Source organism: Bos taurus, chromosome 8 (genome assembly GCF_002263795.3).
Source record: "Bos taurus isolate L1 Dominette 01449 registration number 42190680 breed Hereford chromosome 8, ARS-UCD2.0, whole genome shotgun sequence".
In the NCBI taxonomy this organism is placed as follows: Eukaryota; Metazoa; Chordata; class Mammalia; order Artiodactyla; family Bovidae; genus Bos; species Bos taurus.
This window is the reverse complement of record NC_037335.1, coordinates 8,628,780-8,699,876: the sequence shown is the minus strand read 5'-3', so window position 1 is coordinate 8,699,876 and position 71,097 is coordinate 8,628,780. Positions and strand designations below refer to the sequence as shown.

The 71,097-nt window shown below is 50.5% G+C and overlaps 1 protein-coding gene across 1 annotated transcript; it reads right to left on the bottom strand.

Annotated features, from left to right (window-relative positions):
- Positions 1-10,509: 10,509 nt before the first annotated feature.
- On the bottom strand, positions 10,510-40,370 carry RP1L1 (RP1 like 1). The gene is made up of 5 exons (XM_024996380.2): positions 39,672-40,370; positions 38,786-38,927; positions 31,918-36,846; positions 16,428-16,522; positions 10,510-10,647 (listed from the first exon to the last, which is right to left on the bottom strand). Exons 1-5 carry the CDS (start codon positions 40,266-40,268, stop codon positions 10,510-10,512), a joined length of 5,901 nt encoding a protein of 1,966 aa, XP_024852148.1. The 5' UTR covers positions 40,269-40,370.
- Between the last annotated feature and the right edge of the window lie 30,727 nt (positions 40,371-71,097).

Sequence of the window (71,097 nt, the reverse complement as noted above, 5' to 3'; positions counted from 1 at the left end):
GGTGGGGCAGCCCCCCACCCCCACTCCTCCAGGGGTCACAAAGAGCAGGGTCGGGGGGCTTAGACTCCGGAGTGCCTGTCTCCACCCACCCTCTGTCTGTCTCTAGAAAACTCTTTGTTCAGCTGTCCTACCCCAAGGCTGCCTCTTAGCCAAACCTCCAAAGTCTGGGATTAAGATGAAGTTGAAAAACCAATGCATCGTTTCCACTTCCAGCAGCCCACAAACTAGCAAAATTCCGGATCAGACCTAAAAAGGTTGCCTAGACCCTTCTCAGAACCCAGGACAGCCAGGGGTCCAGAGCTTCACCTCCTCAGGGGTCTGCAGATAGCGGCTCGGAGGCCAGGAATGCACCCTGCCCGACCCCACTTCTCACCTCTCTGTCCCCCCATGTCCATCCCCCACACATTCATTCCTTTGACCTCACACATTCATTCCCTACTTCATGAGCCCCAGCCCATGGTAGAGAAGAAGCCCGCACCCACCTGGGTCCTCCCAGAGTTGACAACTCCTGCCCACTCCGCTCCTCCAGCTACAAGCAACTGAGAAAATGCTGAAGAACAAGAAAGGCCAAATGCCCACAGGCTGCTCCATGTCAAGCCTGTCATTCCCAAAGCACATCTCCATCCTAGACTCAGAATCAGAAGGCTGCTGAGTCAGGGTCTAGACCCTGTTCCCAGCTGAGCAGAGCCCCTCCTACTAGGATCCACGAGAGAACTTGCCGGTAGGCAGGGAGACGGGTCACCAAGACCCAGGAAAGAAAGCTAGGATGTCCCTGGCAAACCCACTTCCCATGCCTGAGACAGGCCTGTGACAAAGACTCAGACCCCTCCACGCCGTCTGTTCTACCTGGCCTCAACCCTGGGCTTCTGTCTGTTCTTTCAGGGTCTAGTTTTAGCGAGAGTCTGGCTAAGTCCATTTGCATACTTGACATCTAATCACTCTTGACATTGACATCGGATTAAATTCCTCATTCCCGGAGATCTCGCAGTTGATAACCAGCCACCCAGGGCTGCCTTCAGGGACAATCACGCTCTCGGATCCTTTTAGCAAGAATCCCTCTACCCTTGATATTGTTTCTTAGAGATCTCCATCCACTGACCTCTCCCTGCCAACTGCTCCTTAGAAACCCCCACGTATTCTTGTGGTATTGAGGGTTTAGCCCCATCTGTCTCCCCTATCGCAACAGCCTGAACACTATTACAGTAGTCCTGAGGTCTGAATGTTCGTTTCCTTAACAGTTAATATTAAAAGCAATGGGGGAAGGCATGGCAACCCATTCCAGTATTCCTGCCTGGGAAATCCCGTGGACAGAGAAACCTGGTGGGCTACAGTCCATGGGGTCGCAAAGAGTCAGACATGACTGAGCGACTGAGCATGCAGGCACTAAACGCAGCCAAGCAAACAGGTATCTGTTCTGTTGGGGTGGCTGTGTTGAAGACAGGTGCTTGCTTCTGAGTTTTACGAGCCATACAGCCAGCCAACTTTTGAGGATCAATCGTGAGGATTATTAACAATCCACAGAGTCGTGGCCAGGCGGAAGGTTCCAGGCTCTATCTAGGATTTCCCTTTCAGGGACAAGAATTTAGAGACAAGGACAGACGTCTCAGTAGGTCCAGGCATTAGCCCTGGCACTGACCCCCTCTGGCAGGGTGGAACCCCCACTGCGTTAGAGGCTAGCAAAGCTGACACCTCTTTATTATGGATATGACTCAGAAATGAAGCCTGAGCTCGTGGTCACCCGTTCTCTGAGGGTCTCTGATTATCAGGGGGCGCTGCCCAAGGGCGTCTGTGGAACGCCGGGGGCTGTGGTCGCCTCTCGCCTGGGGATGAGCTGGGCTGGTTTTACCCCCCTTGAAATAGAGACTCCCCTCCAGGGCTACGTTTGAGAAAGATTTGACCATGTGCTGTTTGATTCAGAACTTGGGAACCAAAAGAGACCCTAAATTCAGGCAGACCTCAGAGACACTGTGGGTCCGGTTCCAGGCCACAGAAGTAAAGTGGATATCACAATAAAGCCAGTCACACACATTTTTTTTTTTTGGTTTCCTACTGCATATAAAAATTATGTTTATACTATACTATATTGTAGTCTATTAGGTATGCGATAACATTAAATTTAAAAAACCAGTATTGTACCTTAATTTAAAAATAATTTCTTACTAACAAAAAAAAATACTACTAACCATCATCTGAGCCTTTAGAGTCATCATCTTCGTGCAATAGTAACTTCAAAGATCCCTGGTCAGAGAGCACGAGCACGGATATCTTCATAATGAAAAGGTGTGAAGAATTGTGAGAATTACTAACATGTGACACAGAGGAACCAAGGGAGCAAATGCTGCTGGAAAAATGGTGCTGATAGACTTGCTCGACGCAGGGTTCCCACAAACCCTCACTTTATAAATAATAATAATAATAAAAGTGATATCTGTGAGGCACTACCTCTATGTGGCCCACGCCCTCCTTTGACAGCTGGGAGCTGAAGCGTTGGGTAGAGAGCCCCCCCGCCATCCAAAACCAACCCGTTGAGGTGTGGGCAGAGCCAGGTTAGCATCCACACCTGAGTCCTTCCAGTGAGCAGGTTCTCACACAGTCTTCTCCAGAAAGACTCAGAGATGGAGCTCATAGTTATTTTTCACCTTGGCAGTTGGGAGAAAACTACCCTAAGTTTTCTTTGTGGGAGGAGGAAAAAATAAGAACCTGCAATTCAGCAGGGAGTACAATTTTAAAAATAAGTCTCCGGGCCAGTGCATTTAATGCCGGCCCCTTGGGGATGCAGGGCCCATAACTCAGGAGCACAATGGCTTTTCTTGTTGTGAATGAGTGTGAAGTGCCAGCAGAGGAAATAGGAAGCCCCCAATGCAGCCTGAATGGACCTGTGAACAGGCATAATAAAAGTTGTCCTGGATTTCCTCTACCACCAGGTGCTTCCGCCGGGACTTGTATTCATTCAGGCCTGGGGGTGGCCACCGTGCCAAACCTTCCCCGAGACCCCAGCCCCTGCTCACTCTCCTGACCTCACGCATCCAACAGGGGCCCCTCGGGCCTGGACTCCTGGGACTGGGTGGCAGATGAGCTTTCACCCCACCCGAGCGCCCCAAAGGTGGGGTTGGTTCTAGAGTAATGGGGAGGGCTGGGGTGGGAGACAGGAGGGGGGTCACCAGATTACAGCGCCTCCTTGCTGCGAGTCTGATAAGAGAAGCTTGCGGGAGGAAACCCGAGGGCACGTGGAGACAGGTGGTCACCAGCTACGAGTGACAGACACAGTGAGGGGTTTGGCCCATGCGGCAGGAGGTGCCAGCTGCAGGAAGGGTGCGGGTGAGAGGCTGAGAAGGACACCCATCAGTGAGGGGGGTGGAGATGCGTCTGCACCAGGCACAGACACTTGGGAACAGCCAGAGGCGAGCACCCGCAGGCCACCCACTTGCCGTGTGACTTCGAGCCTGTAGCTCTCTCCCGAACCTGCCCCTGGGCTCCCAAACGAGAAGGTTGGATGGAACACACTGCCCATCTGGTGCTGCCTCCTGTGATCTGAAGTCCGAATGTAAGCTGGGAATGCTTCTAATGAAAGGGAAAAGGAGACTGCGGTCTCAGAGGCCCACACCACCCAGCGGGGCATAGATGAGTGAGGCCAGCGTGGTGTGAGGTGGGGACTGTGGGGACAGGAAAATTCCAACAAGACATGGGCCACAGAACACGCGCCTGCCCGCCGCCCAAGGGGGACTCCATCTAGGGCAGGCCTCCAGGCACCGGACGCTGAGGAAGCTGCTGAGACGGCGTGCATGCATGCTAAGTTGCTTCAGTCGTGTCCGACTCTGTGTGACCCCAGGCTCCTCTGTCCATGGGATTTCCCAGGCAAGATTACTGGAGTGGGTTGCTGTGCCGTCCTTCAGGTATCTTCCTGACCCAGGGATGGAACCTGCATCTCTTGTGTCTCCTGCATCGGCAGGCGGGTTCTTTACCACTAGCGCCACCTGGGAAGCTGGCCGAGATGGCAAGCCTGCCCTTTATTAACCATCTTAATAGAGCGGATTCAGAGAGATGCTGCCACATCCCTATGACAAAGCAAGGAGGGGCTTTGTCATTCTGAAATGGGGTAAGGTGAGGGGGGCGGTGGATTTACTCTCGAGGTATGAAAGAGAATGCACCAGAAATGCCTTGGCTCTTAACACAGTAGATGGTTTATAACAGGGGTCCCCAGTCTCCGGGATCTAATGTCTGATGATCTGAGGTGGAACTGATGTAATAGAAATGCAATGTGCTTGAATCGTCCCAAAAGCATTTCCTCCTCCCCTCCCCATGTCCCAGTCCATGGAAAGATCGTCTAACACAAAACTGATCCCTGGTGCCAAAAAGGCTGGGGACCACTGATTTGCAACACACACCATCCAGGTGGATAAGAAGTCATGGACCAGCCACGGCCCTGATCCCGAGTAGGGAATCAGTCACCCACCCCCCCATCACAAGTAGGAAGCCTCACCTCTTCCTGGAAGCCTGCCCAGCTCTGGGGGATCCTGCCTGGAATCTGTGGATAGCTGACCCCTTGGGCACTAGAACATATTAACTGGGTTTGACAAAGACCCTGAGTCCTTGTCTTTTGAAGTAAAATGCTGACTCAAGAGTTAATGATGGGGAGATGTGAAGATATAGATAAATCAGATAAATCAGAGCTGTTGAGCTGAGAAACTGGTAACAATTTAGACTATAAATCTGCCACATAGCAGAATTACCAAACTCAGTTCCCTGAAAGATATGGATAAAGGTCTGATACACATTCCTGAGCTGTTTTTACAGGAAGCAGACCTCCCTTCAGATGAAAACTGCTGACCGCAGGAGCATGGACTTTAGACTGGTTGAAACCAGAGAGTTGATGATGCCTGAAACTTCACCTTAATGTCAACCAATCCAAGAATTGTCCATGAGCTGATCACGCCCTACTCCTTGAACACTATAAAACTCCCCACGGCCCCTTCCAGTCTTGAAGGCATTAGCCCGCTGCGGCCCCCTTTGCCTGGCAAAGCAATAAAAGCCACTCTTTTCTACTTTGCCCAGAACTCCATCTCTCCATTTCTATACACCGATGAACCAAGTTCCGGCAACAGGGTCATTCCTCTTTGGCACCAGCACTGTGGCAGGGAGGGGACCCTCCAGCTGGAAGCCCTTCGTCCTCCCACGTCTAGCCTCCCGGTTCCATCTGTAAGACAGGAGGCGAGCCAAGCAGTCAACACGGACTAGGAACCGCCTGGGCGCTGAGCAGCCCTCTGGCTGCCAGTGTTTGGAGAGCAAGTTGGGACTATGGACAGCCCAGGTGTCTGATATCTTTATTAGTCACCTAAGGGCTGCTATTATCAGTGCTTAGGTTATGCATGCATCGCAGAATGAAGATAAGATTCATCTTCAGTTCCCCCAGGTGACGATGAAAACGACAATGATACGGCAATGGTGATGTTGTTGATAACACGGATAAGCAGCATCAGAGGGAATACAGAGTTACAGGCTTCTTGTACCATATGCCTTATGCGGAGTCTAGCAATAATATGATTCCAGAGACAGAGGACCCTGGCTGGCTATGGTCCATGGGGTCGCAAAGAGTTGGACACGACTGAAGCGGCTAACACTTTTACTTTCAATGATGATGTAAGAAGGGTGTATATTATTTTTCAAACATTTTTTTAACTTTTTATTTTATACTGGAGTATAAAATAAACTGGAGTATAGCCAGTTAACAGTGTATGGTTTCAGGTGGACAACAAAATGATTCAACCATACATATTGTTGTCATTGTTGTTTAGTCACTGAGTGATGTCCAACTCCGTGAGCCCATGGACTGTAACCCGCCAGGCTCCTCTGTCCATGGGATTCTCCAGGCAGGAATACTGGAGTGGGCTGCCATTCCCTTCTACAGGAGCTCTTCCTGACCCAGGGATTGAACCCGTGTCTCCTGCATTGCAGGCGGATTCTTAACTGCTGAGCCACACTCCCCTCCCATCTGTACTCCCCTCCCATCCAGGCTGCCACATGACATTGAGCAGAGTTTCCTGTGCTATACAGCAGGTCCTTGTTGGTTATCCATTTTAAATACAGCAGTATGTACATGTCCATCTCAAACTCCCAACTATCCCTTCCCCCTGTGTTTCCCCCACTTCCTGCAACCATAATTTCATTCTCTAAGGCTGTGAGTCTCTTTCTGTTTTGTAGATAAGTTCTTTTGTACCATTTCTTTTCAGATTCTGCATATAAGGGATGCCATATGATATTTCTCAGAAGGGCGAATTTATTCTGCAGGTAAGAGCATTGAGGCTTAGAGAAGCACAAGGGTCATATCTGCATCAAAGTTCTCATAACTAGTAAGTATCAGAGATGATTTTTCTTTCCCCACCCAAGGAATGAGGGTCTGCCAAGTGCTGTCCACCATGATGGCTTCATTCAGAGATGGTAAATGGGCTGAATATTGTCCACACTGGGGACATCTGCTGGGCTCTGAAACATCCCCGGGACTGGATGACTTTAGATTTTCTTAAAACAAATGTCGGACTCTTGGCCTTCCTCCAACTCTTTGGGAAGCTGAGTGGGTCTGGGGCCTCTGGCAGATCTCAGAGGATGGCCATACTGCCCTCTTCTCAATTGCCCACAGGACCTGAGCCTATCTGGGAGGACATCCTTGGTCAAGACCAGTTTGGGCCTAAGACCGTGGGATCAGCTACGTCGTGTGCTAGAAAGAGCCCGAGGCTTGGGCTCCAGCAATCCAGAGCTTGGCTTCTCTTCCGATTCCTTGACAGACTAGCTGTGGAATCAGGGGCCAAAATGACACGGCATGAGCATTGACTGGTGCTCCACATGGTCACAGCACCGCCTCACTTCTAGGGCTGTTAGGAAAAGCACCTGAGCACAGCCTGGCACCTCTATGGGGTGCACTAGATTCACACACCTGACACAAGCATCACAGAAGAAAATGCAAGCCAGGGACTGCCCTGGTGGTCCAGTGGTGTAGGCCCCACGCTTCCAACGCAGGGGGCCCAGGTTCCATCGCTGGTTAGGGAACTAGATCCGACTTGCCACAAATAAGACCCAGTGCTCAGTCAGTCGCTCAGTCGTGTCCCACTCTGTGACCCCATGGACTGTAGCCCACCAGGCTCCTCTGTCCATAGGATTTTTCAGGCAAGAATACTAGAGTGGGTTGCCATGCCCTCCTCCATTCGACCCAGGGATCGAATCTGCGTCTCCTGCATTGCAGGCAGATCCTTTACCACTGAGCCACAAAAGTAAACAAACACAAGCCAGACAGAAAACCGGGATCCACAGTGTGTGGTCAGCAGAGTCAGGAGGACCGCTCAGGCCTGGGGTTCAGGCGCTGCCCCAGCTCCGAGCCCTGTAAGGAAAGAAAGTCTAGGATGGTGACCCTCTGTTCTAGGCTAGAACCTCTATGTCACAGGGCAGGCTGTGGTCAGCAAGGAGCCAGAAGCTGAGGTCCAGAAAATAACCTCTTTTGAGGGGCGGGGGCGGACAGAGAAGCTTTCTTTCCCTCGGGCCTCTTGCTCAGGCCAGGTCGTTATCATTCCATATGATTAAAGGTAGCGGACCCCTCCTCTATGAAAATGTGTGGACCAAACTCACCTCCTCTGAGACTGGAGGCAGCACAGATTTGCTTTTACTCCCAAGGACTCTGATAAATGGGAACACGCTTTCAGCCTGAGCCCACAGTGACTGGATGGTGGTATCTAAGTTCGAAATGACCGGTTGTGTTGAATACAGGCAAACCACACACACCCAGCCCTGATGTCATAGGATACGATGCAGGTGTTTAAGGGGAGGCTTTGTGGACTCAGCTACTGTGAGATTTGGTGGAGCCAGGCTAGGCTTGGAGTCGCAGAATCTGATGGCACCCTGACCACAGGACTCACTGGGTCTGTGGTCCTGGGTGAGGTACCTAGTCCCAAGAGCATTTGTTTTTCTCACCTGTAAAATGGGACAGTGGAATGACATGAGTGTAGGAACATTGTCTACAGTTGAATGGGATCTGGAGCTTCAAATACTGCCACGTGCTGTAGAAAAGCTGAGTGTTGTGTTCTTTGAGCCCTAAGGTTGGTTTTCTTGGCCTGAAGTCTCTCTTGGGACTTCCCTGGTGGGGCAGTGGATAAGAATCCGCCTGCCAGCACAGGAGATGTGGGTTTGATCCCACGTGCCTTGGGGCAGCTAACTGCTGAGCCTGTGTGAGCCCGTGCTCCACAGGAAGAGAAGCCACTGCAACGAGAAGCCCACACGCCGCAACCAAGAGAAGCCCCAGCTCCCTGCAACTGGAGAAAGCCCGCACAGCAATGAAGACCCAGGGCAGCCAAAAACAAGTAAATAAATAAAATTATAAAAATAAATTTCAAAAAGCTCTTGCTCAAAGCCATCACGGTCTACCTGGGTGTTGTCCCTCTGCTCTCCTTGGGTGTAGGGAGGTGGGGCTGCCCCTGGTGAAATACGGTAATGGGTCACGGGCTTCTCCTGTCCCTGTTCCTGGGGGGAGCATCCGGGGAGCCTGCCGCCTCTCTCCCCACTTGCAGGCAGAAGGCAGTCTCTCTGGGAGTTGGGGAGATGCTATGGGAAGCAGGACACACTCACAAAGCCGAGGTTCTCCCTCCAGCCCTGCCATTCACCTGTCCTGTGGCCTGGGGCAAATCATACCCTCTCTCTGAGCCTGTTTTTGGCCTGGAATGATCTCTAAGATCCTTGCCAGCTCTGATCATTGTCCTTCAAAAACTCCACATGTAACCCCTTTGCTCTTAGAGCTCAGAATTCAATGCTACAGCAAGAAAAGCAGTTGATTCATTTTGGTCTGCTCCTCTGCCCCACTAGATAATCCCAAGAGTCATTGTCACCCCAGGCTTGTCCCTCCTGACACTGGCATGTCGAACCTGGGCCCTGGCACTGCCCCTGACCTCCAGGCCTGTCTGACTGGCTCTCTCCTCCCAAACAATGAGATTTAGTGCTGGGGTGATCCCAGATCCCCCTCCCAGGCTATATCCACACCAACAAGGCCTCATCTAATACAGTGCTCCCACTCACAAAGCACCCCAACTTTTTGTTTAACAAAGAGTCAAGCAGTAGACACTTCATTTTGGAAAGGTTAGCAGATTGATGAGAGATCTGGGATCAAGCAGCCTTGGTGACGGGGAAGGGAAGTGTGGGACAAATTGAGAGAGTAGCACTCTGCCATGCGTAAAACAGCTAGCTTGTGGGAAGCTGCTGTAGAGCAGAGGGAGCTCAGCTCAGTGCCCTGTGATGATCTAGAGGGGTGGGATGAGGGGGAGGGAGGGAGGCTCAGCTGGGAGGGGATATATGTATATATTTAGCTGATTCACGCTGTTGTACAGCAGAAACGAACACACTATAAAGCAACTATTCTCCATTTAAATACATGAAGAAATAAGATCTGGGGTCAGTAAGGCCTTCCAGGGCCCCCCAGGTCAAACAGCTGGGCAACCTTCAGATCATTCTCTGTGGGTCATCTCTGTGTTAGTTTGATGATGCTCAGGGCAGGTTCATTAGCTGGACCCTTGATGAATAAAGGCTGATGGAAAGGGGCCTCTTGGCGATAGAGCAATTCGGCAGGGTAGGGACAGAGGATGGGTGTCACAGCACCCAGCTGGGCAATTGCCAAGGGGCTGAGTCCAGTGATCAGATACTTCATAAAATAGCCAGTTTTGCGGTCCCATCTTCCTTAATCCTAAGGCAATGTCTGTTCTCAGATGAAACAGAGCAGAGCAGTCTGAGCACATGGTTAGGGTGGCCCCTTCCAGAAGGGCAGGCTGAGACCCGGATTCCAGCCCCAGCTTGGACCAGCTCACTCTAATGAGGGATGGGACAGGAGGAGGACACTGGTTTCCATGCCAGCAAAGACAGGGGACACTTGTCCTGGCGCAGTGCCCAGGCCGGCCATCAGGGGTCATCCTGGGAGCCAGACACACAGCTCCCAGACAGCCTCCTATAAATAGCTATAAATAGTCTTGGTTTTGTGTGTGCACACGCCTGGCCGCCGTGTACAGGGCGGCGTGCACAAGCTCGGGGCGCGGTGAATGGGGATTGTTGAGCGGGAGATGGCTTGTATTCACCGGCGCTGCTTGGGTTGGCGCCAGCCTCTTTTCTCCGGGCAATCCCATTTGGGCTATTGTGCCCATTATGGCTGATCCTTATCTTGGTTGTTTATCCAGTTGCTGTATAGATTGACTTTCTGAATGTCAGGGTTGGGCTGTTTCCATAACAGGAAGCTGCTTGCTGTCTTACTGTTTAAGAAACTCCAGTCTACACAATAGAGTCCCAACAAAACCCTAAACACTGCATGCGCCAGGGGGACCTCATTGAATCCAGCTCTTATTGTTTCTGTTGCAGGCTGAATCCTGTATTTACAGTCAGACGGGGGTGTGTGTGTGTGTGTGTGTGTGTGTGTGTGTGTGCGTGCACACGCGTGCATGCAGGCACAGGATATTAAGCCTGGCTTTTCACTTTCCAAGTTCTCAGCATAGATTAGGGTGCCCAGATTCCCCAGATGTAAACCTCCTGAAGGTGGGGGAGAGGGGACGAGTAGGGCCCATCCCCAGAGAGTTTCCTCCCGTTCTCCTGGGGCCTTGTGTTCAGAAGGAAGTTGGCGTTTGTGTTTTCATACTGGGGCACAAACAGTAGAACAAATGCTCAAGTCAGCATTGACCCAGGCGCCAAGACCCCTATGGAGGAAGTAGAAGATCAAAGGGAGTACTCGGCCCTGTTTCTGTCTGTCAGTATTATTTATTATCTTCTGAGCTGGTTCCCAGGCCCAGTTTTCAAAAACCCCTCTAGGCTGGTTAAGGATCATGGATTCATCTTCAATTTTTTTCAAGCCTCCTCTCCAACCCTCAGCAGCCAAGGAGCTTAGAGAAGAAATCAAATGGAGTCTGAGACCTCTAGGGAGAGCTGCCTCCTGGCATATCAGAGAATCACCTGTTTAGAGCTTGGCTGGGAGCTCCTGGAAGGCTCAGGATCCCTCAGCCAAGTTCCTGGAGGGGAGGGAGGGGGTGCCACCTTGAAGTTGGAAGGACCCTATGAGCTTGCAGCCCCTTGGGATGTAATTCTCAATGGAGAACAACGCTGGGTTCCTTGGCAGTAGAGCCTCCTGGTTATCTTTAAACCTTGAAAATATAAACACAGATGAGTTTAGGCATCATACCTGATGTCACCAATGAAGCCAGGGAAATGGCTTATCAAGGCATCTCCAGCGGTTAAGGGAGCGTGTGCACAGTGGTCCTTCTTCCACAGAGCATAAGGGCTTTGCTTGACATTGTCCATCCTCATCTTGGGAAGGAGCAGGTGGACCCTAGATTCAGATGGTCAAGCACAGGTTGCAGAGAGACCAGTCAGTAGATTCATCAGGGTATTGTTAGTAGATCCCTTAGACCATGCAGTAGATCCCTTAGACCAACACGGCTGGGACCCTTTCTCCGCTTGAAGGAGCAAGTGATCTCAGCAGAAGTTTAAGGAGACGGAAGTGGGGTTGGTGGATCCCAGAAGGAGCTGCAGATACTGTAGACCACACTGAGTTAATCCATTTCTTCCTTTTACAGGAGAGGAAGAGTGAAGATGAGACAAGCAAAGAGCCTGGGCTCAGATCGCTGGTTAAATGCAGAGCTTCAGGAGAGGCTGGCCTGCTCCCCCAGCCCCCCAGCCTCCCAGTGAGGGGCAGTGGGAAGAGTGACCATTCCTCTCAAAGCCCCGGTGAGAAGGAAGTGGCAGCCTCACCACCCAGAAAGCCCAGGCACCAGAAAATGTAGACAAAGGGCTTCATCTCAAATGACTGGGTCATCCCAAATCACCACGCACACGTGCTTGTCACCTCCAAACATCTTCAGAAGAAAGTTTAGGTTTCCTGGGGGAGATGAGCCAATGGTCTGGACTTCTCTTAAATTAAGTAAAATTGGAGGTCCTGGGAGAAGAGAAGTGCTTAACGCTTGATTGTTAGAACAAGTTCTGAATTGACAAAGCCTTCCTTTCTGCTTGCAAAGAACTGATCTGGTGAGCTACAGACACCAGCCAAACCACCAAATCCAAAGAGGTAAAAAAATTGAGCTTGTGTACTTGAACAAATGTGAACAGCCTTCTATTTCGATACTGAGAGTTTTCTAAGGGCCACATAGTCCACGCTATCAGAGGCTTGAATCCGAATCTAAGACCAAAACTTCCATTTTGGTTGAAGACTCTGGTCTTATGGAGCAAATGATCATTGTCACCTTTTCCCACTCCCAGGGAAGGTTCCCTGGAAACGGCCTGGGAGGGAACCATTGCCCTGTGAGCTGTCGTGAAAGCCATTTAGCAGTAGAGGGCACTGTTTACCTAATATCCAAGCATGAGCCTGCGATGAGAGAAAGAATTCTGATGCTCTTAAGAGTGGTCATCTAGCTGCCTCTCCCATCTCCTCCAGACCATGTTCGACCAGCCTGATGGATGGGAAAGTTGTAAGTTCACAAAGAGCTCCCTGTCCTACTTGGCAACTCAGTCCTGTCATAGCCGTCTTCCTTCTTAAGAAGCTCTTAAACCAACCTGCACCCATTGTGTTACATTTCCTCTTGTTCTATGTCACTGACTTTGAACCTCGTGTCCACGGTGCTGCAGAGTGAATTGCTTCCCTGAGATGCCTTCCCTCTATTATTCTTGTTTGCCCAGCATTCACTACCATGGCAACCTCCCGCGGGTGGGGCACAGGGTAGGGTTGGGACAGCACAATTTGGACCTAATATGAACACTGCAGATTAAATTTAACATTGTCTGAAAATATGGGATAGAGCTAGATCTTATAAATGGTAAATAAAGAGCATTTAATTATCAATTGGGCTTACAGGTTAGGAGCCTGTTTCCTGTAAAACACAGGCAGACATCAGAATCACTGTTAGAAAATACTTTCAAGACACTCTGAACACAGGAAATAACCAGATGTCCTTAGTGTTATTCTCAAAATATTAGCCACATTTGTGGATAATGTTGACTTTGTTTTGAGATTTGGCCTTGGTCTACATGTGATGGCTCAGACAGTAAAGAATCTGCCTGCAATGCAGGAGATCTGGGTTCTATCCCTGGGTAGGAAAAATCCCCTGGAGAAGGGAACGGCTACCCACTCCAGTATTCTTGCCTGGAGAATTCCATGGACAGAGGAGCCTGGCGGGCTATAGTCCATGAGGTCACAAAGAATCAGACACGACTGAGTGACTGAAACTTATATATGGTGGGTGGTTTACCCTGGAGCCAACAACGGTTAAGACTCAAGGTTCTTCTTGGCTAGCCAAGGGCCTAGCAATCTCTCGTTCAAACAGCATGTGTATTTGTGAAATTTGCAAGCATAAACTATTTTAATCCCAAATTGGTCAAAAGTGCTGTTTGTTTCTACTCTGATTTCTGTCCATCATACTTATCAACACACACACACACACTTTAGTTGCTTCTGTGTAGTTAAACATGGCCAACTGTTCTGGTGTAGAAATAGCTTCCAGGCATACCCCAGTGCCAGCCCATGCCATTGATGAAGGCACAAGACCAGGCGTGGTGATCAGTGGGGACCTGTCTTAGGGCTCCAAGCACTAGAAGCCTGTCCCAAGCAGAGGATAAACACATATACAGAGCCAGAAGCTTGTCTGGATTATTTTTCTGGTTTCCTAATATTCCTGTTTTCCATCTTTTAAAAATCTGCTATTTGGGCAGAACTATGGAGAAAATAAAAAGATCAGTGGTCACCAGAAGTTGGGGGAGGGAGGGTTGGGCAGGGGAAGCCAAGGACATTTAGGGCAAGGAAATCACTTTATGGTCTTCTCATGGTGGAGACAAGTCACTGGACATTTGTCCAAACCCACAGGACTTGCCACACTGACTGTGCCTGCATGGTGAGCAATGCTCAGTCGTGTCCGAATCTTTGCGACCCCGTGGACTGCAGCCTGTCAGGCTCCACTGTCCACGGGATTTTCTGTCAAGAACACTGGAGTGAGTTGCCATTTCCTCCTCCAGGGGAACTTCCCAACCCAGGGACTGAAACTGCATTTCCTGTGTCTCCTGCATTGCAGGCAGATTCTTTATAACTGAGCCACCGGGAAGCCCCACGCTAAGCCTGACCCTAATGTAAACCATGGTGATGATGAGGTGTTAAATCAGGGTCATCAGCTGTAACAAAGGCTCCGCTGTGGTGAGGGATGTTGATGGTGGGGGAGGCTATGCATATGCAGAGTGGCAAGGGTACATGGGAAATCTCTCTACCTTCTTCTCTATTTTGCTGTGAATCTAGAATGGCTCTGAAACATGGTCTTACAAAGTATGCAAATAGTTATCATTCATTTACTCATTCCAAATAAATATTCACTTATGAAACTTGTTATGCATTTGCAATCATGCAGGCTATTTTTAAGAAGCCCCTGGTTTGTTGAGATGCCCACAAAACCTGGGTCTGCCCTGCTCATAAGTCATAAGTCCTTGCCACTGTTATTAGCTCATACTTACAACTATGTCACTTTTCCATTTGGATTATAAATATCTTAAAGATGAAAAAGTACCTTTTGTTTCCTGTGCTCAGTGCGTTAAGTAAAACTTTTCATTGGCTGGAGTTGATAGATGCCTCTCCCGATCCTCTTTGGCTGTTACCTGCAGGAGCTGTGTTACTGATTTGTGGAACAGAGTGTAGAGAGTTGTGTCCTGAGATCTTTAGTTACTTGAAGGTGTCTTGAGCTGAAACAGGGGCTCCAGGGAAGCATATAATTACCCATGTCAATAGAAGGGGACAGCAGAGAGTGAACCACCCAGAGAATTGCGTTCCTGGTACAGAGAACAAGATGATGGTCAATCCTTCCTGTTGCTCCCACCACTATTAGTGACTCTGAGGCACAGTATCTCACAGACTGAGAAACAGTCACCGCTTTCCGTTTCTTGAAATTCTGGAGTCCACTCCTTCCAGAGGGCAAAATTAGTGAATGTTTTGTCTCCTTTTCTCCAAGATCCTGCTTGGCTAGCGTTAAAAAATGGAGTTTTTTCAACAACCAAGATTCACGACGGTGAATCTTTCTTCACAGAAAAGCCACAATTCCAACTGTCCCAGAGCAGGTGAAGAAGAGTGGAAAATAAACTGAATATGTCTGGTAATTCTGTCAGGGACTGTCCCTGAAAGAGACACCAGTCATACCAGCACTTGCCAGCAGAGGGCAAGATGTCCCCGCTGGTGGGACTGAAGTTGGCTGAGCTACCTGTCTGGGTTCTTTTCTTTGGTCCACCTGGATTATCTGGACGAATCTGCAGAATTCTCTATTTGTACCCACTCTCTTTGAGGAGGTGGATCCACCAGAGGAGGCTGCAAAGAGCCCAGGGTCTAAATATCCCGCCTGGGCTGCTCTGGGGGCCTCAGACTTGGGGCCTCCCTGTGCCCTGGAGAGCCACCTCCAGGCTGCGGTTCTCCCAGAGGATTCTGGGAGAGAAAGATCTGAAGGTCCCTCTGCCCTCCCCTGTCCCCTCCCACTATCCCATTCCCAGTCCTGTCTGAACATCCCAACGACCTCCCTGCAGCATTCTGAACCCCACAAAAGGTCTTCTGTAGGGGTGCCTGATACAATCCAGGATGCTCAATTCAATTTGAATTTCAAATAAACAAAGAGTAATCTATTATTAATAATCTATCCCAAATATTGCAGGGGACATACTTACATGTTACAAATCCTTCTTGATCTAAAATTCAAGTTGAATTGGGTGTCTTTTCTCTTTATTTGCTAAATCTATACCATCTGGGGCTTCCCAGGTGGCTCAGACAGTAAAGAATCTGCCCGCAATGCAGGAGACTTGGGTTGGGAAGATACAGTGGAGAAATGAATGGCAACCCACTCCAATATTCTTGCCTGGAGAATTCCATGGGCAGAGGAGCCTGGCGGACTACAGTCCATGAGGTCACCAAGAGCCAGATACGACTGAGGTGAGACTTAGCACACGTGCATACCACCCCAGCTCTCCTGAGAAGCCTAAAATACTCTAACACAGTGCAGACCAAAAGCAAGATTCCTTCTCCCTCCCTCTAACCCCTTCTTCCCCCAAAACACTCTGGCTGGGATCTGCCTTATTAGGCCTGCTCTAATCTGAACCGCTCACTTCACACACTTTCATTTCCTCAGCCTTATTTGGTCCTGTCAATAAACCAGGCAGGCCTGCACCTAAACAGAAGGAAACAGACCCGGGATTCTGACTGTGCAGGGCATCGGCCTTGATGCAGTGACTTGGCGAGGCTGCCTGAGACTCCAGACATGACAGCTGGAAGTGGGGGGTGGGGCAGGCTCAGAGTCTCCTGTCCTTCCCCCTAAGCACCGAGAACCAAGATCTCCCCCAAGGAGCCCAGTCGTCTGCCATGTACCCCCATTGCAGGCTCTGGGGCAAGCCTGGGGGACCCAACTGGGCAGGCAGACCTGCCACCGGGACACCTGGGTCCTGTCCATGGGCTTCAGCCACGGCCTCAGCAGCAGCCATGCCTTCCTGTGCAGCCGCTGCGGCGTGTAGGATGCTGATAACAGGAACAATGAGGCAGAGGAAAAGTGGCAGGAGCAGGACAATGAGTGGGCCTCAGGGACTCTCCCAGGCCAAGAGGGATGGAGGAAGGAGCTGCAGGTCCCAAGGGCCAGCCTGGGGACTACTGTGTGGTGGGATGGAGAGCGGGGTAACCCAGGGCCCCGGGAAGGAGCTGGGGGGCAGCCTCAGCCTTGCTCCCACCCCTGAGAGAACCCCTTTCTCTGTGGTTGGGGCCAGGGAAGACAGGGAATTACTCCAAGCCCATTACCCCAAGAAGGGACCTTCTAGTCTCCCCTGGGGCAGAAGAGTAAGCATCTCACAGCTGGAGTGAGGACAGAGTGGCTCCTGGGATGATCTCAGCTCTGCCACCCGGAGGCCCACGACCTCTAAGTCCCTCGTCTACTCTCCAGCCTGTCCCAGGCCCCGCAGGAGGGCTCTTCAACAACCCTACCTGTGCAGAGTGAAGGGTGCACATGCAGGACTCCAGTTGTGCAGGGAAACCAGCCAGCGGGGCAGTAGATGAAGACCTTGGGGTTTGTCCAGAATGAGGCCGAGTTGTCTTGTTGGGGGCTGAGTGCCTGCAGCTGCTGACCAAGTCATCCTGAGAGGAGCTGCCTCTGGGCCAGGAGTGGCCGCTGGGACATCCCAGGTGTCACTGTCACTTCATTTATGTGGAGCAAAGTGTATAGACTGTGTGGTCAAATCTCCCCGGGCCAGAACTGGAGATGGTACAAAGGTGGTCCAGGGGCTAAATGAGGTGCCTTGAGGGTATTTATCTCTTTTCTAAATACAGACCGTGGCTACTGAGTCTGTGTCTATTTATTCGTTGCTTAGTTCAGCCTAGTATGAAAAAGATGTACAGCAACCAGTAAGATGCAGACAAAAGAAGAGGCTAAATCAAAGTAAAGAACGAAGTGGAGGGAAACAAAGGAAGAGAGGTTCCGCGGAGCCAGGAGAAAGGATGAGGATGCAACGGAGCCTGCCATGAGGCCCCTGCGGGCGAGTGGCGCAGTCGCCAGGAAGGAGAAGCATCCCCATCACAGGCTGTTTGGGAGGAGCCAAAATAACAACAAACAAAAATGTCAACATGTTATTCCTGATACTAACACCAGAGACCAAGCCTCATCCAAAGTCCTCAGGGAGAGAACGCAGAGCAAGGTGCTGGAAACGTCCAGGCTCCGGGATCCTGCATCTCAGAGCATGTCGAGGGTTGGGCAGGGGCCGCTCATGAAAGGCTCTGTGAGGAGGGCTCTGAGACAGGCCCAAGCCCCCTACTGTGGGTGGCTTAAGCTGAATATTTTAAAATTCGTTTTTATTGAAGTTTATGTAGTTGCTTTACGATGTTGTGTTAGTTTCAGCTGTACCACAAAGCAAATCAGCTATACGTATACATATACCCCCTCTTTTTTGGATTTCCTTTCCATTCAGGTCACCACGGAGCACTGAGTGGAGTTCCCTATGCTATACAGCAGGTTCTCGGTAGCTATCTATCTTACACATGGTCTCAGTCGTGTATATTAGTCAACCCCAAATTCCCAACTCATTCCACCCTCAGTTCTTGCCTTAGTATCCATATGTTTGTTCTCTATGGCTGGGTCTCTATTTCTGCTTTGCAAATAAGTTCATCTGTATCATTTTTCTAGATTTCACTTATAAGCGATATTATACAACATGCGTTTTTCTCTTTCTGGCTTACTTTTCTCTCTATGACAGTCTCTAGGTCTATCCATAGCTTTGAAAACAGCAAGCTTTTTTCCTTTTTATGGCTGAGTATATTCCATTGTATGTACGTACCACATCTTCTTTATCCATTTCTCCACTGAAGGACATTTAGGTTACTTCCATGTCCTGGCTATTGTAAACAGTGCTACAATGAGCATTAGGCTGCATGTATCTTTTTGAATTATGCTTTTCTCAGGGTATGTCCCCAGGAGTGGGATTGCTGAGGCATATGGTAGTTCTATTTTTAAATTCTTAAGGAACCACTATACTATTCTCAATAGTGGCTGTGTCAATTTACATTCCCACCAACAGTGCAGGAGAATTCTCTTTTCTCACAGCCTCTCCAGCATTTACTGTTTGTAGATTTTTTTGATAATGGCTATTCTGACGGGGTGGGAAGTGATACCTTATCTACTCAAAACAAGCTACTTGTCAATGCAATCCCAATCAAATTACCAATGACATTTTTCACAGAACTAGAACACAATTTTTTTACGATTTGTATGGAAACACAAAAGACCCCCAATAACCAAAGCAATCTTGAAAAAGAAAAACTGGAGGAATCAGGCTCCCTAATTTCAGGCTATCCTACAAAACTACAGTAGTCAAGACAGTATCAACTGGCACAAAAATAGAAATATAAGCCAATAGAACAGGATAATGGCAACCCACTCCAGTGTTCTTGCCTGGAGAATCCCAGGGACGGGGGATCCTGGTAGGCTGCAGTCCATGGGGTGGAACAGAGTTGGACACGACTGAAGCGACTTAGCAGCAGCAGCAGCAGCAGCAGAACAGGATAGAAAGCCAGAAGATAAACCCATACACCTATGATCAAAAAGGCAAGAATACACAATGGAGAAAACAAGCTCCTCCATAAGTGATACTGGGAAACTGGACAGCTACATGTAAAAGAATGAAATTAGAACACTCCCTAACACCACACACAAAAATAAACTCAAAATGGATTAAAGGCCTAAATGTAAGGCCAGACACTATAAAACTCTTAGAGGAAAACATAGGCAGAACACTCTTTGACATGAATCATAGCAAGATCTTCTTTGACCCACCTCCTAGAGTAATGAAAATAAAAACAAAAATAAACAAATTGGACCTAATTAAACTTAAAAGCTTTCGCACAGTTATGGAAACCATAAACAAGACTAAAAGACAACCCTTAGAATGGGAGAAAATATTTGCAAATGAAACTGACAAGGGATTAATCTCCAAAATATACAAACAACCCCTGCAGCTCAATATCAAAAAAATAAACAGCCCAATCAAAAAATAGACAGAAGACCTAAATAGACATTTCTCCGAAGAAGAAATACAGATGGCCAACAAACATTAAAAGATGCTCAACATCACTAAATATTGAGTGCGTGCATGCTGAATTGCTTCAGTTGTGTCCAACTCTTTGCAGCCCTTTGGACTGTAGCCCGCCAGGCTCCTCTGTCCATGGGATTTTCCAGGCAAGACTACTGGAGTGGGTTGCCATGCCCTCCTCCTCCAGGAGATGTTCCCAACCCAGCGAGAGAACCCATGTCTCCTGCACTGGCAGGCGGGTTCTTTACCACTAGCGCCACTTGGGAAGCCCTGGTTAATTATTAAAGAAATGCAAGTCAGCTGAATTTTAAGGAAGAATTCTAAAGCACAGGTGCCTAAGGAAGGAGAGAGGTGGACGTTTGGCCCCGCCCCCAGGCAGCCCTCCATCAGCCGGTTTATCTGTCTGTCTGGCCAGGGACCGGTTTATCTGTCTGTCTGGCCAGGGACCGGGTAGCGGGTGTAGGTGTTCCTCCCAGGCCACACCCCCAGGGCCTCTCTGTGAGTTCCTGGTTCACGGCCTGCCACCTCTCTGCTAAGGCTAAGCTGTGTGCCCGGGTGGGGCCTCCATCCTCTTGTGAAAGATGAGACATTTGGGAGGCCCCTCCCCTCCCTGCTCTCTGCCCGGGAGGCTAGAAAGGCCCCAGCTCGGTCCAATTGGGCCTGGCCTGACGTAAGGTCTGCTGGGTCACGAGCAGGTGACCTGACCTTTATCCTCCTGAGCGCACCCTCCTCAAAACCTCCCCTGCCAACACCTGTATTCTTGATAAAACTCATCTAACCTTAGACACGTCGCGTGCACTGGGGAACACAGCACCTTTGCAGCAGGAGGCAGGACCGCTCCTGGAGAGCCCCTGCACCCGCTGCCCTGGCCCGGAGCAGCGTGGACTGCAATGATCAGAGAGGTGTGTGTCCAGCCCCCAGAGCAGCCTTGGGGGTGAACCAGCGGCTCTCGAACACTGTCCTGCCCCAGTTTAGCAGGATTCCGGCACATCCTCCAGGTCAGGGGACAGGATACCTTGGCACTGACCCCCACAGGTCTGGCCGGGCCAACTGCCTCTCCCTGGGTCAACTGGCTCAGTCCCCTGTGGTTTCCTCGTCCACACAATCAAGCCCAGCGCCCCGGAGCTCCCTGTTAGGGACTGTTTTGTCAGCACTTGGCACGCAATCCACAGAGGTGACACCAATTACTCGTGTCACAGCTTCTAGAGAAGACGGAGATGTATGAAATCCAGCATGGGGACCATCCATCAAGGTCTGAGAAGAGTGGGCTGGGGGTCTGTCACGGTGACAGGGATCGGGGTAGGGGGCAGGGTCTCTCGGGACAGCTGCTTGGGAAAGTGCATTCCATCAGCAGAGCTGCCACCTCGGCAGCGGCGCTGAGCCAAGGCGACGACCAGGACTTTTGGAGCCGGGCATCCAAACCAAAAGCCCTCCCTCCCCCACGTGCTGGCTCTGGCCATGCTGGATCTTGCCTGCCTCCTACACCTCTGGGTTTTAGACCATTCTGTTTCCTCCCCCTGGAATCGCCCCAGCCCAGCTCCCAGTGCCTCCATCAAAAGCCCCTCTCTTTCGTCAAAGTGCAGATCAAATGCACTTTCTCTCTTTTTTTTAATCAGTAACTCCATTTGTGTTTTATTCAGTTACAATAATAGATAATTTATGTAATAACTTTCGTGCATTTAAAAGTGTAGACGATAGAAGTTCTAGGGTAAGTGTGACTTCCACGAACTTATTATACAGATCTAAAAATAATTCATACTTATTAGTGGAATAAAGCCCTAAAATTCCTTTCTTTCTTTTCCTCCTTTTTTTATTTTTTAAATTATAAAAGTATGATAAGATATGTATAGGAGACTTGAAAAATACAGAAGTGAAGTTGTGTATAGTTCCACTATAAATTACAATTATTTTTTAAGGTAGATAAATTAAGATTTTTGTTGGAATTTCAATATTAAAAAATCAGTGGAATGAATATACAGAAAAGTAAAAGGATATGGCAAACCTGAAAAGCACCATGAACCAAGTCAACATAACTGAGATTTATAAAATTTTCACACAACAGTAGGGTACAAATCCTATTCAAGTTCCCATAGACTATAAACTAGGAGACACTGGAATGTATCCAGGGACATAAAATAAGGAAATGCACTCTCTTTTGTAAAACCCTCCCCAATTTACTCCCTTCCAGTGGGAATATGCTTTCTCTCCCATGGCTGAACTCCAGGAGCCTCTGCACCACCCACCCCAGACAACTCATTTCCAACCTGTCCCAAGAATAATTGATGTATTAAATACTCAGTATGGCACATCCACCGTTATCATACCGATTAATTCTCATAGCCACTTAAATATGTGGGCATCGGACCCATTTTGATAGATGGGTAAACTGAGGCTCAGAGACATTGGTAATTTGGCCAGAACACATGATTGGTGAGTAGGGGGTGGCAGATGGGCAAACTGTGGGTATAAAGGAAGGCATGACATAGGGATCAACCAGTGGACTCTTCAGGATCTACTGATTGCTCCTGGGGACTCTGCACTAGATGGAGCACTCACTTGGGACACGAGGAGGATGAGGTCCGTCCTGGAAGTCCCACCAGTCACAGGAGGATGCTGGTCTTGCAGGAGAACCTGCCAGGGCCTGAGGAGGCCAGCACAGGTCTGCTGGTCAGGGGTCCCCAGCTCCTTTTAGGCTTTCGGGGCCTGATTTTGAGTCCCCCTTGTAGAGTCAACTTGGAATGTCACTCCAGGCCTAGGGAATTTGAGTCTTTCCTGTAAAATGTGATGCCCACTTACAGTCACACACAGTGTGCATGGCTTACACCAAACTCCAAGACATTCCAGGGAAGGACACTTCATCCATGGGGAGGGGCCAGCTTCACCTTACAGCCATCTGTCCCCTTGGCTCTCAGAACCTGGCTCCTGTCCATTACTTTCTGAGCATCTCTCCATCAGAGGCCTTTTACTGGAGGATTTCTCAACCCTGTTCATCCATCTGTCTGTATCAGTTTTTCCATCCATCAAATGGGTATAGCAGACCTTATATTGCTTCTTCACTGGGTCATTCTGAAGGCCTAAGGAAACCAGGCTGTGCTTCGTAAAATCGGCCCCTTGTGTGTGAAGGGTGGTGTGGTGGAGCCCCACAGTCTATTTTGTGGGACTGAGGGGGATGGGAACGGAACCCCCAAGCCTGAGAGGTGTATGTCTCGATCAAAGTCAAAAATGGCCGAGGCTGGCAGCTCACAGAATGGACCCAGGACTCAGGACCCAGGACCACTCAAGACGTTTTGCAGAATGACTCTTAAGTACGCGGCCCTGGCTCTCTGATGGGAAGTTCAAGGAGGGTACTCAGCCCAGCCTCAGAGCTGGAAGGGGCTCTAGGGGTGTTGCAGATGAGGAAATGGGCCTGGAGGAGGGGAGGGGCTGATCTAAGCCACCCCACTCAGCTCACCGCCAGAGACCCGGGATGGGAGGCCCCTCCCCCCAAGGTGGTCCCACAGGGGGATCTTCCCAGGAGACAGCTAGCAGTCGGCACAGAGCTTCTCCTCTGCTTTCGGTGTCCGCGTCTAAGAAACCGGTTCTCTGAGGCAGCTGGGGAGTCACTCAACCCACTCGCCCTTCAGAGGACTCGTGCAGGGTGGCCCTCTGCCCCAGCAAAGGGCTGTCTTTTCTAACTCAGTTGAAGAAGTTGAAGCCAAATGGGGGTGACACTCCAATGCTGGACGCATTCCTGGATCCTTCACCATGTGGTCACACAGCTCCATACCACCCCCACACCACAGCCTGGCAGGCCTCTGGCTTAGCTTTTCTCCTCCTAATTTTCCTCATTCCAGCTCCTGACAACACAGGTTACCTCCAAAGTAAAAAACACATCCAACTCACCCAAATATTCAAGCTGGACCCGAGTTCTCTGCAGAGAACACCAAGGGCTGGAACGTGCACCCATCAGCCCTTTTCTTATTCAAAGTGACTCTGGGGTGACATGGATACACGGCTATGTATAAAATAAGGAACCTACTGGGTAGCACAGGCAACTCTACTCAGTGCTCCGTGGTGACCTAAATGGGAAGGAAATCCAAAAACGAGGCGATATATGTATATGTTTCGGAGCAGAACATGACAACACACTCCAGTGTTCTTGCCTGGAGAATCCCATGGACAGAGGAGCCTGGCGTACAGTCCATGGGGTCGCAAAGAGCCAAACGTGACTGGAGTGACTTAGCACGCACGCATGTATACACATGGCTGATTCACTTTGCTGTACAACAGAAACTAACACAACATTGTAAAGCAACTATACCCCAATCAAAAAAGGAAAGAAAGTAAATGCTTAGGGAACAGACACAGGAAAAAATAAAATGAAACAAAGTAACTCTGTTATAGTAATTATTGGGTTGGCCCAAAAGCTCACTCACGTTCTTCAGTAAGATGATACAGAAAAACCCGTGCGAACTTTTGGGCCAACCCAATAATTAAGCCTCCTTGGCCTTTCAGAGAAGAGGGCAGAGAGTTATTCCTACTTAAAGCTGGGCTGAGGGCACAGGGAGGTAGGCAAGCTCCACCTCATCTGTTAAAAGAACAAATGTAGGCAGAGACATGGGTTCTATGCCGCACACCTGAATAGATCCCAGATGTTAAATCTGAGAAGGTTCCACACCCCCCTCCCTCTGGGCCACAGGTTGTGGGGAAGGGGCTTCAGAACACACGGGAAAGGGAAGGGGTGGAAAAAAAAAAATACAACAGCCCAGAAAATGCGAATTGGCTCAGGGAGCAGCATAATGGGAAGATTTCAGCGTGATATATGGTGGCGGGGACATTATTAATGGTTTGCTGATTTTTACCTTTAAAACCTTTGGGCAGATTATTTATTATGTCCTTGGCATGCCTATGATCTATGGAGGGGGCACTAATGTGCGAGCAGGGCCCCCCGTGTCCCCGCACCTCTACAGTTTCTAATTAGGCTGCGATGCTGCTCTACCTGCCTGCTCTCCACCCACCCAGGCAGAGGAGGCAGCGCCGCCTGGGCTCTGAGGCTCTTTTGTAGAATCAACTCATGCCTAAGAATCCAGGGAACTCAGCTTCCTGGCCTGACTCTGTACTGACCCACTGTGTGACCTTGGGCCAGCGTGGGCACCTCTGAACCTCTGCGCTTGTATTCTTGAACAACACAGAGATAAAAATGGCAGAATGAAGATGGAGCTGGGTATACGGTCTTCCTGGTCCGAAAGCCTCTGGCTCCTGGGACACAGAGAGATGGAGACCAGCAGTGTTCTTCCGACAGTTCACCATCATCCGCCCCAGAAACCAAGCATCTCTGGGTAAGGTGGGAAGTCAGCCTTTCTCCTCTGGCCTGTCTGCTGTGGATCCATGGGGAGGGGAGTCTGGACCCTCCAAAGACCTCCAAGAATGACCCTCCAATGCCCCAGGTTGGAGCACTGGACTAGAAGTTAGGGACAGAGCCAGAAACCAAGGCCTAGAAACCAAGTGCAGCCAGGAAGGCCACCCGGACTGTCTCCAGGCAGAAACACTGGACTAGAGAAGACCACGCCTCTCTGGGACCCCTCCCCCATGCAACCTCAAGGTCCTGCTGGTTCCCGCTTCTCTCATCCAGTCCCATTCAGCGACTCCCCAGTCTGACAGCAGCCCTCACCTCTCTTAGATCCTCTGTCGTCCCTTCCTGTGCTTTGGGGCCCTACTGGCTGAGTGCAGCTTTGAGCCGGGCCAACCGGAGCTCTGGTCCTGCTTGAGCAGACGGGGCAGGGAGGATGCCTTGCCCTTGTACTGGCCAAAGCTCCAGCCTATTTAATTGGAAGTTCCTGGGGAGGTCCTAAGATTTTCACTCCCACCCACCTCCATTCTAATAAAACTCTTCCTCCTTCCAGAACAGGTGTCTCTCGGGTCATTGGCCTGGGGGTCAACAGAGCCTCCTTCTCAACCAGGCAGCATTTCTCTGACTCTCTACTTCCCTCCTGCCCAAAGACACCCCCAACACACCACATGACTCCTGAAGGCTTCTCCTAATTGCTGTTACCCCTACTCTACAGCCCCTGACCCCCAGTCTCAGCTCATGATGAATGTACCTCATCCTGGCTCCTGTCCTTTCTTCCTGGAGAACACCCAGGCCACCACTGTCCCTAGTCAAAACAACTCAGGCAAACCGGTCTTTCTGCTGCTATGGTTGATACCGGATCCACTTCCATGCATCTCCCAGTTTCCTTAGCCACTGTCTGGGTTTTGGCTGTCACTGCCACCCCTGAGCACACGGAACAGGAATACAGCTCTGTTTTCACTTGTCCATCAGGAGGGCAGCCCCACTGACTGCTGAGCTCCAGGGAGGGGCCACAGTTGGTCCAAGGAGTGGGGCTCACAGGGGCCGTCTTTGATCTCTGCGTCCTCAGCAGCTGCCACGTGGCCTGGCCCAGCAGAGCTGCTCACCATAGGCTGGATAGAAGAACTAACAAATGCCAATGGTCCTGGTATGTAGTGTGCCCTGAAACGCAGGCCTGGGTAACATGGGGAAACCCTATCTCAAGGAGCTTCTGCTCTTGGGACATGTGACTGCAATGAATCCATAACACAAGTCATAATCTCTGTCTGTAAGAACAGCTTTGTAGAAGGGGGGAAGAGCTCCAGACACAAAAGGGAATAGTTTACTCTGTAGATGTTTTTTCTCCTCACCCTCACCCCTTAAATTCAGAACTTTTGTGGGTTTGATTCTGATAGGCATTTGAGATGGTCAGGTGGGCTTAGAAGGCTGAGACCAAATAAGGGAAGAGAGACCATGGCTCCTTGATGGTGGAACAGAGGATCTGCAAAGCATTCCATTTATCCCCGGGTCCCCAACATTTTCTGGAGCCGTCTGTCCTGTTGGGGCCTGTCTTTCCAGGGCAAGGAAGAGCTTGCCAAGCTAGGGCAGAACAAAATGGGATGTGGAATTCAGCCTTTTCCAAGAAAATGAGTCACTTCCAAATTTCATCCTTCCCACCTTCCATTCATTGCACCAGAGGGCATCTGACCCTAGGATTGTCTTTTCCCAGAACTGCTATGATGATGAAGGTTTGAGAAGTCACCCAGTTCATCCCTTCGCCTTGAGGCAGGTGCTCCCAACTCAGCCGGGAGGGCTGGGAGCCATCTCATTCCTTCTCGGATATGATGGGAGAGTCAGGACTCAGGAGAGAAATGCTTGTGTGTGCCCTGGCCCTGTGCTCTGGGGAATCCACTGTACCGAACTTCAGTCTTGCCGGCCGTAAAGTGCAGCAGTCATAATACCAGTGGCATCTGGGGTGGGACCACTCATCCTGGTAAGAGACTGGCCCAGAGCTGCCGGGCGTTTAGCCTGCTGGCCCCTGCATGCCGCAACACCAGTTGCTGGGATTGACAAAAATATTCAATGCTTTTCCCAGGCTGCCCACAGGTGGAAAACCATCAATTCGCCTTTGTTTATCAGGAACGGGCCAAGGAGGGTGGGCCCTGGAGTAGGGAGATGCTGGCTAGGACAAGGTGTGAACTCGGAAGGTCAGCCCCCAAGCCAAGGGCAGGCAAGGTCGCCAGAGGTGTGGCTCAGTGGAGCCCAACCTCCCCCAGGTGATCCCTGGAAATGGCGATCCAAAGGGAGGAGCCGGAGATTGAAGCCCAGCCCAAGGGGTGCGTATAAGCAGTCTGTCAGGCCTTGACTCAGGCCCTGGCTGCATGGAAGAAGGGACCGGGCCTATGAGCGTCAGGTTTGGGTTCGGACATGGCTTCAGGATCTATCCAGCACATGTCCTTGAGTGACTCCCCTCTGAACTCATTTCTTCAGCTAGAAAGCGGCGGCAGGTGACCGTGTATTAACGCATAAAAGTATCTTCTGGATATGCTTCAGGGGTGCAGTAAGGGATCATGGGTTTTCACTGGGAGTCCTCGGACCAAAGAAGGAGCAGAAACAGCAAAAGTGCGTGAGGTCCTCTGGGGAGAGGAAGGAAAAAGACCAGCGGGCTGGGAATGAGGAGACGTCGGTGTTTGGATGCAACATGCAGGCAGAAAGGATGGGAAGCCAGAGCTGGACTGGCGAGGGGCTTGAGGGGGAGATACTCACTGAGTCAGGGGGCATCATTAGGACTGTGGGCCACCACCATCTCAGGAGAAAGGGTTACTAGTGTTTGGAAGATCCACAACCAGCAGCGATTTCAGGACCAAGGGTAGAGGGGTGTGATGAGCTGAGATAGGATGGGAGGTTAGATGAAAGTGGGGGTGTAGTGGTGAGGGCTAGGTGCTCTCTTGACCTGTAGGGGCTTCAACTGGTTTCCTCATTAACGACTGGGTGCCTTGAGCTATGAGTGCCCCCCTCCCCCGCCGCCGCCAACCAGGTCTAAACATTTAACCCAGGAGGACATGGAGGACAGGGCAGGGCTCTGTAAACCCTGCTAGGAATAAAGGAACAGGTGGGATCTGGTGGGGACTCAGAGTGAGGGTGTGGAAGCAAGGGGAGGGCACAGAACTGGCCCAGAGGAGGGACACCACCAGGTACCCATTCACTAATGCTGTCACTGCGACATGAGCTTGGTCATCTGTCTCCAAGTCCCACGACCTTTTCGTTTTCTTCTCTTGACCAGAGACGAGCATGCCATTTTAGTGACGTGCTGGGTCAGTAAGAGCTGGGGTGGTTGTCTCTGTCACTTGAGGAGATAGCAGATTATGAAGCAAAGAGGTTGAAACATCTCTTGGGAAATGACTGAGGACCTCAGGTCACAGAAGAGGTGCACAGTGGAAGCCCCATGTCAACTAGCAGTTACAAGGTCTGGACAATCCTAAATACCATTGTATCTAAGCCAAGCTTACAAGGCAATGTGTTTCACTAGGAGTTTCTGACCAAGATGAGTGAGTTCAAGTCGCTTAGTCGTGTCCGACTCTTTGCGACACCATGGATTATAGCCCACGAGGCTCCTCTGTCCATGGAATTCTCCAGGAAAGAATACTGGAGTGGGTTGCCATTCCCTTCTCCAGGGGATCTTCCCAACCCAGGGACAGAACCCAGGTTTCCTGCATTGCAGGCATCCGAGCCACCAGGGAAGCCTAACCAGTTCATATATACGTAAGTGTGTGTGTGCATATACGCTTAGGTATATATATATATACTTCTAAATATTTATTTTTAAAAATTGAAGTATAGTTGATTTACAATGTTGTATTAGTTTCTGGTATACAGCAAAGTGATTCAGTGATACGTACATTTATACATATTCTTTTTCATATATACTTTCCATGTAAAAACTTTAAAAACTCACCTCCGAAAGAACTTTTATAAACCTGTCAAATTAAGAACATCTCCAGCACTCAGATATAGAGGAGAACAGATGACTGTGATGTGAGGACACAGCCTACACTCAACATTTGCTTTATTTTCTATTATTAACATATCTATTTTATTTTTTACATTTATATTTATATTTAAACAACCAGTAAACGGTACCTGTTCTTGTAGCACAGACCTTCATTTTAATAATTTTGAATACACAAAATGGTCCCGTGTGGACGGGAATGCTGGTGAGAACCTGTGAAGGAGATTCTGAACCAGCAAGGACAGCCCCAGTTCAAGGCTTGCTGGAGAAATGTGCTGAGAAAGGGCATTTTTTTTTTCAACCTCAAAAATGACAAATAGAGATTTTTGAAATTATAAAGGACACATGTAAATCTATTTATCTAAAAAAACTAGAATCCTAGCTGAAAATGGGCGAAAGACATACACATATAATCTATGTGTAAACAGATTTTTTATAAAGACTAGAAAACTCTTTAATCTCATTAGCAATAAAATATAGCTAAAATAATTCCAACTCAAAATGAGGTACTGTTTTTGCCCATAAAATTAGCAAAGGATTTCTCATTTTTAATGACTCTAACAAACACAGATGAGAATGTAGTGGGCCAGGTGATGTAATTTAGTACAACTTAGATGTTTAGAAAAACAATTTGGCGGAAGATATGAAGAACTTTTCAAAAGTTGGTATCTTTAGACCTAGTAATTCCGTGCCTGGGAAACTATCCTAAGGAAATCATCTGCCATTCGGGGCAAAAAAAAATTTGTGTATACACACACACACACACACACACACACATACATACAATTAATTATATATATGGAAAATCCCATATATATTGGAAAAAATAATGGAAATCATCTAAATAGTCAACAAATGGAAATGGTGAAAAAGCATTTTATAGTCTCATGTTATTTGGGCATTAAAGACATTATCCAGGTATTAAAAATAGGTTTATGAAGATTTTGAGATTAAAAGGGGAATTTCTTATGTTAAGTTTAAAAAAAAAGGAAGTAATAAGGATGAGCACAACTATCAATTAGAAAAATGATGGGAAAGAAATGCATCAAATTGCTAATATCAGTTATCCCTAAGGGATGGGATTATGCGTGACTACTTTCCCTTCTTTCTGCTTTTTTGCATTTTCCAATATTTTTCATTACAAAAGCATATATATATATAAATATATATATATATATATATGAATTAAGGAAAGATACAGCCTTTGGAGCCAAGAACAAATTTTGTCCAATGACACTGAATTTATCTTCTTCTCCCAAGCATCCATATCTCCAGAGTCACCAAATATAGTCAAGACTAGAAAAAAAGCACTTCAAAGTTGAGCGAGGTCATTGCTTAGGAGAGGCCAAGGAGAGAAATAACTGGAGATCAATAGGCAGAAGAAGGAGGGAAACTCTAGCTGGTAAAAAACACACAAACAAAATCTCTCCTGGACTACAGCCAGCCAGTTCCATCCTCTTGGGTTCAGCAGGCATATGGAGGGGAGCTGACTTCTGATAGCCAGGCAGATCTGAGACCCTCCCTCACTTGGTGGGTGGATGGGCCAATGGGGCCTCAGAATTTAGAACCCAGGGCAGTGAGGGGTGGTCATGTCCTTGGCAAGTCCTTGATTTTTGCCTGTGTCCTTTGCGCATCTTCAGTGGATTGAACTTCTGACTCAGGACTGTCTCCCAGGTAGTTCTCTAGAAATCTAAGTCATCTTGGTCAAAGCCATCTGTCCGGTCCATGGGGAGGTTTCTAAACTGTGTTTCTGTGGAAGCGAGACATTTCACTACTTTTTTGGCTTCTAAGTTAGAGCCTTCCTCTGTCTCCTGCTCTGGAGCTGAGCCTTCCTCTCCCTCATGCTCTGGAGCCAGACCCTCTTCTCCCTCCTGCTCTGAAGCCAGGCCCTCCTCTCCCTCCTGCTCTGGAGCCGGGCCCTCCTCTGTCTCCTGCTCTGGAGCCGGGCCCTCCTCTCCCTCCTGCTCTGGAGCCAGGCCCTCCTCTCCCTCCTGCTCTGGAGCCGGGCCCTCCTCTCCCTCCTGCTCTGGAGCCGGACCCTCCTCTGTCTCCTGCTCTGGAGCCGGGCCCTCCTCTCCCTCCTGCTCTGGAGCCGGGCCCTCCTCTCCCTCCTGCTCTGGAGCCGGACCCTCCTCTGTCTCCTGCTCTGGAGCCGGACCCTCCTCTGTCTCCTGCTCTGGAGCCGGGCCCTCCTCTCCCTCCTGCTCTGGAGCCGGACCCTCCTCTCCCTCCTGCTCTGGAGCCGGGCCCTCCTCTCCCTCCTGCTCTGGAGCCGGGCCCTCCTCTCCCTCCTGCTCTGGAGCCGGGCCCTCCTCTCCCTCCTGCTCTGGAGCCGGGCCCTCCTCTCCCTCCTGCTCTGGAGCCGGACCCTCCTCTGTCTCCTGCTCTGGAGCCGGGCCCTCCTCTCCCTCCTGCTCTGGAGCCGGGCCCTCCTCTCCCTCCTGCTCTGGAGCCGGGCCCTCCTCTGTCTCCTGCTCTGGAGCCGGGCCCTCCTCTGTCTCCTGCTCTGGAGCCGGGCCCTCCTCTGTCTCCTGCTCTGGAGCCGGGCCCTCCTCTCCCTCCTGCTCTGGAGCCGGGCCCTCCTCTCCCTCCTGCTCTGGAGCCGGGCCCTCCTCTGTCTCCTGCTCTGGAGCCGGGCCCTCCTCTGTCTCCTGCTCTGGAGCCGGGCCCTCCTCTGTCTCCTGCTCTGGAGCCGGGCCCTCCTCTGTCTCCTGCTCTGGAGCCGGGCCCTCCTCTCCCTCCTGCTCTGGAGCCGGGCCCTCCTCTCCCTCCTGCTCTGGAGCCGGGCCCTCCTCTCCCTCCTGCTCTGGAGCCGGGCCCTCCTCTGTCTCTTGCTCTGGAGCCGGGCCCTCCTCTGTCTCCTGCTCTGGAGCCGGGCCCTCCTCTGTCTCCTGCTCTGGAGCCGGGCCCTCCTCTGTCTCCTGCTCTGGAGCAGGACCCTCCTCTGTCTCCTGCTCTGGAGCCGGGCCCTCCTCTGTCTCCTGCTCTGGAGCCGAGCCCTCCTCTTTGCTCTGCTCTGGACTCAGACCTTTCTCTGTCCCTTGCTCTGGAGTTCTGGTGCCTGATGGGGCTCCTTCTTGCTCAGAAGCGGAGCTTTCTGGGTACATGCCTGTGACTTTTCTCTCTGGATCAGGGATGTCCATGGCCTGGTCTTCAGTGCTCCTCATGCATCTGTCCCATGGCTCATCTTCGGAGCCTTTCTGAGAGAGCAGAGAGCAGCTCCCCAGAGAGGACGTGCTGAAGGAAGAGAGGCCTGACCTGGGGCCTGACCGCTGTTGAAGGGGATCTGCCCCTGGGGTCGGGCTCCTGTCTCCAGAAGCCTCACGGGACTGGCCACATCCCAGGCCAACCTGAAGGCCCCCTTCTTCGTCACCTCCATGTCCTCCTCCTGTCTCTGACCGCTCCTCCCTTGCAGCCTCCAGGGCCTCTGTTGTTTCAGCACCAGCATCTTGTCCGCATGGACCCGGACCACCTCCTCCCAGGCCATGAGCCTCCCCAGTGTCCTCAGCCCCACAGTCCGCCTCCAGGTCTCCTTCCTCACCACCCATGCCCTGCTCCCCCCTCCCCAGCCCCTCCCAGGGGTCGCTGCCTACACAGGGCTCTGTTTTCCTCTCTTCCTCCTGAGCACCCGCCTCCTCCTCTGTCCCCCAGGGGTCTTCATCCCTGCCAAGGGTCTGGTCCCCCTCCTCCGCTCTGGGGCCCTGGCCTGATCCGAGCTCAGGGTCTCCATCAGCTCCCTGGACAGTGCTTGTCCTCGAGGGGTCCCTGTGAAGGGGCTCCACCTCCCTCTCCACAGCGGGGGCCACCTCCACTGTCTCTCCATCAGCACACCCTCCTTTCTTCTTCTGCAGAATGTGTTGCAGGTCGAAGGCCTTTCTGATGGGTGCGCTGGCTGACCCCGCAGCATCCACTGGGGATGCGGGAGCCATTTTCTTCCTCACGCAGGCCTCGCAGGGACAGAACTCCTCCCCCTTGGCCTCTACCGCAAGTTGGGTCCCCAGGGCTCCTCTGAAGATCGGCAGGTCCTCCAGGGAGAAGGAGGGGGGCCCCCGGCCTCGCATCTGCTCGGAGAAGGGTGAGAGGTTGCGCAGGGCCTGGAGGCGCCGCCTGCGCTGCTCGGTCTGCAGGGACGCCTCCCAGTGGAGGGCTTCCCTGGGCAGCCCCGTGCCCGCGCCCCCTGCCCAGCTCTGGACCTTGAGAAGCTCCTTCTCCACACTGTCCTGGAGCCGCTGGCCCACATCCCGCTGCAGCTCGGCCACCATCTGGTCCAGCAGGTGGTCGCCCTGCAGGCCCCAGCGGGTGCAGAGCTCGGCCGTGGCAGTGGCGAGGTGGTCCATGAAGGCCTTCTCCATCTTCTTCAACAACTTGGACACCCACACGGGGTCCAAGATCAGAGACCCCCTGCGGCCCTTGCAAGTGCCCCTCTCACCAGCCCCCTGGGTGATCTTGTCCAGGGTTTGCCCACAGCCAGTCTCAGCTGCTCCGAGCAACTTCTCCAAAGGGGGCTCAGCTTTGGGGCCACTTTGACTCCCACTGGCATCCAGGTACCTCTCGCTGAGGCTCCTGGGGGGCTCTGGCGGGCTCCCTCTCCTCTCTGAAGAGCTCTGCGTGGCAACGGCAGTGGGGTCTCCTGGCTCCTCTTCATTCAGGCTCTTATTTTCCCAGACACCAGCCCCATCCTGAGAGCCTGCCCCTGACAATCCTAGTTCCATGACTCCTTCCTCTTCCGGAAACCCTCTGACACCCTCTACTTGCAGTTCTGCTCTTTCTTTTTCTTCTTTTATTTCCTCCAATTGTACCCCCTCTTCCTGCATTGTGTTTTTATCTCCTTGGTCTGGGTCACCCCCAAGCGTCTGCTCCCTGCCGTTTTTTTCTGCCCCGTTGTCACTGGCAGCACCCTCAGCCTCGTAACTACTCAGCTGTTGGTTTCCCGGAACTTCTGGGTTCCCCAAGGTTCTGGAATCAGGCCCCTGGCAGGAGATGCTTAAGGGCAGCTCCATCTTCTCAGACACCAAGCTGCAGTCCACGGTGCAGGGTCCACTGCCCTCCCCCGAGCCACCAGAACCACTGCCGACATCCACCCCAGAGGAGGACGTGGGCCTGAAGTCCTCGGTTGCAATGTGGGGCCCGAGGGCCGGCAGGGCCTGGCGCCAGCCGAGCTCCCGGAGGTCCAATTCCAGCTCAGTGTTCCTGAGGCCACGCCCTGGCCACAGGGCCTGGAAGGTACTTAGGAGCTCCTGGTACCGAGGGGAGTCTGTGAACCTCACTTTGCTAGCGGGAGACCCAAGATCATCATCATCAAAGAAGTGGAGCCTGGCGAGACAGGTGATGAGGGCCTGGGCCGAGCGGCTGAGCCTCCTGCCCGCTGAGTGGGACACTTCAGGCAGACTGCTGGGCCGGCCCGGCCGGGACCCCATCAGTGCCTTCATGATCTGTAAGGAGGTGGAGACCCTGCTGGGCAGCACGCGCCCCTCCCACCGTCCACAGCCTGTTCCAGCCTCCGTAGGGGTTTCTGACACTCCACGGCAAGGCATACCCTCTCCTGACTTGGGACTGGCACTGCTAGCCACTGGAAAGGCTTTATCTGGTTCTGCTTCCTCACTGGCCGCCTGTTCCAGGGGCAGTTGTCTGGCCCAAACTGATCTTTCCAGACTGTCTGGGGAATGTTTGTCCACAGGGTCCTCTTGGGGGCCTTCCAGGCCATGCCCGGCCACATCCTCGCCCTTGTCCTCCAGCTCGTGTTTGATGGGCTCTTCCGGGATGTTGCTCAGCCACGCACGGACCACAGCTTCTGGGGAGGCTCGGGGCAGAGCTCCCAGCAGCTCACTGCCACCTTCCTCTGGCTCCTCCAGGCCTCCTCCTCTGCCTGAGAGCTTCCCTTGGACCATTCTCCTGAGCTGGGGACCGCTGCGAGGCCTGCCCCTTCTCACAGCTCTGACTGCTCTCCCCAAGGCTGCTCCCTGAGAGCCAGGGGGCCGCGGATGCCACGCAACCAACTTTTCTTCCCCCACCTGCTCCCCACTAGGCTTCCCATCAGCGCTGCGGTCACCCTCGCTGCGGCTGCCTGAAGGATGCCTCTTGCCCAAGGGCCGTGTCCTGGGGGGCGTGGGACAGTACCTGCTGCACACCCAGCAGGCCTTGGAGGAGGGCCCCTGGCTGCCCTGCAGCTGTGGGGCTGGTATCGTCTGTATCGTCCCACAGGAGGCTCCGCGAGCCAGGGATGTTCCCAGGTGTGAACAGCAGCTGCCCCATTGTGCTCCCAGCCTCCCTCCCTCAGGCCACCCAGCTGGCAGGACCAAGGGCCAGGAAGGCTGGAATCTGTCACCCCCAGTCTTTTCACCCAGGCCATCAGCTGGGGCACTGAAAGGGCCGGATGTGTTTGAAGGTGTGAGAGCCGGTGAGCACGGCCTGAACTCAGGGCCCCCTTCAGTCTCAGGAGAGGGAGAATCGGGGAGATAGAAATTGGAAACACAGTCAGAATTGCTCCCAGGGGTAATGGGGATGCTGCTTAGCCTGCGTGTGTCCTGGGAATAAAGAGAGCCTGAGAAGGGTGGCCTTGGGTCCCAAGAAGCCTGGTTCCAGGTGCCCTGTGGGCTTTCAGAAAGGCTGGGTGGGGGGCCGTGTGGGTGGGCCCTGTCTCTGCTGGACAGCCCCGGCATTGGCCGGGACACAGACGAGTGGACTGGGCAGTGAATGTCCTTAGGGCTGTGGTGCTGCCTGGGGCAGGCCCTCTGGGCCCCTTGGCTGGGAACAGAACTGCTGGCTGAATACAGGGTGCTGGCTCTGCTCTCCTGCTTTCTGCTCCTGCCCAGGGCTGAGGCACAGGCAGAAGGTGGGGTGTAGCCTCCCGCATCATCCCCAGAAGCAGCCGGGCCCCGAGTCGAGGGTGGCCTCACCCCAGACCTATTTCTGGCCTGGGGGTGCCCTGCTCCCTGTCCAAACTCCTCTGCCTGTGGGTCCTTGTTCGCTATAGACAAGGGGCTCACAGTGGGGGAACCCGGAACTCCCTGCTGGGTGGCCCCCTGGGGAGTCTCGCTGGGGCGGCCCTGGGACAGCTTGTCCCTTTTGCTGCACTCCTCATGAGACCTGGCGCTTGCGGAGGAGTCAGGAAGAGCATCTGTCAGGCCGCGGGTCCTGGGTTTCAGGCAGCCATCATGGTCCCTGCAGCCCAGCGCTGCTCCCTCGCCTTTGCCTTCACCAGCCCCCGAGGCCAGATGTGGGCCACAGCTGGCCACAGCATCCTCCAGGGACCCAGAGCAGCAGGAGGAGTTTAGCTCAGAGCCTCCAGGGGGTGTGTCGCTGGAGGCAGGGCTGGCCCTGTCCTTGCTCCCTCTTTTCCTGCTGGCGACCCTTTGGCTCCGGGGGGCCCTGGAGTGGCAGTTCTGGGTCAGCGCAGACCTCCACCGAGAGGCTGACCACTCTCCCTGGGAAATGTACAGGGGGTTCATCCAGATCTCGTATCTAGACCCCTGCTGCCGCTGGCCTTGGTCAAAGGCTCCCACCCCTCCCACCTCGCAGGGCCCCAGTCCCCTTGCCCCAGGCTCTGAGGGGTCCCCAGAGTGGCCCTTCCACACACAGCCAAGCAGATCCACCTCCCCAGCATCGGGGCCCTCCCCACTGGTCGCGGTGAGGGTGCTGGCCCTCCCGAGCCTCCTGGACCACAGAAGCGGGTCCTCCCCCAGCAGGTGGAAGCGGACTTTCATCTCTACAGATAGGCTGCCATCCTCATTCACGCTCACATTCTTCTCGATGTCTTCACCTGTCACCAAGGGGCCGAGCTGGGCAGGAGTGTTCAGACGGTGCCTGTCCGGGGCAGGGCACATGCAGGCACGATGCGGGAACACCGAGGGGTCGCTGTGCCCCGACCTCTCCGACATCAAGGAGAACTGCCGTGGCCTGTTCTCCAACCTGGACCGTGCGTGGATCACGCTCTGTTTGGCCTTGGGCCCCCAGCTCCCTGGCGCACAATGACGAGCAAGAGAAAAGAGGGAAAGATAATAAGCTGCTGGTGGGGGCTTCAGGGCAGAAGAGTCAAGGTCATGAGCTTTCCACAGCCTGTACACCCCTCTCTGTACGCTACCATCTCAGTCGTGTCTGACTCTTTATGACCACATGAACTGTAGCCCACCAGGCTCCTGTGTCCATGGGATTTTCCAGGCAATAATACTGTATACTCCTGCCACCTCCCAAACCAGCAGTTAGGACAGAAACCATTCTAGAATGAATCTTTGCAGAGTTCCCGGGTGGTGAACCAGTACAGCCCAGAGAGATGAACTTGAAGTCCGAGTTCAATCTCAACCCTGCCACTTCCTAGCTGTGTAAGCTTTGACAGAGCCTCTTTCCTGAACTGTAAAAGTAATAGATCTATCTGGCAGGTTTATTTTGAGGATGCAAGGCAGTGCATATAAGACTTCCTCAGAGTTGCTGGCACAGAGTAGGTTCTTCATAAACAGTAGGGTGGGCTGTACAGCATCAGTGCCCTGAGTTAACTTCTAGCCCTCTTCACACCCACCCCCAGTGCAGGAAATAAAATCAGTAAGTTGCTGCATACACCCCTGATTGTATAACTGTAAGATGGTTTGCAATTACTTCTGCTGCTAAGTTGCTTCAGTCGTGTCCAACTCTGTGCGACCCCATAGACAGCAGCCCACCAGGCTCCCCCGTCCCTGGGATTCTCCAGGCAAGAACACTGGAGTGGGTTGCCATTTCCTTCTCCAAGGCATGAAAGTGAAAAGTGAAAGTGAAGTTGCTCAGTCGTGTCCGTCTCAGTGACCCCATGGACTGCAGCCTACCAGGCTCCTCCATCCATGGGATTTTCCAGGCAAGAGTACTGGAGTGGGGTGCCTTTGCCTTCTCCAACTGGTGATTTATCATTTATCATCTTAACACTCATCAAGTTTTGGGGTTGATAAATGATGGCAAGGAAGGGCCTACACAGATGACAGCTAAACTTGTCCCTCAGCATGAAAAAGGGAAAAAGAGGGGGTCACTGGGGACAGAAAGATGTGACCCTGAGAAAAAAGGAAACCCCTAGTACTTTCTCATTTTATCTCCTGAGCTAACACTTGGCAAAGAGGGAGTGGCTGGTGGAGGCTGAGCCTAAGGCCAGCAAAAGAGCAGATTTGCTTGAGTCCAGCTGGGTAGGAGAAGGTTTGCCAAGCTCTGCTTCTCCATAAGCATCAAGTGAGACTGAGGGTTCCCCCAGGGGAGTGGCTGGGATTGACATGTCTCTGTCCAGAACTTGGCATGGACAATCACGGAAACCATTGTTGTCATTCTCTTAATAGCTTTTCACAAAGGGTGTTATTTTGATTATTCACCAAAATTTGCCCATAGTAATTCCAATAATTTTGCTGAAATGTTTCTCTGTACTTGTTGATTGTGCTTTAATTTTTTTTTTTTAATAACCAAGGCTACCTCTGGCACATAGACTTTTTGGATGGGTATATGGCTGGCTGCATAGATTGATGGATGGATGGGTGACCCGTGGTTGTGATTTGTTTCTTTGGTCTGTTTGATCCCCACTGTTGCCTAAGAGAGTCATGACTCTTGAAAGATGCAAATGCCACATACCCATGATTCACTGTGCCCATAATGGTACACCCACTGTGGTCCTTAACAAAAGCTTATTTTAGAGCCTAGAATCTTAGAGCTCAAGGTCTCTTAATTCTGCTCTCTTTAAATACCAGACTCCCCTCTCTCCTATCCCAGTCAACTGTCCAGCTCAGTTAATGTGATGAGAAGGAGGAAGGGGCAAGAGAGACCTCTAGAGAACTGAGATGCCAGGTGTGGGGCCAAAGGCAGGTTTCCTAAATGATTTACAAAGGATATCTGCCCGACCCTCCTGAACCACCATCCAGTGCAAATAAACTGGGCATCCTCCAGACCCAACTCACCACTTTTGTTCCTTGAAGTCTGCCCAGATGAAGGTTCACTTCCTTTTCTTCTGATATCTTCCGTCACCAGCGGTCTGAAGGGCTCGAGACCGGCACACACCAGCACAGAGGGGCTTCGCAGCAGAGCCTTCAGAGAGTCCACCTGGGGAAGGAGAGTGTGGAGTCAAGGGGCCCGGTCTGCAGGACCCGCTTCTGCCCAGCAAAGCGCAGGTAGAGGGCGGGATCGAACCCATGTTTCCTGCTTTGCAGGCGGATGCTTTACCGCTGAGCCACCTGGGAATCCCATATATATACATCCATCCTCTCTTTCCTGATTTCCTTCCCATTCGGGTCACCACAGAGCACTGCGTAGAGTTCTCTGTACTGTACAGTGAGTGAGTGAGTGAAGTCGCTCAGTCGTGTCTGACCCTTTGCGACCCCATGGACTATAGCCTACCAGGCTTCTCCATCCATGGGATTTTCCAGGCAAGGGTGCTGGAGTGGGTTGCCAGTAGGTCCTCATTAGTTATCTATTTAATACACAGTAGCAGTTGTGTCTGATGGCTTCTCTGGTGGCTCAGATGGTAAAGAATCTGCCTGCAATACAGGAGACCTGAGTTTGATACCTGGATTGGGCAGATACCCTGGAGGAGGAAATAGCAACCCACTCCATTATTCTTGCCCCTTGGACAGAGGAGCCTGGTGGGCTACAGTCCATGAGGTCGCAAAGAGTCAGACACGACTGAGCAACTAATACACACACACACACACACACACACACACACACACACACACACATCAATTGTGTCAGTGCCTCTTTTAAAGGAATAACTGTCCAGTTCCATCTAAGTGTTTCGAGCTGAGATCCGGACATCTTTTTAAGGAAACGGTATCCTGGACAGCCTACCCTTTTCCCACCGGTCGTGTACACATGCTTCACGGGAAAGCGCAGTAGGTCCGACGCTTTGCTGAGAAAGGCCGTCAGGTTCCTGGTGTTTCTGTGGCTGAGCACCACTGTCTGCTGGAGCTGAGGGTCCCCGTTCTTAACCAGTGTGATCCTCCTCGAGGCTTTGAGACCTTTGCAGGTAGAGGCTGTTCCCGGTGCCTCAAATTCCCTCAACTGCTGAGCGGAAGGGCTTCTCCCCTGGGGCTGGCCCAGCCCACCGGGAGTCCTGGGGGGCTTCTTATCGGAGCAGAGATAGCAGCCACCATCCTGCAGCTGCTCCAGGGTGCTGAGGCCGTGCAGGCCCCGGGGTGTGGTGACCGAGCGCACCCCAAAGGAGAGCGGTACCCGCTGAGAGAGCTCGTCCATCAGGGCCCCAAAGCTCCTGAAGGCGCGCTGGTGAACAGCCACGCGGACCCCAGCAAACTGGGGATCCCCTCGCTTGAGGAAGGTTATCTTCTTGGCCGGCGTGACCTGGGTGACAGAGGGGGTCCGGGCCGCAGAAGGCAGGAGGCACTCGCGGTGGCCGGGGGCCGGGGCGTCCCTCGGAGTGCTGTTCATGGTGGGGAGGACCAGGCAGCTGGAAGGGATTGGAGAAAGGAAAGTCAGAGAGCAACCTGAGGGTCTGCGCGTTTCCTCCTGACGTTGGCCCAGAGGTGCTCCCTTTCCACCCAAAATCTCCCCCACCCCGTCTTGGAGAGGCACGTTCGTTCATTCTGATGAGCGGCTACTACTGCTCGGTCACGTCCAACTCTTTACGACCCCATGGACTGTAGCCCGCCAAGTGCCTCTGTCCATGGTATTTCCCGGGCAAGAATACTGGAGTGGGTTACCTTCTCCAGGGGATTTTCCTGATCCAAGGATCGAACCCATGTCTCTTGCATCTCCTGCACTGCAAGTGGATTCTTTACCACTGAGCCACCCTGAAAGCCCTTTGATGAGTAGAAGGAAGAGCAAAGGTTTGGCATCAGAAGATATGAATTAAAATCCCAACCCCCCACCTCCCTCTCACTGCCTGTGCAACCCAAGAGGTTGATGACTAGTCTGGTTTTGGTAAAATGCAGCCATATTCATCTGTACAACACAATTCAATGGATTTACGAATACAAAGCAAGCATCAATAGCTAAAAGGCATGGGGCACAGAATCTGTAACCCTCAGGGCACCCAGCCCCCTGCTAGAGACAGCAGGGACCCAAAAAATACTAGTGATTGATGACACCTAGGCTTCACAAGCTGCCCCACAGAGCCCAGGCCTGCCAATCACCGCCATGCACACAGTCAGGATCCAGTGAGGGGTCTCCCCTGATTACATGGGTTCAGACCTAGCAGGACCTGTGTTGCCATGCACGTGGCAGGTGACCACAGTCTCCCCTGCCGCAGCCATCTCTCCTCACTCACGGTCCAGCCAGAGGCCACATCTCCTTTTTACCTTGACTCACCATGTACCCCCAATTCATTTTTGGGGAAAGAGCTCTGCTCTCATTTTCAAAATCTTGGTGCACAAGAGCACTTGTAATCGTCTCTCATCTCTGCACAAACTTTATAATTAGCTTCTTCAGCCTCCTCCCTCCCAGCTAAGCCCTCTAAGCTGCTTTCTCAGCACCCCCCACCCCCGACCCAGCACATCCCTGTAGCTGCCAGGCACTGGCCCTCAGGCACGCCTTCCAGAGGGCTACTTTGCTTCCTGCTTGACTGGCGGTTCCACTTGTGACCGTGAACATCCTTCTCGGCCCCACTGAAGGGCTGAGAGGGGGAAGAAGGTCACCGTGTCTCCTGCAGTCACCACCATGTCCCCCGGCATCATTGTGTTCCCAGTGTCATCGTGTCCCCCTGTGCCACCATGTCCCTAGTGTGGCCATGCGCCCCAGCATCACCATGTCCCCCATAATCACCATATCCCCAGCATTGCTATGCCCCCAGGATCACTGCAGTCTGTCACTCTGTCCTTCAGTGTCCCCATGTCTTCCAGTGTCCCCACCACCTCCAAGGACTGCTCCTCCCAGTCTACTTCTGAATACAGAGCCCTCCTCAACACCGCTCAACAGCAGCTCTGCAGGGATGGGAGAGACCGTGAAGGCAGAGGTCATGCCGGCTCCCAGGAGACTCGGGCTCAAGAGTCTCACGGCAACATTGCGGTAAGCACCCCCCAGTGCCGACGGCCCCTTCCCTCTGACATCCCTCTAGAAAATTCTAGGGGTAACTTCTTACTCTCCAGCCTCTTCGGCAGAAACAAACAGGCTCTGCTTCCCCTGCACGGTGAGTCACTGAGAACTGCCACCTCCTCCTCAGCCACAGGGAAGGGAGAAGCCAATCAATTTTCTTTTTCAAAGAGACAATGAACTTTTGATTCTTTCACCTTCAAAGTATCCTGGCCAGGATATTCATTCATTCAGTCACTCCTTCATTCACTCATCTGTGTACCCAACAAAGATTTTTTGAGCTTTGTTATGTGCCAGCGTCTATGCTGGGCCCTGGAAATACAAAGATCACTGAGACACGGCACTCATCTTCAAAGACGTCCCATTCTGCTGTGGCGCTGCTGCTGCTGCTGCTAAGTCGCTTCAGTCGTGTCCGACTCTGTGCGACCCCGGAGATGGCAGCCCACCAGGCTCCTCTGTCCCTGGGATTCTCCAGGCAAGAACACTGGAGTGGGTTGCCATTTCCTCCTCCGATGCATGCATGTGACACTATAGATGGCAGCCCACCAGGCTCCTCTGTCCCTGGGATTCTCCAGGCAAGAACACTGGAGTAGGTTGCCATGTCCTTCTCCAATTCTACTGTGGCAAGTAGGCGATAATTAAGATGCAGCATAAGACATGATCTGAGACGGAGATACAGATACAGATGTATTATAAACAGGGTGTGACTGAAAGCAGATCAAGGGGAATGCAAGTCAAGGAAGACTTCCTGAAGGAGGTGACGTGCCGAGTTCCTGAGCAGAGACCTGCAGGACAACTCGAGGATTAGCCAGAGAAGGAGGAAGTTAGCACCGGTGTGGCAAATAGATACGGCCTTGGTGCCAACTCTGACCTGCTGGATAGGCTGGCAGGATGGGCAGAGGAGGTGCCAGGCTTCCTGCATGCTGTGATCAGATGGCAGTGTGGACACAGCGTCAGGGCGGACGGGCCGCACAGTGCCTGGCCTTCCCATCCATGCTCTGCTCCCAGCAGTCGGGGCGGCGGCCTATGTGCAAACACGCGGTCGAAAGAGAAAGATCAGATGTTCTGGAAGGGCCTTCAGTGGATGGACGCAGAGCATCTGACAGGCTCTATTAAGGGAGCTGACAGAGGCTCCGGGGGGATGGAACCGCACTGAGAGTAAGGTCAGCTCTGGCCCCTAGAACTACAATAGCAGAACACAGAGCCCTTCCCCACTGAAATCTGAGATGCTGGCAAAAGCCAACTCAGGGGTTCCTACCTCTAATCCCAAAACAGGTGAGTAAGGAAGAAGGGGATGGTAACTGAGTCTCGCAAAAGCTAGTGGAAAGTTGCTATATGACAAAGGGAGATCAGTCTGATGCTCGTGATGTCCTGGAGGGGTTGGGGCGGGATGGAAGGGAGATTCAAGACGGAGGGGACATAGGTATATGTGTGGCTGATGCATGTTGTTGAGGGCAGAAACCAACAAAGCATTGTAAAGCAATTACCCTCCAATTAAAAATAAATGAATAAATTTTTTTAAAAAGCAGAGGAGAAATAAGCAAGCGTCACTGCAGGCTGAGTTTACCTGGACTGCTCCTGCTTTAGCACTGAAGGGCCCTGGTGCTGGGACTCCCCACTCCCCTGCCACCCCGGGTCCCCTGATAGATTCCCAGGATCAGGTGGCCCTCTTCCTGGCACTGGCCCGGTTGGCAGTGAGGCCAAGAAGAGCTGATTGCCTCGTGCAGCTGAAAAAAGATGCTGCCACCAAGGATGGGAAACCAAGTCTTAACGACCTGGCTGCCCCCCTGGATGCACTGTTTGGGCCCAGAAAGTGAAGTGAGTGTTAGTCTCTCAGTCGAGTCCGACTCCTCAAGCGCCTCTGTCCATGAAGCGAGGATACTGGAGTGGGTTGCCATTTCCTTCTTCAGGGGATCTTCCTGACCCAGGGATTGAATCCGTGTCTCTTGCATTGTAGGTTGTTTCTTTACCATCTGAACCACCAGAGAAGCCCCTGAACACAGCACCCAAACTGGAAAACTGGTCTCTTCGGATATACCAGCCGGCTATTCTCCCCTTAGCTTAAGGAATTTGAGCTGGAGCTTCTGTCGTTTGAAACAGAAAGGGATACAGAGCCTCCAGGGAGCAGCACCAGTGAACACTCAGTATTTCCCAAATTCCAAAACTGGATTTCTGAGCTAGGGGACCCCTGAGGGTGGGAGGCAGGGCTCTGAGGCCCCTGCCAGATCCTCCCACTAGATCCCCAGGGATAGATGTCAGTTCAGTTCAGTTCAGTTGCTCACTCGTGTCCGAATCTTTGTGACTCTATGGACTGCAGCACACCAGGCCTCCCTGTCCATCACCAACCCCCGGAGTTTACTCAAACCCATGTCCATTGAGTCGGTGATGCCATCCAACCATCTCAGCCTCTGTCGTCCCCTTCTCCTCCTGCCCTCAAACTTTCCCACCATCTGGGTCTTTTCCAATGAGTCAGTTCTCCGCATCAGGTGGCCAACATGTTGGAGTTTCAGCTTCAACATCAGTCCTTCCAAAGAATATTCAGGACTGATTTCCTTTAGAATGGACTGCTTGGATCTCCTTGCTGTCCAAGGGACTCTCAAGAGTCTTCTCCAACACCATAGTTCAAAAGCATCAATTGGCGTTCAGCTTTCTTTATAGTCCAACTCTCACATCCATACATGATTACTGGAGAAACCATAGCATTGACTAGATGGACCTTTGTTGGCAAAGTAATATCTCTGCTTTTTAATATTCTGTCTAGGTTGGTCATAACTTTTCTTCTAAGGAGCAAGCATCTTTTGATTTCATGGCTGCAGTCACCATCTGCAGTGATTTTGGAGCCCAAAAAAATAACGTCTGACACTGTTTCCACTGTTTCCCCATCTATTTCCCATGAAGTGATGGGACCAGATGCCATGATCTTCATCTTCTGAATGTTGAGCTTTAAGCCAACTTTTTCACTCTCTTCTTTCACTTTCATCAAGAGGCTCTTCAGTTCTTTTTCACTTTCTGCCATAGGGGTGGTGTCATCTGCATATCTGAGTTTATTGGTATTTCTCCTGGCAATCTTGATTCCAGCGTGTGTTTCATCCAGCCCAACATTTCTCATGACTTACTCTGCATATAAGTTAAATAAGTAGGGTGACAATATACAGCCTTGACGTACTCCTTTCTCATTTGGGAACCAGTCTGTTGTTTCATGTCCAGTTCTAACTGTTGCTTCTGGACCTGCATATATAGATTTCTCAGGAGGCAGGTCAGGTGGTCTTGTATTCCCATCTCTTGAAGAACTTTCCACAGTTTGTTGTGATCCACATAGTCAAAGGCTTTGGCATAGTCAACAAAGCAGAAGTAGCTGTTTCTCTGGAATTCTCTTGCTTTTTCAGTGATCCAACGGATGTTGGCAATTTGATCTCTGGTTCCTCTGCCTTTTCTAACTCCAGCTTGAACATCTGGAAGTTCACAGTACATGTACTGTTGAAGCCTGTCTCGGAGAATTTTGAGCATTACTTTGTTAGCATGTGAGATGAGTGTAATTGTGCAGTAGTTTGAGCATTCTTTGGCATTGCCTTTCTTTGGGATTGGAATGAAAACTGACCATTTCCAGTCCTGTGGCCACTGCTGAGTTTTCCAAATTTGCTGGCATATTGAGTGCAGCACTTTCACAGCATCATCTTTTAGGATTTGAAATAGATCAACTGGAATTCCATCACCTCCTCTAGCTTTGTTCATAGTGATGCTTCCTAAGGCCCACTGGACTTCACATTCCAGGATGTCTGGCTCTAGGTGAGTGATCACACCATCGTGGTTATCTGGGTCGTGAAGATCTTTTTTGTATAGTTCTTCTGTGTATTCTTGCCACCTCTTCTTAATATCTTCTGCTTCTGTTAGGTCCATACCTTTTCTGTCCTTTATTGTGCCCATCTTTGCATGAAATGTTCCCTTGGTATCTCTCATTTTCTTGAAGAGATCTCTGATCTTCCCCATTCTGTTGTTTTCCTCTATTTCTTTGCACTGATCACTGAAGAAGGCTTTCTTATCTCTCCTTGCTATTCTTTGGAACTCTGCATTCAGATGGGTGCATCTTTCCTTTTCTCCTTTGCCTTTTGCTTCTCTTCTTTTCACAGCTATTTGTAAGGCCTCCCAGGCAGCCGTTCTGCCTTTGGCATTGCTTCTTCTTGGGGATGGTCTTGGTCCCTGTCTCCTGTACAGTGTCACAAACCTCTGTCCATAGTTCTTCAGGGACTCTTGTCTATCAGATTAAATCTTTTGAATCTATTTCTCACTTCCACTGTATAATCGTAAGGTATTTGATGTAGGTCATCCCTGAATGGTCTAGTGGTTTTCCCTACTTTCTTCAATTTAAGTCTGAATTAGGCAATAAGGGGTTTATGATCTGAGCCACAGTCAGCTCCCGGTCTTGTTTTTGCTGACTGTCTAGAGCTTCTCCATCTTTGGCTGCAAAGAATATAATCAATATGAGTTTAGTGTTGGCTATCTGGTGATGTCCATGTATAGAGTCTTCTCTTGTGTTGTTGGAAGAGGGTGTTTGCTATGACTAGTGCATTCTTTTGGCAAAACTCTACTATTCTTTGCCCTCCTTCATTCTGTACTCCAAGACAAAATTTTCCTGTTACTCCAGGTGTTTCTTGACTTCCTACTTTTGCATTCCAGTCCCCTATAATGAAAAGGACATGTTGTTTTTGGTTTTAGTTCTAGAAGGTCTTGTAGGTCTTTATAGAACAGTTCAATTTCAGCTTCTTCAGCATTAGTGGTCAGGGCATAGATTTGGATTACTGTGATATTGAATGGTTTGCCTTGGAAATGAAGAGATCATTCTGTCTTTTTTAAGATTGCATCCAAGTACTGCATTTTGGAGTCTTTTGTTGACTATAATGGCTACTCCATTTTCTTTTAAGGGTTGGAGATAACTGTCCCATATTCCTACATTCCTTGATGGGGGAAGGGGAAGTGTCACACAGGCCCTCAAAGGAGGGGAAAAGGGTTACTGCTCAGCTGATATGCGAAGTCACTTGTATGGGGTTATCTCTCATCGTCACTATCTTCCTTTCAAAATCAAAAGGTTTCTCTCTCTGTCTTAATTCTTTCGCTCTTCCCTTGTGGCTCAGCTGGTAAAGAATCTGCCTGCAATGCGGGAGACCTGGGTTTGATCCCTGGGTTGGGAAGATGCCCTGGAGAAGGGAAAGGCTACCCACTCTAGTATTCTGGCCTGGAGAATTCCATGGACTGTATATAGTCCATGGGGTCGCAAAGAGTCAGACACGACTGGGTGACTTTCACTTTCTCTTCTCTCAGCAGGAGTGGAAGGACTTGATCTCTTTAACAAGACGAGACAGGTAGGGTACCAGGTCTGGCCCATGCGGAGGGTCCATGTATGTCTTCGTTACCACATATGACCCAGGAGGGCCACATGGTCAGGAGACCCCCCTCACAGTCCTTCCCCCATTAACTCACAGTGAGGGTGGGAGGCGGGGGAGGGAGACAGCAAGAGAAGGCTGTGGAGGAAGTGGGGAGCCCAACTCTTCCGAGTACAAGGAAGTACTGGGGAGAAGGGCAAAGAGATGATGGGAGCAGAGCTGTGGGACAGCAAAAGATGTCCCCCAGTTGGGGTCACTTGGGGGAGACCAGTGGTGGACTCCACTGGATAAGATGAGAGACGCTCTGATAGCAAATGGTTTCTGCCCAGCTATGCCTGTGACTGGGCAGTAAAGGGCACCTCCTTTTGAACCCCCCAACCCCCTCCCACTCGGGACAGAGCCTCAGGGTATGTTGGGTTGAGCAGATTGGAGGAGGCTCTGATGGTGAGCTTTCCTGAACCCCTGGGAGGACCAGGGTCTGGCTGTTAGGCTGTGGTGAGTGGGCTCGGTCAACCCACAAACTGGAGGGCAAATCACTAGAGCTCAGTGTTGTTGCTGCTGTTCAGTCACTCAGTCGTGTCGGACTCTCTGTGACCCCACGGACCGCAGCACACCAGGCTTCCCTGTCCCTCACTGTCTTCTGGAGTTTGCTCAAACTCATGTCCATTGAGTTGATGATGCCATCCAACCATCTCATCCTCTGTTGCCCCTTTCTCCTGCTGCCTTCAATCTTTCCTAGCATCAAGGTCTTTTCCAATGTGTCAGCTCTTTGCATCAGGTGGTCAAAGTATTGGAGCATCAGTCCTTCAACATCAGTCCTTCCAGTGAATATTCAGGGTTGATCTCTTGCAGTTCAAGGGACTCTCAAGAGTCTTCTCCAGCACCACAGTTAGAAAGCATCGATTCCTCGGCGCTCAGCCTTCATGGGTCCCAGCAAAACCACGTCTCCTAGCAATGTCAGGACTGGTTTGGGGCAGCAAAGGATGGGGGTGGGTGTAGGGGATTTCAGGAGGAAGACAGCCAGCCAAGGAGGACTTCCAGCTGTGTGTGGGCAGGGGAGGGAAGTGGAGAAAAACAGATTAAGGGGCAAAAGGGGGAAAAAAATAGAAGTCTCAGGAAATGTTCAGAAAGGTTACAGCCCTGGTGGAGGAATTAGGCAGAGTGGGCTTGAACGGGAGGAAATGGTCTTGTCGGCAGTCCTTCCAGGGGGCTAGGGTGAAGGGCTGGGAGCAGGGCAGTCAGCAAGAGTGATGGATTCAGGAAAAGAATAAATAGGGTGAGAGAAGTCTCCAGGCAGGATGGAGGGCTGGCTTGGCAGGCAGAAAACTTCAGTGTGCAGACACTAAATCTGACCTAAGAGGGAGGGAGCAGGAACGGGTGGGAGTTGGCGGCGGGGCGTGGTTGCTGTGGAAAAACCTTGAAGGTGGATTGAGTGAGGTTACAAATAAGCAGCTGCAAGGAGTGAGGATGATGTGAACAGTAAATGTGAACAGAAAAACACTTGCAGCACGCATGTAGCCTCCAAGGAGAACCGCCAATGATCAGCCCCTACTGGGGTCTTCCAGTACTGCGTGGTCTACACAGGCTGTTTGGAGTCTGGAGACACTTTCAACACCGCATTTAAGTGACTCGAATTTGCTGTTATTTTATGAGTCAAGAAGAAAGAAAGAAAAATTGGTGACAGACGAAGACATGCTGTTCATTGCAAGGTGCATCCTGATTTCAGGGATATTTAAACATGGGAGCAGGAGGGGGACAGGAAATCTGCATTTTAAAGTCAGTGAGTCATAGCAGGACAAGGAGCTGAACGTAGACTGCACACAGATCCATGAGAAAGACCCAGTCTGCAGTTGCTTCTGTCTTGGCTCTTGTGAAGAGCACCTACACGGCTTCACAGCTTACGAAAGAACGTGTGTCCTTTGACAACCTAAATGTCCATCGACAGATGAATGGAGAAAAAAAGATGTGGTGCATAAATAAAACAGAATATTACTCAAGCACTAAAAGGAAAGAAATAGGGTCATTTGTAGAGATGTCGATGGATCTAGAGTCTGTCATACAGAGTGAAGTAAGTCAGAAAGAGAAAAGCAAATATTGGACCAAGGGATTCATGCTAATACAGCCTTGCAAAAATATTCCTTGAAACAAATATGTCATAGTAACATCTCCTTCCTGGATAGTCACATATAAATTTAACATGTGAAAATGGTTACATTGAAGTGTTTTACTTTGCGATTATTTTGTAGCTTGTGAAGCGGTATATGTACAACCCTGTGTTAGTCATTGCTCCCTTAAACAAAAATTGTGAAAATCCTTAGTATGGTGCTTGCATTCATGTCTTTGATAGCATTATTCAAAAAGAATTGGAGGCTTTTTTCCCACAAAATGCTTGCCATTTATTTTGTGTATATATAGATATATTTGTGAGAATATTTGACACTACATGATTTTTGTGTGAAGTGAAAGTCACTCAGTCATGTCTGACTCTTTGCAACCCCATGGAATGTAGCCTGCCAGGCTCCTCTGTCCATGGAATTCTCCAGGCCAGAATACTGGCGTGGTGAGAGAAGTCTCCAGGCAGGATGGAGGGCTGGCTTGGCAGGCAGAAAACTTCAGTGTGCAAAAACACTAAAGCTGATTAGGGGATCTTCCCAACCCAGGAATCGAACCCAGTCTCCCGCATTGCAGGCAGATTCTTTTTACCATCTGAGCCACCAGGGAAGCCCAAGAACACCTGAGTGGGTAGCCTACCCCTTCTCCAGCAGATCTTCCCGACCCAGGAATCAAACCGGGGTCTCCTGCATTGCAGGTGGATTCTTTATCAGCTGAGCCACCAGGGGAGCCAGTAGCTCAGCTGGCAAAATTTTATGTGGTCAAATCTAAAATAAATAAATTACATGACTTCCTATATTCAAGGTTCTGAGTGGAGGATTCAGGAAGGAAATAAACAGAGTTCTAGTGGACAAAGTTCTAACAAGAGTAGAACTTACTTAACAGGTGTAAAGTAATCTTACAGCCCATATTGAGAGCTATAATGTGCTAGAAACGTGTTAGACGCAGAGAATTAGGCTCAATGTTTTGAGATGGGCTCGTGCCTCACGAAATTTAAAATCCAGGAAAGAAAACAGAAGCTCTGCACCCGAGTCCTCCTTCTTTGGTCCCACCACCGCTTCCAGGCGATCACAGGATCAAGAGCCTACCTTACTCTGCCAGTAACTAGCTAATCACTGTGGGCAAACTACTTGACTTCTGGGAGTTTCCGTTACTTTAATCCTAAAATGAAGATGCTAAACCAAAGGGCCACTGAGGTTACACTAGGAGTTTATGGGAAAAGACAGCAGATGACACTATGGTAAAAATGATTACCCTTGACGGAAGACCTGTTGAGAAAAACATCAAAGGCGTTCGTTTTAAAATTTTTCCAGGTGAGGGACTTCCCTGATGGTCCAGTGGCTAAGACCCCGAGTTCCCAATGCAGGAATCCTGGGCTTGATTCCTGGTCAGGGAACATAATCCCATAGGCTATAGCTAATAATCTTTAGTTGAATGCTGCAACTAAAGATTCTGCATGCCGCAACTAAGACCTGGCACAGCCAAATAAAATAAATATTAAAAACAAAATAGTAAAAATAAAAAATTTCCAGGTAATGTTATCCTTTCAAAATTCCAGTAAAACCTTGAACAGTGACCTTCTTCTAAATAATGAGCACATTCCCATATGTGCAAAATGCTGCATACAATTTCAGGGGACATTGGCATCTAAAACCCACCCACAGAAAGCCGCCAGAAATCACAAAGCCCAAGTTACAAACCTTTGATCTAAGTCTAAGGATTTAACGTATAACATGGTGACTATAGTTGACACTGCATTGTATAATAGAAATTTGCTAAGAGAATAGAACTTAAATGTTTGCAACAACAACAGTGAAAAAGAACCTTTGATGTAGTCCTTGAAGACGAGGAAACCAGAGAGGAGGAACAATAGAGAGAAAAAAAACGCGGCGCTCCGGTTTCCCAGTATACCCGGACGGTGTGGCTTAAAAAGAGGGTGTGTCTGTGAATATAAATCTACTTGTTTAACCATAGCTCCTGAGAAAAGTTTTCACAAAGATGGTTCTCTTTCTGGTGATAATGGAAAGACATACACAGGCCAACACATTCATGGCAACTCAGGAAGAGAGACTCAGGGCTGGAAGAACCCAGATACCTGATATTGAAACAGGAAGGAGAATCCTAGGAAAGTCTTAAAAAAAAAAACCCACCAGCATTAGAGTATCTTCCTGACCCGCTCCCCACACACTTGCTAATATTCTCTAGACAGTTTATCAACAAGGAATTAGGCTAATGAGAAGGCTTGGATTTACAGAGCTTAAACTGCAGTGTGGGACAGCTGAGCTCCTTGCAGGCAGGAAGTGTTGTGACTGTGGCCCTCTTGCCCCAGGCAGTTCTTGGCACATCATAAGTGCTTGACCCATGTTTGCAGAATAAATGATGCTTGGAAGGCCATGCAGTGATGAGAGTGGGGTGAGTTCTTTGATCTTAGCTGCGGAACGTGGAATCTAGGAGGCTTCCTAGGTGGCTCGGTGGTAAAGAATCTGCCTGCCAGTGCAGGAGACTCTAGAGACACTAGTTCAATCCCAGGGTCAGAAAGATCCCCTGGAGAAAGAAATGGCTACCCACTCCAGTATTCTTGCCTGGAAAATTCCATGGACAGAGGAGCCTAGAGGGCTCCAATCCATCGCGTTGCAAAGAGTCGGACATGACTGAGTGCACACACACACACAGACACATTCTCACAGTTCTTGAGGCTGGAAGCCCAAGACCAAGGAGTGAACAGGGTTGGTTTCTCCCGAGGCCTCTCTCCTGGCTGTGTAGACAGCCATCCTCCCCTCACATCTTCACATAGTCTTCTTTCTGTGTGTCTGTGTCCTAATCTCCTCTTCTTATCCAGACAGAGTCCTATTGGATTAGTGCCCACCTTAATTAATCAGCTCGTTTAACTCAATTACCTCTTGAAAAGCCCTGTGTCCAAATACAGTCGCATTCCTCAGAGTGCCCTGGGGTTAGCGTTTCAGAATATGACTGTAGTGGGGAGCCAGGGGGGGCGTATGCAATTAAGCCCATACCTCCGGGAAAGGTTTTGAAAGTACCGACATCCGACATCCGTACTCCACCTTCAGAGATCCAGAGACTGGGTTTGATCAGAGGCCCAAATTAGCTTTTAGTACTTAAAAGTGTTTTCAGTTTCTTTTTTAAAGTTCCCCAGCTGACTGGAACACCCCTAAGCAAACGGAACAGCCGGACGCGATACGATGCCAACAGGGTACCAGCCCACACGATGAGGTGAAGTTCAAGTACAATACAACAGAGGTTCATAGAAGGAGCGTCTGGCCGACATAACCAGAGACTTTGACAAAGGCTTTCCAGTGGGTTGGGGGGATGGGAAGATGTCCATTGACAGAGCAGGGTGGGGCATCCAGCAACTTTGCAAGCAGGGCCTTGCTTGATAGAGCGAATGCGTGCCTCTCAGGAGGGTGGCATTGCCTGGCTTGGGGAAGAAGGGAAAGAGAAAGCAGACACTGCAGCTGGGAGCCATGGTAGGCTTCTGAGCAGGGGCGAGATGTCGTAAATATGGTGATCGCCCAAGATCAATGAGCAGGATCGTGTGGAGGGCCAACGCAGTGTAATGGCCAGGTGGGGATGTTTTCATGGCAACAGTAGCCGTGCGCGCGCACTTACACACACACACACACACACACACACACAAGGGGGAGGGGCACTTCTTCAGAGCACTCGGTGAATCTGAACCACAGCTCAGAAAGAGTTCATAAAACCTAAAGAATTCTTAACTGGACATAAGAAATCATACAGTATATAATCCTTTATGTAGTTCAAAATAGGAATGATGCATCCATGTTGTTAAAAGAGAGGGACTTCCCTGGAGGTCCAGTAGCTGGGACTCTGTGCTCCCAATGCAGGGGGCTTAGGTTTGATCCCTGGTCAGGGAACTAGATCCCACATGCTGCAACTAAGACCTAGCACAGCCAAATAAATAAATATTAAAAAAAATAGTAAATAAAAGAGAGGTTGTTGTTGTTCAGTCACTCAGTTGTCTGACTCTTTGCTACCCCATCGACTGCAGCACACGAGGCTTCCCTGTCCTTCACCATCTCCCGGAATTTGTTCAAACTCATGTCCATTGAGTCGGCGATGCCATCCACTCATCTCATCCTCTGTCGCCTCCTTCTCATCCTGCCCTCAGTCTTTTCCAGCACCAGGGTCTTTTCCAATGAGCTCGCTCTTGGCATCAGGTGGCCAAAGTATTGGAGTTTCAGCTTCAGCATCGGTCGTCCCAATGAATATTCAGGGTTGATTTCCTTTAGGATTGACTGGTTTGATCTTGCAATCCAAGGGACTCTCAAGAGTCTTCTCCAGCACCACAGTCCAAAGGCATCAATTCTTTGGCATTCAGCCTTTTTTATTGTCCCGCTCTCACACCTATGCGTGACTACTGGAAAAACCATTGTTTTGACTATCCGGACCTTTGTAGGCAGAGTTAGAGGAGAGGACAGTAGCCCTATGCAAGGCAGAGGGAAAGGCTGAAGGTTGCAAACACACCGAGGACCGCTCTGGAATACTGGTGATGTTCTTGTTCTTTTTTTATTTTATTTTAATTTTAGTTTTTTTTAAAGTATCATTGAATTACAGTATTGTGTTGGTGATGCTCTGACTATTGATCTGTGTGGTGGTTGTACTGGCCTGCTAAGTGATAATACATCCAGCTCTCTACTCCCGACTTATATGCTTTTCTGCATGTATGTTGTATTTCAACAAGAACAAAATTTTATTTTATTTTTTTGGCCACACTGAGAGGCATGAGGGATCTCAGCTACACGACCAGGGACTGAACCAGCGCCACCTGCATTGGAAGGTGCCGTCTTAACCGCTGGACAACCAGCGAAGTCCCTGAAGTTTAATTTTTCAAAAAGCTTCATGAGTGGCAGCCTGGACGGGAGGGGAGTTTGGGAGAGAGTGGGTGCATGCCTGTGAATGGCTGAGCCCCTTCACAGGTCACCTGAAACATCACAGCATTGTTTGTTACTCGGTTACACCCCAGCACAAAATAAAAGTTTTTTAAAAAAACTTCATGATGTCCCATTGAAGAGATTTATTACAAATATGCAACCAATACTCTAAGGGTGGGCATTTCCCTCTGAGGTCATTATAGACGACACTGAAATAAATGGCCTTGTAGACACAAAAAAATTTTCAAAGAACTCTTAAAAACCAACATGCATAAAGCTCTTATCAGCTTACAAAGTGATTGTATCCATAAATCTATAAATATATACAGGTAAGTTAATATTTACTTATAGAATTGTCTTGAAATCATGTATAAATATAATAGCATTTATATAAGATAAATACATACACGCAAGTGTTATCTCATTGCTCCTGCAATGACCTACGCAGAGAGCAGGGGCCGGGAAAGCCCCCTGAACAAAGGAGAAACTGGACGGGCAGAGTGCCAGGCTCTGCTCCTTCTTGGCCCCAGCTTGCAGGCGCCCTGGGAAGCTTCCCTCAGCCTGCCTTCTCATCCCCAGCAAGGCCCCCACCCGTCCATGAGGGTTGGTGGAAAGCAAAAGAGAAGCAGCCTATTCTTGACAAAATGGAAACCAAGGACCCCTGGCCCTTAAACGATTCTGCACCCACCGAGGGAAAGCTACTGTGACCGCAAGTGTCCGGATTCAAAAACAGGAAGAGGGAAACCAGCGCAGGGCCGATTTGGAACCGTTCCATGGAAGTGGAATGAATAACTCCGAATCCTGCTTTCTCTGACACTCACGGTGGCCTCCGTGAGCGGGGCAGCTCGTTTCCTTGGAAATGTTTTTGTCATTTTGTCATCAGGCTTCTCGCAGTAGGGGGGCAAAGTGGGAGGTTCTGGGGGAGAGGTAAAGGGAGGGAGAAGGGGCAGGGGAGGGGTCACCTTGAGCCAGATGCTGCTGAGGAAGGAAAGGCAGAGAAGATGGGGGTACCCAGCCCCGAGGGAGGTCGAGGAGTGCAGGCTTGGCGGGGGGCAGGGTGGGGGTGCCTCTGAGTTCACAGTCCTATCTCTGTGTTAGTCCGGGTTCTTTAGAGGAACAGAACCCATGGGATATATACAGATTCACAGAAAGAGATTCATCATGAGGGTTTGGGGCAGGCACTTACGGAGGCTGAGGAGTCCCACAGTCTGCTGTCTGCAAGCTGGAGGGTCAGGAGGGCCAGGGGATGCCATCCCATCAGACAACCGAGGCCTGAGCAGCAGGTACAAGTCCTGGTAGCGGCAGAAGGCCCAGAACCGGGAGCTGGGTGTCCAAAGGCAGACAAGGGCTGTCCCAGCGCAAGCAGTGAGAGAATTCTCCTTCCTCAGCCTTTTTGTCCTCTCCAGGCTCTCGATGGTGCCCACCCCGTTGGAAGACCATCTTCTTTATTCAGCTGATGATTCAAATACTAATCTCTTCCAGAAACACCCTCACAAACACACACTCAGAAACAATGTCTTAATCGCTAACTGGGCACACACTGACCTTACCAAGTTGACACACAAAATAGACCATCACACACCGGTTCTAACAAATGACCTAAAATAACCTGGGGAAGCCACGGGGTGCGAGAGTAGTGGAGAGGGACCTCTCTAGCGGCCTAGTGGTTAAGACTTTGCCTTCCAAGGCAGGGAGTGCAGGTTTGATTTTGGTCGGGAAGCTGAGACCCCCACATGCCTCGTGGCCAAAAGTCCAATATGTAAAACAGAAGCAATATTGTAACAAATTGAATAAAGACTTTAATTATGGCCCATATCAAAAAAAAAAAAAAAAGCCAGTGGGAAATCCCCGTCCCCTGCTCAGGTGGAGGTACACCTGGCCAGCACTCCACTCATGACCCTTCAGTGGGATGGAGGCAGAACATGCTACTTGAGTCTTTTCTCTTCTGGACAATGGATGGGAGCAGTTTGTGTGTGAAGTCTGGAGGTGGAAGGGGCTGCAGGGAGACAGGCCTTGAATCTGGAGCTTGCTGGGCAACCATCCAACCGTCAAAGCTGTTTCCTCCCCTGTGTGGTGGGGACAACAGTGTTTACCAGGAAGTTGGTGATGATGTTACGAAGCACCTGGCACACAGTAGGACATCAATAAAGATTAGGTCTCCCTTTCAGTTTAGCTCATTAAATTCTTGGCTATGCCATTCAACTTACCCAATCGATATACGTGACTATCTCCACCCAAAATTCAGGAGAGGAGATGCTCTACCTTATCCTGATTTCCTGTTTCTGCCCTAAACTCCTTTAGCACTTCCTGTCTCATTCTCATGCTGACTGTGTAGCTGTCATGTGTGTGTGTGTGTGCATGCGTGTGCACAGCTTATTTCTCCCGCTGTATTAAAAGAGGGTTGGGGTGAGAATCAGGCATTTGTTCTGGGGTCCCCAGTGCATGGCACCTGGCAGCATGTTTGCTCAGGAAATATGTGTTGAGTATCTGCATAAGTAATGGCCTATGAATCTCTACCTGAGGTTGATCCGATACAGGGTCAGTGAGGTCAGCACTGGGATTTCAAAGCATGCGAGGGCCCTTTGATGGTTCTGGCACTATTTGGAACCAAGAATGACCTACCCTTTGAGACTGCTTGGTTCATCCATCAGAGATATCAGTTTCTACTGTCTGCTCTTTGGGCTGAGGTTGTGCTGTTTGAGTGGTACCCAAGCCACTGTCCTGGTTTATCTGTTATGCTTGGCTGCCCTCACCACCCCCCTCATCTCAGGGCCTGGGGCTGCTGAATCCCAAGTGCCGTTCCAAGAGAGAGGCTCATCCTCTGAAGTACCCTAACCTTGACCTCACTGATTCTATACCAGATCAATCTCAGATGGAGAATCACAGGCCACTCTGTCCAATGAGCGCTCATCATTTACTCATTCAGTTGCTCAACACACATTCCTGAGTACCTCCAAGGTGCCATGCACTGACCCCAAAATAAATGTCCTAGTTCTCACCCCCAGCCATCTCCTAGTACAGTAGGAGAAATAAGTTGTGCATACCTGTGTCATTCAGGGTCCCCATGGGAAACACAGGGCACAGTCCAAAGGTTAATTGAAGGGTGTTTAGGGAAGAAACAGGACTTCCCTGAGTCTTTACTCAGTGGTAACGAATCTGCCTGCAATTCAGAGACAAGGGTTGAGGTCAATTCCTGGGTTGGGAAGATCCCCTGGAGTAGGAGATGGCAAGCCACTCCAGTAGTCTCACTGAAAAATATCATGGACAGAGGAGCCTGGCAGGCTATAATCTGGGGGTCACAAAGAGTCGACACAACTGAGTGACTACGCAGGGAATAAACAAGGGGGAGCATGTCTAACACTCTGTGTCCAACAAGGGACAGAGATGTGCCTAGGAGACAGTGTCAGTGGGAAGCTATGCCTCAAGGGGCATCAGGGAGAAGATAGCACTGCTGAACAGTGAGAGCTGAAGCTATGGAGCAGCCACCACATGGCTCTGAGTAAAAGAACACAGACATTGCCTAAGCTATTACCTGGCAAGGAAGGGGAATGAAATATTCCAACCTCTCTCTCCTCTTTGCCTCTCATCTCCTGCTGGCGCTTCCCATTGGTCAAACCCAACCGGAAGCCAGAGGGCAAGGGAGCCCATGAGGTGAACCATGTAGGTCAACTCCTAGGTCAAAGGACTAAGAATAAATCAGGAAGGGCAGATGGAGATTTAACAAGCCAAACGCCCCAAATGAGATCAGCTTCCAGCCAGAGGAAGCCTTGGGCAGGGTCATCTAAGACTCTGAGTGCATTTCGGCTCCATAAACATGCTCTGTAACCCCACTACCTGCCAGACACTGGGGAGTCAGAAGCCTGCCCAGAGGAGTCCACAGACTTGGCAGAGAAGCCAAATGACATCTTTTTTTTTTTTTTAATCCTTCTTGAATCTGTTATCAACCTAGAACAACAGGTGGGAGGGACTCCAAACCTTGTCATCCCCACCCACCCTAGAAACCCAAAGCTTCATATGCTTTCTATCCTCTCTCGAGCGTCCTAAAAGAATGTGACTAGTAGAACTGACGTCATCCTATGAGACCAATCCATGCCTTCACTGGGCAGTGACTTACTGAAGACCTGCTACATTCTGGGCTTTGTCAAGAAGGACCAGGCGACTTCTCAGGACGGAAGAGTTCTTTAAGGTTCTACTCTCCAGGGAACTGGGAAACTCTTTGATTGAAAACAACACAAAGAGCCTCCCATCTCCTCTGGTCTCTTCCCTTCCCCTCCTGGCACAAAGTATTGGTCAGGGAAGCGGCTAATGGGGGTGATGGGGCATGTGTGGAGAAGGCAGAGGATGAGGGAGCTCCTTGTACTGTTCTCAAAACTTTTCTGTAGCTTTGGAAGTTCTTCAAATTAAGTGTTGGTCACTTAAAGAGCACAAGTAGTATGGACTTGGGATCAGGTGGAGACCACTGGGTGGAGGCAGCAGACATGAGAAGATGCCCCCCTCCCCGGTCAGGCCATTGCACTGACCCGTGGACAGAACTATTCCCATGGAAGCACAGGCTGGGGGAGGGGCTTGGGCTCCTGTTCAGCTTTGCCGCTAACTCCATCCTTTATTCAGCAGCTTTCCGTGGATGACCTGCCTGCTACCAGGTATGGTGTTAAGTGCTGTGTGGGTGTGGATAAATTGCTTTCCCTCTCTAGGCCTTGCTTTCCTCATCTCTAAAATGAGTTATTTGGACTCAGTAATGTTTGTGGGTCTTTCTAATGCTCACCCTTTCTGAACCCATAAGAAAGGCTCCAGGCCATCTCATGTCTGGTCCTTGAAGACGGATGCTGGGGACTTTCGCAGTAAGGTTAAGACTAGCTTTGTCCAGCATAAAGAAGGCAAAAAGGAGAGAAGCAGGAAGGTCAGCCACAACCCCTCCAAGGTCCAGGGCTTCCCTTTGGTAGCTGTAAAACCGTGAACTTGGGCTAATGAATGAACCTGTCTGCACCTGGTCACCTCTCCTGTATGAAGTGGTGATGTCAGCACCTGCCCTCAGGGCTCTGTTGGGGATTCCCTGAGCCCTCCCTGCCCACGCAGTGCCTTCCCTCTTCCCCTTCCCTCCTCGAATAGCATCTCAGCACCCCCACCCCCACCCCGCCAGCCCCGAGGAGCCTGCTTCGTACTGACCTCCTTGGATGAAAGGCGCTGGGGCAACAGGAAGGACTGTTGTTTTAACTGCTCTGCGTTTCCTCCCATTGTCTCCAGCATTATAAACAAGCCTATTCCCCAAAGCCACATCTGATAATCCAGCTGCAGGAGGTCAGTGGTCAAGCAATCAGAAGTGCTTTTAGCTGGGATTAGGTAATTCAGAGCTGGGCTTGATGCCCGCAGCAGGTCGGAACCAACCCATCCTTGATGACACGGGGACTGAGCTGGGCAAAGATGCCTCTCAGCAGGGAAGATGTCAGATGCCCAAACAGTGACCAGGGCAAGGGTCAGCCCATGCACACGGCTCCCTGAGACAGCTCCCCAGGCAGCCCAGCCTCAGAACCTGAGGTCATGACAAAAACCCTGCTCAAGGGAGGCCCTTTGCAATATACAAAGCACTTTCACCCACTCTCAGCTGTTCCTTGCAACTACTTCGTAAGGGAGATAGGCAGAGTGTTTAGAGGGAGAGAACCTGGGGCCCAGAGATTAGACACGTCTACTGAAGGTCCACAGAGCAGGTAAGGAGAGAGCAGAGCCTTCTGGATCAGATTTCTGGGCTCAGATGGTCAGAAGCTTCGGCCCCTCCAGGCTTATCACAGAGTCTGCCCCTGAGTGGAGCTCACAGTCTCCTTCAGTGTTTCTCTAATGACTGAAATCAAGCCAATTAGGGGACACATTAAAGCCACACTTACTGTGTGTGATGTTGTGTGGGGACCAGAAGAGTCCTCCAGGTCTTTGTGGCATTAATTGGAGGAATTATGCTGTTGTTTAGTCGCTAAGTCGTATCCAACTCTTTGCGACCCCATGGACAATAGTCTACCAGGCTCCTCTGCCCATGGGATTTCCCAGGCAAAAATGTTGGAGTCCAGCAAAAAAAAAAAAAAAATACTGGAGCGCGCTGCCATTTCCTTCTCCAGGGGATCGTCTCGACCCAGGGATTGAACCCACGTCTCCCGCATTGGCAGGTGGATTCTTTACCACTGAGCCACCACAGAAGCCTTTAAACAGAGAAATAAGTGTATAAATAAAAAAGTTACATGTATATGTACTTGAAAGAACTCCCCATTTAGTCAGGCAACCCACTAGATGTGTACTACATGCTCTAGTTAATTACAGCTCGGCTGAGCTTTCCTGCAAGGAAGGGGTTAATAGAGCTGTTATTTGTGGTCACTTATTTCCCTAAATTGGTTGAGACAGCAGAGGAAAGGGGGGGGGGAATAGGAAGAGAGAGAGGAAAAATGGATTAGTTTCAAGATCAAAAGATGCTCAGAGATCCAAAAGGAAATACAAGGTCCAGGGGTGGGGGGATTTTCAGGACTCTGTATCCTCTTGATAAGGAACTAGTTCTTGGGATGGCCCCACCCTCCTGTCTGAAGCCCCAGGGCCAGGTCCCCTCGGCAGCGAGAGCAAGCCATGCACCCCCTCCCAGAGCCCATGAGCCGCTTAGGTGGTACAAACCCAGACCTGGAAGAAGCCCTAAATCCACAACAAGAAACATCTAAAAAGCACCTGCTTTGTAATGTTTTGTTACTTTCAGGTATGGCTTATGTCAATGCTATACGTGAACACCAAACTATCGGCTCAGCTTGCCTGTGCAAAGTAAACACATTCGGACACATTTCCATTCATCCACAGGCATTTGTGATGCTCTACCGAGTTCTAACCAGTACTAAAGCAATGTGGTTAACCTTGAAGGTAAATGTATAAATGGAAGGATGAAGTAGGAACTTTCCATGGATGCTTGGGACTTCCACAAGAATCTGAGACTGATTCACATAGGAAAAGGGTTGAAGAAAGAATTGCAGTAATACATTGCCTTGATTTTTTGTTTTCTCACAAAATTAGATCAAACTTTCTGCTCAAATTTTTCGAGGGTTGGACTACTGGGACCAGAGCTGAGGACAAATAAGAAGGTTCACCAGATCGAGGAATGCAGATAAAACCTGTTAACTGTTCCACAGATTGATGGAGGAAATACACATGGGCACTTGGGGCCAGTCATTCTCAGCTCCTCTGCTCTCTGATAGAACAGGCACGTGTCGTTTCTGCTGAGGCCCTTGGATTATCTCCAGTTCTGGTCCCTGTTACTCCATTATCACCAGGAAAGTTGATGCAGCAGAGAGAGAAGGAGAGAGTGAAGGGGAGAGAGAGAGAGATTGACAGCACTTGGAGATAGTTTATAATCCAGGATTCGGCTAAAGCAGTTCTATCCTAGGTGTGTCCCATCTCTTTCCTTTGGCTTCTTGTTGATGTTTTCAATTTATTTAATAAACTGTGCTATTTGAGCATCTTACTGCAAAATGTAAGCCTTTCTATTTCATGCCTCCCGGGAAAGCTTGGCTAAACACTACTTACGCTACCAAACCATCAAAATATCCCCAGACAACAAATGCAAAAGATGAAGGGCATTTAACTTGGCAAAGATGAAACGAAAAGCATTTTGAGTACAAGGAATGGCATGGGCAAAGGCCGTGGGGCATTTCCCTCCTTTTAGGGCAGGGGTCCCCAACCTCTAGAATCTCACACCTGATAACTTGAGGGACACATTCTCAGCTTCTCAGAAAGGAGGAGAAAGTATTTATAGTAATGTCTTGAGGGAGGCGGGAGAAGCCCTGTCTTTCCATCTGTTTCTCCGGCCAGGTAACAGAGTCTGGAAAAAGCTGGAATGTGGTCTTTCCTGCCTGGGAGAGAAAAGCCAATCCTTGCACCAAGAAAGAGAAGACCCAGGTTCAGCCAACGACCTAGACCTAACATGGGTGGTGGAAAGATAGTCCTTGCTTGCCCTGGGGCTTGCTGGCTACCTTTCACCTGGGTAGGTGATGGTACGTGGCAAAGCCTCCTGTTCCAGGAGCATGTTGATAGATCCATGGAAATTCAGAGGATGGAAGCAAGTGGAAGTTTACAAGAGACTGATTTACAAGACCAGAGCAATAAAACTGGGTACTGTGTGTGTCATTCTGGCAGACATGGCAGGGGCGTGTGGAAGGAGAGTGGGAGGGAGCCCGGGAGGGTAGCAGCATGTTCCAGCATCTGTCAGCAAGGGCGAGTGTTGCCAGGAACTGGTTTGGGATTTGGGGAGGCCCTATTGGGTTCCAAGAGCACCCAGCCTCGTTCTGCCTTATGGGAAAACTTGGCTGCTCCTGCCTTTCTTCTCCCGGAGGACCAAAGCTGCATTCAAGGGCTGGCAACTGGCACCATAGAGAGAATGCTCAGGTCTGGGGGTCAGCGACCCCGATGCTGTCTCCCTGGGGTGGTGAGGGCTCAGGGACTTCACACCACATCTCTGGACTTCTTATTTCTTCTCCAAAAAGTGATGAGGCTGGACAACATGGTCCCTAAAAATCTTGGCCATCTCCAGTCTGTGTTTCTGCAGGAAACCAGCAGATCTCCTGAACTGTAGGGGAATGTTCAGGGATGGCCATCCATCCCTGCCACACCCTGTCCTTAGAAGGCGTCCATGAAGCTACATGGGCCCAATTCACCCCTGTTCTCCACTACACAGAGAGCTATGGTGACTGAGAACTGACCAGCTCAAGGCGAGGTTACCATATCCTCCAAGAGAGACACAGTACCTGCCCGTTCCCTGTTTAGCTTTTAGCTGGCCCATTCACTATCTGGACCTTAGTTTTTTCATCAGTAAAATAAAAACAAAATCTCTGCCTATTTCACAGGCTTGCCCTGAGGATGTTATGAAGCTGGTGATAGTGGGAGCTCTGTTAATGCAGAGCAGTTCTCACACTTGGCTGTGTGTTAGAATTCATCCAGAGCCTCCTCAGAGACCCCTACCAAACTGGCACTTTCCCAATGTACAATCCTAATGTACAGCCAGGGAAATACTTCTCTTCAACTCTGTGTAAATGTAGGGGCTATTAACACCCATAAAGATGAAATTTCAGTCAAGCAATTATTTAGTTTATATAAAACTAAGCTGGAGAAGGCTCTTGAGAGTCCCTTGGACAGCAAGGAGATCAAACCAGTCAATCCTAAAGGAAATCAATCCTGAATATTCATTGGAAGGAGTGATAGTGACGCTGAAGCTCCAGTACTTTGGCCGCCTCATGTGAAGAGCCACCTCCTTGGGAAAAGACCACGATGGGCTGGGAAAGACTGAGGGCAGAGGAGAAGGGGGCTACCGATGATGAAATGGTTGGATGGCATCAACAATTCAATGGACATGAGTTTGAGCAAACTCCGGGAGACAGCAAAGGACAGGGAAGCCTGGCGTGCTGCAGTTCATGGGGTCGCAAAGAGTTGGACACAACTGGGCGACTGAACAACAGCAGCAACAACCAGTGTGACTCCATTTCTCTCCTAATGATTATGTTAACATTGTTTCACATAACACTGAGTGACTACAGTGCTTCAGATTCTCCTGGAAATGAGGAAATAAACAAATAGAAAAAACAAAATCTTAATCTCTGTAAAGATCTCAAACCAGTGGTTCCCAATCATCAGTCTTCAAGACCAAGTGTGTATCTAAACCACCAGAGGTTCTGGTTGAAGTTACAGGTTTTCTAAACTCCACTCCACAGAATGAATGCAAACCTCTGAGTGGGAAAGGGGTATGAGCCATTGGACTAGGTGGTTCTGAAGTACAGCCAGGCTGGAGAACCTCTGCCAACACCTTCTGGGATGGGTACATCCTGCCGGGAAAGAGGGCCTCCTGGAAGGGAAGAAGTTGTGTGGCTGTGAGCCTTCGGGTTCTGCTACCTGGGTCTTCGTGTTTCCAACTGTGCAATGAGATCCTGTGAAAGATGGGTTCTGGTGGTGCTCGGGGTCTTAGCCAGCAGGTGGTTTACTGTCGTGCAGCTCCCATCTTGCAGGCTTCCCAGGCGGCGCCGGTGGTAAAGAACCCGCCTGCCAGTGCAGGAGATGTAAGAGACATGGGTTCCATCCCTGGGTTGGGAAGATCCCGTGGAGGAGGGCATGGCAACCCACTCCAGTATTCTTGCCTGGGAAGTCCTATGGACAGGGGAGCCTAGCGGGCTACAGCCCATGGGGTCACAAAGAGTAGGACACGACTGAAGCAACTTAGCACACGCAAGCACGCAGACACGTCTTAAAGCCCTGTCGCAACTGGCCTGAGTGGAGGCTGCTAGTGGACTCAGATTCCATGCTGTTGCTGGCTTTGGCTGGCTCCCCGCTCTCCCCCACCCGCACCCACACTGGCTCAGCCCCTCATCTCACTCAGAAAGTCCGATTCCCTCAGCTCCCTGAGGACTCTCCTGCCCCATCTTCATCCCTCCACTCAACAGACACAGACTGAGCCCCAGACTCAGCACTGGGCCACCGCAGAAAACACGACAGAAACCTCCCCTGCACCTGGAGCTTGGGGTCTAGGCTGGGAGAGAGACGAGGGCCGGGCTGCGACGGGAACAGCAAAAGGCGCCACGGGAACAGTATAGACGGACCCTGAAATGTTGCTGAGAGTCTGCTGTGATACTGATCTCACAACTTCAGCATCCGTTTGTAACCTTGGGACCCGCATTATCACCTTCTTGATGACAGAGGAAATGGAGGCTGGGAGATTGAAATTACCTGGAGGCAGGCGACAACTGAGGAATGAAGTTGGGGTTGGAACCGGAAAGTGAGGAGAGCAATGCTGGTTTTCTGAATAAGTGCCCTCTGTGCTCTGTTTAGACCGTGTCTTTTATTCAAGCCATTGAAGGATTTTACTTTACGTACCTTACCAGGGCCCTGGGGGGGATGGACCCAGAGAAGAGGTGATCCAAGCCCTAGAAACTTCCCAGAAATTCCGTGTCCCCAGTTCCTGGTCAGAAGGGAGGGAAAGATGTGAAGTCCAGGTGGGGCGCATCCCCTTGTCCCTCTGGACTCCCCATCCCCAGGAAGGGGTGTAGATAGAGGAAGGTCAGAGATAGCCCCTCAAATGTCCAGCGCCCAAGGCAGAGCCTCTGTTGCTGGTGCCTAAGGGTGGAAGGCAGAGCCCTGGGCTCAGATGGTGAGGTGGGAGTTCTAAAGCAGTTCAGCTACTCCCTAGCTCTGAGGCCATGCAAGAGACTTCACTGCAGGGTGCCTTGCATACAAAGCCAGGAGACACTGCTTGCCTCTGAGACTGCTACATGAAGACAAAAGATGGGTAGGAAAAGCCTATGGTGCACCTCTGCTCTTAGGCACTTTGCATCTTTTTTTTTTTTCAAATAACAGCTCTCAGCTGTCGCCCTCCTTAGAGCTTGCTTCCGTGGAAGGCAGCCTGGTCCAAGGCCACGCCCTTGCGAAAGAGCACAACCAATGACAGGCCCACTCCCCGGCTCTAAAGGCCTGTCCTCCTGCTCCCAGTGGGGCTGCACTGAAGAGCTGTCCTGCCTTCAGACTCCCCATGAAATCGGCTGCGTTGCCATCGAGACTCCATGGCAACCTAGCTCCTCCTGCCCATCCTGCTTCTTTCTCTCCCCTTCATGGGGATGGTCTCATGTGCCACAACTGCTGAAGCCCGAGCACCTTGAGCCCGTGCTCTGCAACAGGAGAAGCCACTGGCAGTGAGAAGCCCACACACCGCAACCAGAGAGTAGCCCCCACTCGGCCTGAAACTAAAGAACAGCCCACTCAACAGTGAAGATCCAGTACAGCTACATAAATAAATAAAATTAAGCTTAAAAAAAAAAAGAATTCCAAAGTCTTGGTCAAGCCGTTGAAAGAAGCAACCTTGAAACCACCCGCCTCTGGACTTCTGGTTAGATGATATGGGGTTAGACAGCAAACTCCGTATCTGAAAGCTACTTTTAGCTGAAGTTCTATTTCTTGCTGGCAGAAGCGTCCTAACTTGCAACAGTGGCCCAACATGCAGTTTTGACCAAAGGGACCCAAGGACCCAGGGTGGCATCAGCCAGGATATCAAACACGAACTTGCATTAATCTACACCTAGAGCAGTGAACTGCCGCGCGACCAGCACTGGCACACACCGTGAACGTGGAGGCCATCCTCTCATACGACAAATGAGGAAATTATAAGAACAAGAATCCATAGTTCTTTATATTTCACAAATTGCTTTTATATAGATCATCACACTTAATCTTTACAAAAATTACTATTATTATCCCCATGTTATAGGTGAGTAAGCTAAAGCTGATGGCGGGTATTAAACCATTAACAAATATGTTGTGTTCTATAGTTTATAAAGTGCTTTGCACATCATCATTTGTCTAATTATTACCTTTAAATCCCATCTCTAAGGTGGAATTTTATAGATGAAGAGGCTGGCTCGGAGGGTCGGCTCACTTGGCCGAGCTCCACTAAGCTCCAGGCTGTTCTTCCTACCTCAGTGGTTCTCACGGTGCAGGCCCAGGACAGACAGCCTCAGCATCACCAGAGAACATCTTAGAAATGCAAATTATTGGGTTCCACCCAGACTGACTGAATCAGAATCTCCAGGGTGGAGCCCAGCCATCTCCTTTGCTAAGACCTCCAGGTGACTCTGATGCACACTCACAGGTGAGAAACGTTTGCTCCGCAGCTGCAAGTGTCTCTTGGCTGACTGGTCCGAAGTTCCCCTGCTCAGTGAGACGGGGGTCTCAGTTAAGGCCAAGTGCTCTTTCTAGCACAGAAAGTGAAAGTGAGAGTCATTCAGTTGTGTCCGACTCTTTGCGATCCCATGGATTATACAGTCCATGGAATTCTCCAGGCCAGAATACTGAAGTGGGTAGCCTTTCCCTTCTCCAGGGGATCTTCCCAACCCAGGGATTAAACCCAGGTCTCCTATATTTCAGGCAGATTTTTTACCAGCTGAGCTACCAGGAAAGCCCAGCACAAAAAACTGAGGTTAAACTCAAAAAGGAATTTGGATCCCGAACCAGAAGATAAAAGCTAAGTTCACAGCTACTGACCTGAGACTGTAAAATTATGAAGCATACATTCTACTGTTGAAAGAGGATTGTCTTTCAACCTTGAAGAAAATGGTCTCAGATCAAAAAGCAGAGGCAATGCCATCGTATACATCATACGATGTATGAGAATCCAGCTAGTGGGATGGCCAACAATATAACAGTATATCCACCCAGAAGAATTGAACACTCTTTGGAAATGGATCCATAATTTGGTGTGGGGAAGAGATAATAAATGCAGATCACCAGCCATTTACAAATGTGATGTCATCTAAGCCTAAATAATCCTTCCTGGTAGGTATAATCCTGCCACGTTATGCTTAAAGTACCTGGGGCTCAGAAAGCTTAAATAACTTACCCAAGACTCACTCAGTTAATGAATGGTGAAATCACTATTCAAATAAAGGTCTGGTTTTCTCCAGATTCTGAATTTTTTTTTTTTTTTTTGCTGTTTCACTTTACTATTGATCATACTGCATTTGGGAGAAAACCTTCCAAAGCAGCCTAGCGCCAACGTCTCATCTGCAACCTTGAGGTTGGCTTGGTACCCAGTGAGGACCGTCTTAAGCCCTCTTTGCTTCCACGCCCTCCACTCTGTAACCCTTGCAGTGATTCATTCAATGATTTCTTAAAGTATTTTCAGACACTGCAGCTGAGGGAAGGTCTTGCTCTTTGGGGCTTCTTCATTAAAAGGAACAATGTCCACCCAGCATGACCCCGGTGCCTCTGGCCGCAAGCAGACAAATGCACCCAAAATCCGAGCCGGAGTGAACATTCTTTGTGTTCCTGTGTGGTTGGTTTGTATCAGCCCGGCACCTCCTGCAAGCCACAGGGTGGTTGCTCAAGAAATATTGTTGACAGATTGATTTACTGACTAATTTATACGACATACTTATCCAATGACATCGGTGTCTTGGAGGGAGTTCAGAGGAAAATAACCAAGTTGATTAAAGGATTGGAAAATGTGCTTTACAGGGAAAGGTTATAGGGACAAGGGTTATTTAACTTGGAGCTGAGAAGCTGATGAACACTGCATGTACAGGCCATCTTGCTGGAAAGAAATGATGGCTGGTTACATCTAACCAAGCCTCTTCCCACCTGGGAGCCAGGCCCCAGAGAGCACGGGCACCACACAAGCAGCCAGAGCAGGGCTGGGCATTGTGGCTGCTGGTAGCAACCATATCTCCCCAGTGCCAGGTCTCCCCCGCCCGCACATGCACATATGCACAAACACAAGGAAACCCCTGCACATACATATACACACACGTGCAGGCTTGCACACCCCGCCCCCCCACCCCACACACACATACGTAGACGTGCATTTGAGAATGGTAACCAGCTCTTCTGTTTCCCCAAGGTTAGCCAAGGCTCTTCCCAGGTCACCACAACTGATAAGAATCTGTGATGACGCATCTTAGAGGGGGCACAGGGAACAACTTAGGTTATACTTCTCTGGAGGCTGCCCCACAAGGGGATGTTAGCACTATCTACGTGGCTCTTTTGGCTGAAGGAAGGACCAAATGCCCGCCCAGGGCCTCCTCCACAGTCACACCGCCAGGAGGCAATGGCTTCTGCCCTTTCCCGTGACTGCGGAGCAGATTCCTCCTCCACGGAAGGAGCCATGAGCGGGGGCACGAAGAGGATGAAGGCCAGGGTGCAGGCACACCTAGGGGCAGTCGTGCTGGGCTTGGTCCTCACTGCTTGAACGCCTTCTGCCAACCACCCTGGTCCCCTGGCCTGGGTCTCTCTGTAGGCAAACCTGGGACAGGAGGATGGCACTTGCCCCACCCAGGGATGAACATGAATGTGAGAAGAACAAGGAGGAAAGAGCTCACAGGCAGATATGGGCTGGGCTTGGTGGCCTTTCCGTAACTTAATCCTTCGGTGCCACCCTTTCCTCTTCTGTAGAAACAGGCTCAGCGATGCTAGCCTTAAAGTCAGAAAATGCAGAGGCAATGCCTAGGGGCCCCAACCCTAGGGACCCCAACCCACTCTTTGCCATTCTTCTGTCGCCCTGGCTCTGGGTCCTCCGAAAAGCAAACGTGCTCAACCCCCAACACGGGAGTTCTGCTCCCCTGCAGGTATAGAAGAGGGGCAGTCTCCCTCCTCCAGGAGCCCGAGGAGGGTCCTCAGGAGAGATTTCTCCCTCTCTGGCTCTAGCGACTGTCTTGTTCCCTCCCCAGGTCCAGGCTCTGATAGTAACAACCTGTACGTCAACGAGCAGGAACCTGCATCTCAGCAATGCCATGTTGCAACATGACCTCCTAGCACACAGCCCGGCCAGCGGGGGAAAAGACCCGGCCTTCTGTCATGCGAGCATCTCACTCAGGACGTCTGTCCCGCAGTCTTGGGCCCAAGCACCTCCCTGTTGGCTGTTGCCCAGACCCCAGATACTCTGCCCGTGGGCTGACCGACCCCATGACAGGGACTCACCATCCTCTGAGAGAGCACAAGGGCAGGCCAGCTCCCCTGAGTCCTCTGAGCCCCCTGGGGCGGGGGTAACATCCAGCGGAGGGAAGTCACGCCTCTCTACCTGCCGTGGTTCAGCCTCCTGGAGCCGAAGGGCTGGCGTACTCACAGCCGCTCTCCTTGTCTCCAGAGCCCAGAGTCCCAGCCCCAGAAAGCAGGTACCTGGTCTCCTCTGCCCATTTGCACTGAGGCCAGACACCCAGCATCTCTCCCCAGAACAGAGCTGGATTACGACAAACCCAGGAGGATTAGGGGGATGCCATCTGCAGAGAGAGTAATTAGCTTAGCAGGCTACACAGACTGTTCCTGGCCCTCTGCCCAAGGGTACACTCTTCAAGGCAGTTAAACACAGGCTTGTAGGGGAGCCCGCCAAGCACCAGGGCTAAAAGGGGCTCTCCTCGGCCCCGATTCCAGTTGCCTGCGTGGCCCACAAGCGGCCTGTGCTGGCAAAGGGCACAGGACACCCACCCCACGGAAACGCCAGTCCTGAGTGGGGGACACTGGGGGACGAGGTAGCTGGCTGGTTGCCGTACACGAGATAGGAATTAGGTACATTGAGTCCCCTACGTATGAACCTTCAAGTTGAGAGCTTTCAAAGCGTGTCAGCGTCAGGCATGAGTGAAAGCACAGCTTGCCCTCCGTCTCATATGGCTGATGACCCTTCAGCTCTACCATCTCCCACCTCCTCTCCTTCCTCCAGTCAGTAACTCTTCTTGGCCATTCTCTCGATGCCAGCCCCTGTATGCCTGCTGTAAGTATTACCGAACTTTTCAAGGTACTATACTGTAAGATTAAAAATGTTTATTTTCTGTGTTTGTTTTTTAATGTATCATTTGTGTGAAAAGTGTCATAAAGCTGTGACAGTACAGTACTACACAGCCCACTGTGTTAATGGGCACCTAGACTACTGTGGCTGGGTTTTGTTTGTTCTTATTTAGTCACTAAGTTGTGTCCCACTCTTTTGCAACCCCTCGGGCTGCAGCCCACCAGGCTCCTCTATCCGTGGGATTTTCCAAGCAAGAATACAGGCACGGGTTGGGATTTTCCAGTTGGTTCAGTGGTAAATGTTGTTGGATCTACAAACAAATTGGATTTACAAACATACTCTTACAACAGAACTCATTCAGATGTGGGGACTTAATGTACACGGAGCCCTGAAAGAACCAGCTAACAAGTTGACCCATCCATCAGCTGTTTTCTCTACCAACACTGAGTAACCAGTTTCCTGGGAGGACTATTCTTACTATTTTAGAGTAAATTGGTCATTTGGGTTTTATGTTGGCAGCAGTTTGGGGGAAACCTAGCATTCTCAAATACACTCTGAGGGCAGAA

Bases quoted from the DNA above. Each gene is read 5' to 3' on its own strand.
- RP1L1 (XM_024996380.2), bottom strand. From the start codon at position 40,268: ATGAACAGCACTCCGAGGGACGCCCCGGCCCCCGGCCACCGCGAGTGC. The intron at 36,847-38,785 runs GTGAGTTGGGTC...ATTGTGCGCCAG, and splicing joins GACTTCAAGGAACAAAAGTG to GGAGCTGGGGGCCCAAGGCC. The intron at 10,648-16,427 runs GTCTGCCTGCCC...TTTGTGCCCCAG, and splicing joins CCCAGGTGTCCCGGTGGCAG to TATGAAAACACAAACGCCAA.